General features: G+C 32.5%; 4 protein-coding genes across 4 annotated transcripts; 2 read left to right on the forward strand and 2 right to left on the reverse strand.

The window, feature by feature from the left end:
- Window positions 1–4,729: 4,729 nt before the first annotated feature.
- LOC139099562 (protein amalgam-like) lies at window positions 4,730–38,870 on the forward strand. The gene is made up of 8 exons (XM_070652057.1): window positions 4,730–4,757; window positions 25,311–25,593; window positions 25,805–25,860; window positions 25,979–26,080; window positions 27,003–27,200; window positions 27,268–27,600; window positions 28,975–29,064; window positions 36,748–38,870. Exons 1-8 carry the CDS (start codon window positions 4,730–4,732, stop codon window positions 36,981–36,983), a joined length of 1,326 nt encoding a protein of 441 aa, XP_070508158.1. The 3' UTR covers window positions 36,984–38,870.
- LOC139099561 (uncharacterized) lies at window positions 33,062–34,406 on the reverse strand. The gene has a single exon (XM_070652056.1). It carries the CDS (start codon window positions 34,288–34,290, stop codon window positions 33,121–33,123), a length of 1,170 nt encoding a protein of 389 aa, XP_070508157.1. The 5' UTR covers window positions 34,291–34,406; the 3' UTR covers window positions 33,062–33,120.
- Window positions 38,871–57,524: 18,654 nt separating the features above from the next.
- Window positions 57,525–59,754, reverse strand: LOC139099563 (zinc finger protein draculin-like). The gene is made up of 4 exons (XM_070652058.1): window positions 59,587–59,754; window positions 58,150–59,384; window positions 57,820–57,840; window positions 57,525–57,630 (listed from the first exon to the last, which is right to left on the reverse strand). Exons 1-4 carry the CDS (start codon window positions 59,698–59,700, stop codon window positions 57,525–57,527), a joined length of 1,476 nt encoding a protein of 491 aa, XP_070508159.1. The 5' UTR covers window positions 59,701–59,754.
- An 81-nt stretch (window positions 59,755–59,835) lies between these two features.
- Window positions 59,836–60,944, forward strand: Arv1 (ACAT-related protein required for viability 1). The gene has a single exon (XM_070652055.1). It carries the CDS (start codon window positions 60,167–60,169, stop codon window positions 60,932–60,934), a length of 768 nt encoding a protein of 255 aa, XP_070508156.1. The 5' UTR covers window positions 59,836–60,166; the 3' UTR covers window positions 60,935–60,944.
- The last annotated feature ends 11,145 nt before the right edge of the window (window positions 60,945–72,089 follow it).

Genomic DNA, 72,089 nt, shown 5'->3' on the forward strand with positions numbered 1-72,089 from the left:
GAGGGGAATTTTAGACACCAAAGATTGTAGAGAATTTCCACATGATGTCCTAAACTATTAAATTTAAATTTAATTAAATTAAATCATGCTTTATTTAGATGTGTTTGTAATGACGCAAAAAAAGTAAAAATTATTCTGCTTAATTTTAAACAAAAACAAGAGTTTGAGGTAAAAATTCATTATGTTTGAAGAATTTAAAAAGGGATTTTTACATGCTTGCATAATTCAGTGATGAGAAGAAGCTGTGTTAAGCCGGTGTTAAATGTTTGTAAATAAATTCACATTTCAGATTTAAATTATTTACTATCAGTACTGATACCAGGTGATAGTTGAGAGGTTCTAAGAAATTGATGAAGCTTAACCTAACAGACAATAACCATCCTCGTTTAAATGAGCGTGTTAATCGATCCAACTGTGGACTTAGGTCATCGAGACAATTAAGCCGGTCTAGTGCCAGATTTTGAATCAATACGATTTGGGCTATTCAAGCTGGTTCCTTGTCTGTTCGAGATACTCGGTTATTGCAATATGAATATGTGAATTTCCAACTTTAGAAACAATTTCATCTTCTTTATTTCTTAGGGGTTACATATAGTTCTTCAGTATTCACCTATTTTACCTATATATTGACCATTGTAACCCTTCGTAAAAGATCATCAACTGTACTCTGTAACAAAATTTGCAAACCCTTCCTTCAACCCTTAGCATCACAAAATTTCCAAGCATCCACTGAATATCTATCAAAAATCCAGAAAAAAGTCATCGTACATGTTTAAACAAATTGAAAACTTTTTATATTGTCAAGAATATTTTAACAATTACCACAGATTCTCCAAGGAATAAAAAGCACCCAAACAATAAAAAAAGATTTCTTGTTGCTCAAAAAGGCAGAAATCAATCATCAGAAAAAAACCATCTTTTATGGGTAGAAAAAGAAATATCGACAAGAAGACCCATAAAAACTCGGTGCACAACTTACCATAAAAACCTTTCAAAAATAAATCAAAAAAATTGAGAGAAAAAAAAAGTTTTGTAAGATTTATTTTTGTTTGGAGTAGATAGAGGAAATTTTGGGTTGTAATAGATTGTTGTTAATTTAGAGGCACGGAACCAAAGGAAGGAATAATGTATATTTTCTATGGTTTTTTTTTAGGAACTTATAGAATTAAGCTGTCGATAGAGACAAGAGTTGACTGGACTCCAATGTAAAGGCGCCTTCTCATTCCTTAAAAAACCTCTACTAAAATGTATTTCACATTGTTTGAGGTGTTACAACATCGCAACCTCCCTTACCCTCCAACGTAGGTGCGTTACGTAGTGATACATGAACAGCTCATAAGCTAATCATCCACTATTCAGGAAGTTCTTCCACAGACTGGGATTTTTTTGGAGATATTTGGAATATTTAAGAGTTTACAAGCTTTTACTTAGGGTAGATTTAAGAATTAATCACATACTAATGGGCAACGTTGTGCTTAATTCCCTCGATAGCATGACATTTTTAACATCTTATAGAGCTAATCATCCACAATTGACAGACTTAGAAAAAAACACATAAATTTAAATTTTTTAATATTTCTTTATTCATTTTGTATTACTATTAATTTTGTATTTTGAAAAGTGCCCAATCACTATCTTCAATATCATCATTTGTTATACTGCGAGATATTATTTTTGATTCAATTGAATAAAATCGCATCCGTTCTAACATGTCTGAATTCATGGATCTTGGGGTATATCCTACATTGTGAGATCCTACTGTTAAATGATTGTCTAAGTTGATCTTGATTTCATCCAACATAGTTCGTCCATGTTGAGCTTGATGGCAGCTCCAGTCGATATTCATATTTTTCTCCAAATCGATACTCTTTAACTTCTTGAGACCATCAAATACGTCTTTAGGTATATATGAGATTTGATTCATGTATAATGAGATCTTCTCAAGATTTGGAACAAAATCAAAGACATCGGAACTGAGCGATGTGATTAAATTTCCATTTAGCATCAATTGTTTAAGTCCAGTCATTCCAATCAAAGCATCTTTTGGTACAGTTGTCAATCCACATGATATGATGTGAATTGATTTTAAATTTGGAAAATATTGGAACAAATTACTTGGGAAATCTCCAATATGTATACCAGCCATTATGAATACTCTGACATCAACATATGATTGGCCTTCTAGATGACTTCCATTGATGCTGTAGATACGTCCCGATGGTAAGCATGGACGAGCTTGTGTGATTCGACAAACGTAAATAGTTTTGTCGCTCTTCATTGATGAGTGGTTGTAGTATTCACAGTTGAGTATCATTTTGAGTAAACTTGATGATTTTTGATAAATTTTACACTTTGAAATTTTTAATAATTTTTTGAGATTTTGTTTGAATTTGTTAAACAATTTTTAATATTTTGTAAGAAATTTTAGATTTTTTAAAACTGTTGTTAAATTGTAATGTTGTGTTTACGAAAAGTGAACAATGATTGATAACTTAAGGACAAAATTTGGATATTTTATATCCATGGTTCAGGTAAAATTACGCATAACTATTACACAATAACAACTCAGTTCTTGAGATTCGATTTGCAAAACTTAATTTTGTTTACAAAAATCTTAACTAAATATTTGTACAATTTGTACATATTTTTGGAACAGTCTCTAAGTTTTTACAAGTTTGAGTACATTTTATTGCCTTTTATTGGCAAACGGTAGCCAGCAAAAGAGCTGGTATTAGGCAACATCAAAGGGAAATCATAGATTACAACTGATCAGTATCTAAATTGATTTACTTCCTTACTTTGTGGACCTTAAAAAGGACGAATCAATTATATGTAATACCTGCGTATTCCAAACAGACAAGGAGCATATTCATGAGCCCGAATAGTCGGATTGGTCCGAAATGTGGTACCAGACCGGCGAAACTGTGACATTGTGTCAAATGTAAAGCTAATCTGGTTCTAAATCAGAGTCACGTCGGCCTTAAGTTAGAATTTTGTCCAATTGACCATGTTCAATAATATTGATTGAATATAGTCATGAACAAGCTCATTTAAGTGTGTATATCTATATCCATTGTCTGTTAGATTATATCCGATTGCCTGAATCATTTCTTAGAACCTCTAAATTATCACATCATATCAGTACTGAATGTAAATTATTAACATCTGAAGTGTGAGCTTCTTTCATATATAAAAACACTTATCACTGGCTTAACACAGCTTCCTCTCATCACTTAATTATGCAAGCATGTAAAAATCCCCTTTTAAATTCTTCAACATAATGAATTTCTACCTCAAACTCCTGCTTACGTCTAAAATTAAGCAGAATAATTTTCAAGTTTTTTGCGTTATTCCATTTCAAACCCATCTAAATAAAGCATGATTTAATTGAATTAAATGTGATAATCTCACAAAAAAATAAAGAAAATAAAGAAAGAATGAATAAAAAAAGAATCTTTTTGTGTGTAAAAACACACGTTTCACTCACTCCAGTAAACAAAAAAAAACCGCACATCCATGTATATAAGTATGTATAACAGATAATGTACAGAATAAAAACATAAAAAAGTAATATATGTATGAACATACAGCATACATATTTGTGTATCATGATGAACATGAAAGCAAAAATGAAGTGATGTGAACTGGGTTAGATGAGTGAAGAAATGAAAAGCAAGAGCAAACGTTAAGCATCATAAGAAGCGAGAAAAGATTAATTTACTCGACTCTATAACATTTTTAGGATATTAAGATGACGTGAGATTTTCAAAAAAAAATCGTCAACCTTTCATTCTTCATCATGTTCATGTATTCACATCAGCAATGAGCGCCAATTTATCATTTTAATCTCTATTTGGGAAAAAAGTTGATCCCTCCCCTATTGGAATGGACTTAATGCTTCAAGTGCTTTTTTTTCTTTATATTCTCTGATACTTAGCGTGCGAGTAAGTGGATGTGTGTGTATGTGGGTGCTGAAAATTAACTTAATATAATGCTCCATTATCCTGACCTTTCTTCCTTCTCTTCACTCGTCTTCATCGTCATCATTTAAGCTACGTTTTCTTTTGATAGACATGATTTTGGAGAATGTAAGTAGTGTGGGCTATGGTTTGACTGGTTGGCCATCTTGCTTGCTTACTTCACTTGCTGTACAGATGCATGACCTCCTTGGCGTCTAAAACAGACTCTAGTTGGCAATATAGATGCAGTCAAAAAATTCGAAAAGTCATTCAAATACCAATAATTTGAAGAGGAAGAGTGAAACAAATAAAAAATGCTGTTGTCAGCATAAACAATTACTGTCAAAAGCACACAAAAAAATCTTTTCATGCACATGCCAACGCTAATACATTTTACCAAATGAAAAGAATTCAGTGACTGGTATTTTTATTTTAAAAAATCAGCATAAAATGTGCAATCAATTGTCAAAATCGGGAATTTTTGTTCGGTCATCGACCTTGAGGGGGTATGAAATTATTGGGCTGGATTATTTATTCTACTGGGCTATGCGGATGGGTAGACAATTTGTAATAATCTCCCTTAATTGCCTTTGGTACCTAATCTTGGTAATTCTGTTGTTTAGCTACAGGAAATAATAAGAATTTCACAGGAAAACCAAAAATTCTAAATTTCCAACAAAAACTCAAACTCAAAAGTTCTACATATCCCCAAAATTTACAGCAAGTCCCCTTAAAAAAAGCACTTCATTCACCCATTCTCCTTAGTACTAATGACCCGATTACCAGCAATGCTATACTGTACGTGTATAGTCAAGCACGTGTGCGTGTGTATGTGCAAATATCGATAATAATAAAGGAAGCTATAGAAATAATAGCAATTTTTCATGTCCATCATTACTGTTGGCACTTAACATTAGAGCCTGAAAATGTATGTAAAAGGTAATTTAATGGTGTGAGTGAACGAACATAACATTAATAACACAGCAGATCACTTGGTGCTTATGATGTTGACATTTTTTTTTTGCTCCTTCCTACCATGAGTTTTATTTGCTTTAGATTATGAAGCAGTAAGAAGAAAGTCTATAGAAGGAAGGTAAAATTGGTCAAAATCGTTGTATTTATCCGTGCTAAAATATATTCTCGCCTATTTATAAAGAATAATAATATATTAGATATAATTTCGTAGCAGATCCACAGTTGGTAATAAACTGATAAAACTTTCAATGAAATGATTTAATAACGACTATATTTCTATGCCTTTTATCTCAATCGATTCTATTTTATTTCACATTTATATGAAATAATATGGCAGCATTTTATCAATAATAATTTCATCTATATTGAAAATTATTTTCCTATAACTGACAAACACCGCACCATAATATAACTGTGCTGCGTTAATAGATGAGTGTGTGTATATATATGTGTGGTGGAATAGACACAAAGATAATTCGTAATGTAGATAAATATTTTTGCTTTCCTTTCTCTATCTCGTTCAACATAAATAAACAAAATGCAAGACGAGCGAATGTAAGCGTAATGGGGGAGGGGGAATAGATAATAAGTACAAAAAATTTCATGCGAAAATTGAGCTTTCAAATTTTATGGTATATTAATGTTTGAGCTACAATTATGGAGAGTTTTTGTTGGAAAAAATTTAACGAGCTTTTTACAGACAGCCTTTAAGAATTGTAATTTGAAGCTTTTATTGAAGTATTTTTCAGTGATTGTGACTAGGAGGTTGCAAGGGGTGTATTCAAAGGGGATGGGGGAGGTTGGATGCCCAAGCTACTAGGGGTGTATTTACAGGAGAGGCACGAGGTGGTTGACGTTTGATGATCAAGCTATCATGGTGGGATCAAACCTCACCCACTTTCCTCTTTGCTGAACACGCTCAATGCCATTATGGCCTTAGCATCCAGCTTCAACCCCATCCTCTGCTTTTTTGAAGAAATTATTCAATTTTCTGGGGTGTTTTGTATTAAAAATACTAAAAGTCCCCCTAAATTTTTGTAAATAACTCACTGCTTCTTACATCAACATCTCAAGCACCGTTTATATGCTTATGTCATTTTACATGAATTCCACAGAATCTTTTTATTGAATGTTTTATTTTAAAGGTCTGTAAAGTGGTTGAACTATATTAATCCCCTCCAGTATGGAGACAATATTAAATTAATTACCATAAATACTTCATTATCAAAAGAATTGACACCAGGCACTTGAATCTTCAAGCAGATTTTGATATTTGAAATAACTTCCAAGCTCCCAAAACTACTCAACATCATGATTATATCCCTGGATCTCCAATACACTGAATAAAATATAATTTATCCATTGATTAAACTACAAAATCCACTCAAACATGCTGTTCAAGAGAAATTTCTCATCAATTCACAGATGTGCAACCTCTTAAGGTTCTTTGCATATTCAACCACTGTTATCTCTCTCTCAATATTTCATTCATCCAGAGTTAAATTCCAACAAGCTCTCGACTTTTGTAGTCATTGAAATTAATTGCCATTAAAATTGAATTCGATTGATGCTTGAGATTAAATATTTTTTTGCAATCCAATTGAAATTGTATGATGATGGACAGAGACATCAGCAACTCAATTAATTGATATGTGAGCTCATCGCTTGGACATTTGAATGAACTCACTCGTAATCGTTAAATCAATAAAATAAAATCAAGCGATGAATAGACAGACAGCTAAATCATTTTGAACCAGCATGAAAAATTTCTCATCGAATTTTGTGTGTGCTTTTTTCCTTAAAATTGAAATTTTATATGCATGCTTTATTATTATTATGTGAATAGAGAGTGGAGTGAAATGGAAAGAATAGCAAGGAATGTAAGGTTTCAATAGAGCTTATAAGCTTTTCTTTACTCACCCTCTCTATCATCATGTTCAACTCACAAAAAATACACAACCAATAAAGCTTTCTCTTCTCTCTTTTATATCGAGCGTCTTTAGCACATTATGCTGGAGCTGTTTTGCTAATGCTTCACCATGTTGTAGTTTTATTCCATTTTGATCTTTTTTCTTTCTTTCATTGTATCTGCTTCTCACACTCCCTCCGCATTGCTATCCATGAAAATTGATTGCTTCTCTTCTTGCTCAGTGTTGAAATAGTTGAAATGGAAATGCTTTAAAGTTGGTGGAGGGAAGGGCGCATTTTTTTGGGATTTTTGGTTGGCTTTTTGGGATGATTTTGTAGATTTTTATTGCTATATTGCCAAGTAGTAGTATTTTCCAGACGTGTTTGTACCACGGCATGCCTTTAGGGTAAACCATGTATTGGCCATGGCCGAATCCACACATGGCATATGTCCTTCAACGTTATCAATACTCAGTTTGAACAACACATCTTTATTGCGATGAATTGACCTTTTACCGAGTCAAAAACGTGACATTTCATGACAAATATTTGATTAAAGCTAGACTCATGGTCAATCAATCGCAAACTGTTCCAATTTTAATTTTATTGCTTTTCAACCAACATAAAAATCAAATAAATTCAATTCACCGCCCAAGTTCCTCAAATATCAATTATTCACACAGTAAATGTTCCTTTTTTCCAGCCAACAAAAATGATCAAATTAATTTGCTCATTTTACATAAAAACAAAATCCACAAAAAAAGAGAGCAAGAAGAAAGGAAAACCGTTTATACAGATGTGCAGCAATACTCCCTTAACTTTATCGATCTATCTATACTCGCACTTCTTTCAATGTAGATTTTCTCTATATTTATGACGGTATATATAAGCGTATTTATTTATATAGCAACCTGCACAAATGTGAGATAAATCTTTTGGGAGTGATTTAAATTTTTATTGAGCAATGCGATTTACGTTCAATTGCGTGTGATTTAGGTCGACGAGACGGGAAATTGATGTGAATACATGTGAAGTGAAAGACACAAAAGTTAGTAAAAGTTTGTTTTTTTTATGCACACGAGGGAAAAAGTTTTTTTTTTTTCATTCTCAGCTTTTGTTTTACTTTTTACATCCCCATGAAATGAAAATGAGACAGCATCAACCACGTTAGATGCTGGAAAAAAGTATAAAATGTAAAAAAATATATCTGGTGAGGTAAAGAAACTTTTTATACGAACTAGAAAATTGTAAAACTTAATCTAGTTGATTGATTAGTTGACCTGATGTACATTAACATCAGTAGTTCAACTGGAAGTAACTTTCTTTTGCTGTTCATTCAATATTTATTACCATTTTATCTTTGGTAATTTTTCAGATTTCATTCTAGTGAATAAAATGTAATGAATGATGGATGGACGGTCTTATTGTTTGGATGATCCTGAATCTTTAATACCGATCGATAGTTCTTTGATCAAAGATGTGCTTTAGTAGCTTATCTGAGAGGCACTAACTTACTTACTTCGCTGGCCATTCAGACTAAAACTGACTCTATCATTGGATTCCGCTTGTCAATTTCCAATACCAAATGCAATACTGTCTCTGTCAACAGCTTTCTTCCATGGATTTTTCGGTCGTCCTCATTCTGCCGTCTACAAAGTCAGACTTGAAGTCCTCAAGTCAAGTGTCTCAAGCCAACGGCACCTAAGCTATCTAAATTCAAAATCCGACTCAGTCTGAGGACACTGTTTTCCATCATTTTCACACAGTATACCTTTCGGGATAGAATTATGGATTAAATTTCCATAAGCAAATTTGAAAATTTGCATAAATGGAATTAAACATTTACATCCAATTCTTTGCAGCTTTTTTGTACAAGCTGATTTCGGAAATGGTCGGTTGTACACATCACCTTCCTTGCCTGTTTGTTGGACTCTCATCGTTCAGACGAGGTGCTTTGGAAAGGCTTTTACTCTAAACTTTGATGTCCTTATACCGATCTTGATCTCAAAATACAAATAACTCGGTCACTAGCGATCTATTTAGCAATATCAGAGGATACCATGAGAAGGTGTACACTTGACATTTGGTCAGTTTCAGAATCAGACTTTGACATCCTCAATTCCCCTTCCAATTCGATGGGGGGTCCAGTTGTATGCTTACACTCGGTTGGATATCTTGTTGTAAATTTTTCTCCGTCAAACAAAATTCTTCGAAAAAAACTTTTTAATTCCTGAAGTTTGTAATGAAAATTTGCAGATGAATAATTCAGATTATATTGAAATGAGTAATGAGATTTTGGATTTTTATGAGACTTTACTTAATTGTTTAATGACAATGACATTTATTGTGATGTTTTTCTGATTCTTGAGGGAAATAAAACTTTATGTTGTGAGCTTTTTTGAAAAATATCACAGAAAAGATGCTAAATAGTTTGATTTGACTTCTTTATGTTACGTAAACAGCAATGTTGATGACACTTAAGCACAAAATTTCTAAACAACATCATCTCATCCACATCACATACAATTTAAATCCAGTCAACTTCCCTCCCCATCTCTGTTCAATTCTATTTATCCACTATGTAAAGTTTTGCAATTTATGTCACTCAAAAACAAGTCTTGATCCTTATTAGCGTAGAGAAAAAAACTTTTCTTCATCCACCCTTTTTTCTAGAACTTTAAAAGATTACAAGCTGGAAACAAAATAACAATTTGTTATGAAATTTTTTAATTTAAATTAGTTTAAAATCTAGGAAAAGTATTAACTTCAAAATAAAGTTTCATCTCATAAAAATTAATTTAAGTCTCCAGATAGATTCCCCGCCGTTTAATGTTGTATAGAATGAGTTTTTGTGTTTGAGAATATTCATAACTTTTAAAAGAATCGTGCTGCTGTATAATGAGACTTTTGCTATGCATTTGCTACTTTGTTGCAATTGTAGAAGTATTTATTGATGCAAATAACAGAGCATGATAAAGTGATAAAATTTATTTTTTTGTGTTGGAACTTAAATAAAGAGTTTTGTGATTAGTTGAAGAATTATAATGAAAATTCTCAAAGAGATTGTCTCGGATTTTAATGAAAACTAATGAAATTAATTAATTTAAATTTTAAGATTGTTTAAAAGTTTGGGATTTTAATTTGCTTGTGAATTTTATTTTCAATTTAGAGCTTTAAGTTGAATTGCATTCTAAATATCCGAGCAGCACAAGTTGGATAATTGATTTAAAATTTGAATTGGATCCGGAATTTGAACAGAATCTGGAATCATGACAGAATCACATCAGCATTTGATATAAATCCGGCATAATGTAAGATTCACGCCGACTTGAGGCCGGATTTTCGATCTATTAACGTTCTAGGGCTGTTCCAGATGGGGTTGAGTCGAATTGAGTCAAATTTTGCACACAAAATCCTAATCGACTTCGAGTTCTGTTTCGAGTTCATCTAAAAGAATCAGCAAATTGATGTAAAGCAAAGAAATCACCAATTTAACAACAATCCCCTCTTCATGGCCACTTTTCCATCACTGTTCAATTTTTTCAATAATATTCAACATGTAATACTCAAATTTATTGAGTACAATTCAATCAAATTCAATATTCACTTTATAAAACAAACCATGTATGAAAATCTAAAGACACAAAAAAAAATCATATTTTTCTCAAGAACTTTCAAATAACGATCAAAAAGGATTTTATAAAATGAACTCAATAGAGCATGAAAATATTTCAATAAAAAATTGAGTTCTTTACAAAAATTTTGATGGAATAAAATTCATGTTATTGGCATTACAATTCAAATAATTCTCCTTAAGTGCTTCCACTCACTTACGTATGTAGTATATATGTGAAATAATAAGAAAGAGGACTTAGAGTGAGAAATTTCGTGAAAGAATGTGCAGTGAGAAATCTAATTGAATCTTCCTCTTGTGCTTTTTTTATTTGATTATTGTCTCCGAGTAGCAAAAATAGATGGGAAAATGTGTTGAAATGGTTAAAAATAATCAGGAATTGAATCAGACTTTTGTGTGATGATGAATACATGAATTTTTTGAAATAAATCATTATTAGCACCTATTTTGGAACTTGATGGGACTTATTAAAAGCGTGGCTCATTAAATAGTGAGTATAACTAACAAATTATTCCTTTTTATATACTTACAACTCTATAGTTCTGTAAAATAAAAATGAAAGCATCATAAAGCGACTCTGAAAGGCCGAAATAGACATTTTATACTATAAATGAGCACATTGGGATGTATTAAGCCTGATTTGACTTTTGTTATCTTAAATACTGCCTTAAACACTCATTCTAATGAATAAACCTTAACAGACAATGAGCATACTCACTTACTTACTTACTTACATCGCTGGTCGTACAAATCAGTTGTGATCCATGATCTCCGTATGAGCATACTCACTTAAATGACCGAGTCTGTTCGGGAAAGTGACTGTCACCAGCTGAGACAATCCTTTGTACACTTTAATAAGTAAATTGAAAAAAACGTGGCCAAAGACTTTAAAAATCCAAAAATAACCTCATGCATCACCCACCAATACCCTTCAGGTTAAAGTTTTCTCATAGTCATACACGTATCCATGAGATATTCTCCATCCAAATCCAACACAAAGATTCCATCCTTCTGTTCTGTGTTGCTATGTTGATGATGACGAGCTCAAAAAAAGAAGAAAAATTCATCCACATCGTAGTCATGTCAATAGAAAAGAGATAAAGAAGAGAAAATACTTTAAAAGTTCAAGTAAATACACAAGCTCCAATTTTTCATCAAGCTTCCTTTCCGTTCCTGCTTTATTTTTTTTTTTGCTGTCTGTGTCTTTTACCATGCGATGCTGATAAATTCATTGAATGGGGGATTATTGTATTACAAACGCTATTGCCAATCCATTTATTTTGCCATTTTATTCAATTATAGCATGTTATTTCACATTACTTGCTTCCTTTCCTGCTTCATTCTCTTTGTATTCAACATTTTTTTTTTTATATTTTCTTCATTCCTGTTGTTTTTCATTTTAATTCCTTCCTGATATTCACGATAAATATTCTCATTCAATATTTTTTTATAAAGTAAATTATTTCAATACCTTAAGCTATAGCCAAACAAGCACGAGAGAGATGAACTCTGTGCGCATTAAGAGTTCACAAAAAAAAGTTCTTTTTATAAACTCAATGAAGCGTAATTTGATGAGCTCAAAGTTGAAACAGTTGAAAATTTATGGAGCAAGATGTGAGATAAAAATAAATTTTTTGAAGCTATAGCTTGAAAGTCTGAAAAGCGCATTTACTGTGGTATGATTGTTTATTATTGCGATATTTTCTCATTTTTGATATTTCTCTTTGATGTTTCGTTTCTTTGAGAAGATCCGACAAGTTAACTGTATTATGTTACATTACATGGATAGATGGAGGAGTCCTTAAACGAGGGAATCTGTACCACGTGCTTTGGATTTCCGCATTTCAATTCGAATCTTGATATTTTTAGAATATTGAGCATTCCGTTAATTAATTAGCTAAATATCACAAATTTCTTGGAAGTTTTTGAAATCAATGTCAATTTAATAGAAAAATTCCACCTCGAGTACCGCAAATCCTGTCTCAATTGAAGCTTAATTGGATGAAATTCTTATAATTACTCACATTTTCATGAATTTTTTTCCAAGTGATGTTCTTGGAAATATTTAATTGCTCAATTTTTTGCGACTCAAAATGTGACTAGTTTTCTTCTAAGAAATAAGGTGCGCGAAGTTCGTTTAGTGTCACATGAACTTTTTCAATTTTTTCTCATACGAAGGCTTAAAGTGAATCAACTATTTTATGTATTTGAATTTAGTTTCAATAAGGTTTAAAATTACCTAAAAGTAACCAGCTAACTGTTCTGCTTATATGAATTAATTAATTTTTCTAAGTGATTACAACAACAAATTGCGAAATTCGTTTAGTGTCACTGTAGAAAATTTAAGATTTCAAGCTTCATACCTTATTAATTGAGCTTATTCTTTTATAATATTGTAAAATTAACGAGAATAAGTAAATATGGAAACTTTTTTCAATTTTCCACTGGGTTTTTCCTAATATTTTCCTACTTTAAATTCTTCATACTTAGAATATTTTCAAAATGAGATTTTACTGTTATTTTGCACCAAATCATTAATAATTTGATTGATTTACATTCATTATTATCATTATTTTTAAAAGAATACCAAAAACCTGGGATAAAAATTGAATTTAAGGCAAAAATTTGAGAAAAATGTTTATTTGGTGAAAAATTTTCACCACTTTTTATTATTAGTCAGTATTTTTTGATGAAACTACAGATAATATAATAAATTCGAACAGCATAACTTATTAACCACATAATGCTTAATACAATGCAAAAAACTGCATGGTTCTATGATTAGTGCAAAGATGCAAATTTTGGCAGAAAAGTTGAGTCGTGGTGAAAATTTTTTATAGTGGAAAAAAGACTTACTTATTTACTGAAACCATGCTCCGAATTAGAGTCTAGATTATTAATAAAGGCTTTTTATGTGACTTTATTGCTTGAAAGCAGTAGAAGTACTAGTAAAATAGTACTAAAACACGTTTTTTTTATATTTGATTTTTACTATAAAAAATTTTCACCACGACTCAACTTTTCTGCCAAAATTTGCATCTTTGCACTAATCATAGAACCATGCAGTTTTTTGCTTTGTATTAAGCATTATGTGGTTAATAAGTTATGCTGTTCGAATTTATTATATTATCTGTAGTTTCATCAAAAAATACTGACTAATAATAAAAAGTGGTGAAAATTTTTCACCAAATAAACATTTTTCTCAAATTTTTGCCTTAAATTCAATTTTTATCCCAGGTTTTGGTATTCTTTTAAAAATAATGATAATAATGAATGTAAATCAATCAAATTATTAATGATTTGGTGCAAAATAACAGTAAAATCTCATTTTGAAAATATTCTAAGTATGAAGAATTTAAAGTAGGAAAATATTAGGAAAAACCCAGTGGAAAATTGAAAAAAGTTTCCGTATTTACTTATTCTCGTTAATTTTACAATATTATAAAGAATAAGCTCAATTAATAAGGTATGAAGCTTGAAATCTTAAATTTTCTACAGTGACACTAAACGAATTTCGCAATTTGTTGTTGTAATCACTTAGAAAAATTAATTAATTCATATAAGCAGAACAGTTAGCTGGTTACTTTTAGTTAATTTTAAACCTTATTGAAACTAAATTCAAATACATAAAATAGTTGATTCACTTTAAGCCTTCGTATGAGAAAAAATTGAAAAAGTTCATGTGACACTAAACGAACTTCGCGCACCTTACGAATGGAATGCTATTAAAAGATTAGGATTTAAGGATGAAGTTACATTGCTAAGCAATTCTATGAATTTTCTTCTGAGGAAATAACGATACAGGTCAAGGTAAATGTGATTATGACTGGATTCTAAGACGTAATTACAAGAAGAGATGTCTACTGGAGCTAAAATCGTCTTTTAAAGGTCCTCTCTTGGAAGGATAAAGCTTTATTAAGTCTTATCTAGACTTTCATGTAATTGTACACGTCTATGACTTTTAACAAAAGGCTCTAGAGGTACAATATTCGCCACAGAGCTTTAAATGCTCATCTAATGCTCTTTTATTAACATGAAGTAAAAATTGCATTTATGTGGCATCCATTTGGTCATATTGGGCATCGTTATGGCTAAATGTGGCATCTACATGAGAGAGCTTCCATTTGGCTGATGTTCATTGGCTGAGAAGGGTTCAGCCGATTCTGTGTTTTTCTTTATTTGCATGATTCGAACAATTGAAAGTAAGGCCCGATTAGCACAAGACGGTAAATCGATCCAAAGCCTCGCAACAGGTCGGTATGACTACGAATTAGTAACAGATTCGATTTATATCCGACAACTTGCCCGAACCATGCCGTTCTGATGTCAAATTTTAAATCGAGACTTTTCTAATACAATAGCTAACTAGTCACTTTATCTAAGGAACCGTTCACATTCAAAACGAATTTCAAGACCCCCCTCCCCCCTCGTTACAAAATGTGTAAAAATAAATTTTTGGTATGGCTGTTACAAAATCATAGACCCCCTAAAAAGCGAACGTAATAAGTGAACGGCTCCTAACTAATGAACTCTCTTGTATGTCTGCTAAAGTTGTCTCTATCGCTGGCTTCCATCTGCCAATTACCGATACTAAATGCAATGCTTCTCTCCATGAGTTCAGTCAATACATAACACCTTAACAACACCGTTCATAAAAGAATTGCTAAGAAACTTTTTGACAAAATAAATTAGATTGCAATATAATTATATCAAATGGATTTATGCTTCCTCTCGAAAGAAACAAGAAGAAAAAGCAAAATTGCTGAGCATTTCTGCAAATTTTATATCTTGTTAAAATTGAGGAAAAGGAAGAGTTTTTTTGTATAAGTTGTAAGAAAAAGAAAGAGAATTTGGGAGAAATAATAAAAAGCAGAAGAACAAAGTAAAGAAAAAACTTTTCTATTTAGCTTGCAGTATAATATAATAGAAGATAGCAGCCAGCTGTAGGGAGGGCAAAAAATAAAATGAAACAGAAAGAAATGTTTGTGTAAAAAAAAAGCAAAATTATTTATTGAATACAAATTCATCCAATTTTACCTTGAGGATATTCCGTAGCTATAGAGTTCAGTAGAGCATCAAGACAAAGTTTCTCTTATTCTTGGAAAAAAAAAATAAAAATTGTGTTGATTTTAAGTTTATTTTCTTATTTTTTTCGATTTCTTTTTGGAATCTAGAAAACACTAAAAAATACAGAAAAAAAGAGCAATGAAAACCATTATTAATAATTTATCTCCCATAAAAATTCATGAGAAATTTTCGGTGAATAATTTATTGTATTTTTATTGTTTGCAATTTCAAAATCTCTCCCGAAAGCATATGGAACTACATGAGTAAAATCTGTATTTATAGGCGAAATTCGAGCAAATTTTTTTTATATTTCACTTCCCCAGTGGATGTTGATGAAGAAAAAGAATTGCTCATGGAATGACAATTATTGTTGTTTTCGTAAAAAAAAGTTACTGAATTATTTATAGCAGACAATGACTTTTGAATGTTTTTTGAAATTAAAACGTAAGAAGCGAATGTCCTCAAACGGTTGTTGGGGATTTGTAAAATAAATTATTTCTTAGTATTTGTTATTTGATGAGGCACTTTGTAGTTTGAGCTAAATAGCTTTAAGAAAAGTTTTTATTAAAGATGGGGAAATTGCAGAGCTAATCGGAAAAAAGGGATTTTGAATTGCTTAATAAGGATTCGTTTACAAAGGATGTGTTCTGTGAGTGAAGTAATCGGGAAGCCACTTTACTCAATTTTGGTTTTGCAAATTTAAATTCCGTTAAATCGAATATTACTATTTCCAAATATATGATTTTTTTCAGACGACGAAGATTTGTCGTGATGACGGTTTTGTCCAATGGACGGTTTGCTATCCCCAACTCTGCACCCTGCATGAGAATATATCTATAATGCAATGTGCCTAGCCACAATTTGTGTGTTGATTTTTCATATATCTAAATTTAATTGATTGTGACATAAAATTTCATAAATGACTTTAAAGTTTTTAAAATTTAATTAAAAAATTTTACATCAACCTGAAGACCTCAAAAATTAAATCCCAAAAGTACATTTGAATTCAACATTCAATAATCTTTTCCCCACCAGCATAAATCCTTTTTCATGCAGTTTAAAATAAATTTTATTCAAAAAAAGAACGAAATGAAATGCTAAATTTTCTCCGAAAATCAATTTCATGCCTAGCATCAAATTTATTTAACAAAAAACTCATTTTTCCCAGTAATCCAATCAATTTTGTCAAAAATAGAAGGCACTGACTGTGATTCCCGAATTCACTTTAACTTATTTTTTCGTCAAATTTCCACCATTTATTTGTTCTCATTCTTGTTATTTTTTTCTGATATTTTCTCATCACTCCACCATCCATAATCAAATGTCGAGGAAAGAGGAAAGAAAAAGAGCGAAAAAGCAATAAAATGTATAGAAGGAAAAACACATTCATATAACAAATTGCGAAATGAGAAGCAAAGAATAAAAACATATCACATAACATTCCTTATAAGCGATACAATAATATATAAGTCTGAAAATGAAAATAAATGAATATGAATGGCGCAATTGTTAAATAAAGATTGAGAATCAAAGCAGCAACAGAAGAAAAATTATTTTTTTTTTTTTTTGCTACAATGTGAGACGAGAAATTGGAAATTGAAAAAAAGCACCACAAATGAGAGGCGAACAAAAAAAATTGTATGCATTGAGAATGAGATGAGAAAGGCTTTGAAAAAGCTGCCTTTGAACGAAATAAATTGTATTTCTTTAAGCATTCAACTTCATTAAATTTTGCGTTCTCTTCATAACGTTTTTCTCGTTATTATGTGTATGTATACTTAATGTACAGAAATTTATGCGCAAAAAAGGGAGAATGAAACCGCTATAAAATACAACAAAAATTTTGCTCAGCTTGAAACTTAGCTAAATGGTGAGGGGGTGGTCTTAAACTTCTCAGCCATTTTGGGAATAATAAATTTTCAATTATTTTGTAGCTCTTTGTGTAGTTTCTTTTTTGTTTTCTTTTAGTTCTTTCTATTGCCAAAAGATTTTCATTTGGAGATTTAAATGATGCAAATTTAGAGTAATTCTCTTGCAAATTTTATGCTTTGTTTTAAGCAGAAATTCCTATTCCCTGAAAAAAATAGATTGAAGTATTCTTGATTGGTTGCTGCTTAGTCGGAGAATTCTTGACCTCTCGATGGAATTCCTGACGAATTCAGTTAGATGCTCGGGAATTTCATACATTCCAAATACATTCTATAATAGGAGAGAGTCAATCTGTGTGCCGCGTCACAGTAAAACTTCAAATCTAGTGATGTCATAATGAGTTTTTTAGGGAAAGATTTACAACAGTGATATGCAACCTTTTATTTCTCATAGCACACCTTAGAGCAGAAGTGGGCAATCTCTGTATATTTTTGAAAATTTCATAAACTGTATAACTTATGCAGTTTAGATTGGGACATACTTAAAAAGTGTGCTGCGAAAAATAAAAGATTTTTTCATCACTGCCTCAGAGGAAAGCTTCAATCAGAAGCACGCACTAGGGGTGTCAATTATTTGTGTTTTCAGGATTTGTACAAATCCCAAATACCCAAGTACAAGTACTTGGGTGCAAAACCCAAGTATTTGGGGTACCCTAAATCCTTACAAAATACCCCAAATCCCAAATACTTGGGATTTGTAAACGACACCCCTAGCACACACGGCATAAAGTTCATGGAATATTCAAAAAGAAAAAATCGGAAACACACTAATATGCCCACAGAATGCCGCTACGTATCTAAATACTCAGTCAATACAATGAACTAGAGCGCCGTTCACTTATTACCCAACGCTTAACAAAATCATGACCCCTTACCTCCCCTCTACTCCTTAAGAGCGTTACGTAATAAGTGAACGACGCGTACAGAAGATCTTGATGCTCAATTAGCATAATGTTGAGCAGATTAATAATTTAAATCTCCTGTTGTGCGGTGACACCACAAAAAAGTTATCCAACAATTTTCCACAAATTTATAAGATGCTGATAAATTTAGTAGATTAGACTTACTTGGCATATACTTGGCATTTGCAACCTACTACATGCACATGTATCTACGCCCTTGTTATTTGCCTACCGCAACAAAGAGACATGACATTTAGAAAGAATTTTTTAAAATATTTAGGATTCCTCTTCATTCTTATTAGATATATCCTTGCCTGCAACAAAACCACTCTCCCCATACCCACATGGAAGTCAAATTTATACGGTTGAGATTTCATTTATACAAAAAAAAAGGCAGGAAAAAATGAAATTTGTCATAAAAATATATCGCGTTATAAAATGAGAAAATTTACTTTTTCTACATTTTTATCTGTTCGTTTCCTTTTAAAGCTTTATAGCCAAAGCTTCTCTTTTTGCCTTCTTATTACCTATTTAGACGCTTTTAGAGATGAGACTATCGTCAATAAATTACTTAGCAGAAGCTGAAATGACAGCTGTAATCAACTTAATTATTTCAAATTTGTTCTCATTGTGTACAGCGATTCAGAAACGAGAGCGGAAATGTTGCTATCAGTCTTGAATTAATGTCTGACAGTCATGAAATGATAAGAGTAGTCGAAACTTTCATTTTGGATAATCATTTTCAATTTGTAAGAGCAAATATGTTGTAGTGGAATGTTTGGGATGGAATGTTGATTGCGTGGATTAGATCTTGGTGGAAATTGAGTTAAGGAAAGCATTGCTGTATCTATAAATCTAGAAATACATTAGAGTAAAATATTAAAATTCATAGAAATTGAATTTTCGTATAGCACAGAACCATAATCCAGTGATGGACAACCTTGTTGGTTAGCCCGACTGAAACCGAACACGTTATGAGAATAATGGCATTTCCAAAATTTTTTGGGTCCACACACCCTAACAGACAATGAGTATATGCACTTTAATGAGCTTCATATACTCATAAACGAGTATACTCAATCTATATAGGCAAGCATGCTCAATTTTGTGAGTATACTCATAAGTATGCTCCTTGTATGTTCGGGACAAGTGTGCCGCAGCGCTCAGATCACCCACAACTGCCTCATCCACTCATATATTCCTTCCCATACATATTCTCACTATAATAAATTCATATAAAAATAAAATCTAATTTGTTACCCTTTGCACCATGCTATTCAAAAGCATTATTGAGTTAGTAAAGAATCCATGCAATTTCCACATCACAATACCAAGAATCTGTGTAATTTTAGAGCAACATTTTATTGTGCACTAGCTATGCTTCACAAAATCTCTTAACGTTGATAGACAAAAGAAAAATTTAATGCTATAAAATCTACAAATAAGACAAATGAAATTAGAGATTTATTGTGGTGGCTTCATGTTATTAAAAAAGTCAACAATTTACGTAGGTTTTTAAGCTTTTAAAGCATTCAGATACAAAAGGAAGGATTCAATAACAAATAAAATGAAATCTTTAACATTTTAAACATTCTCAATGCTTATAAATTATTTAGAGCTTGTGTTGGTAGCGATATTTTCGGACATCCATTTTGGGAAAATAATTGACATTTAGATAAATAAGAAGGATTATTTTTATTCTTGTGCTTGTCACTCTCAATTTGTCCTGACATATTGCTCGTAAAGAAGAAAAAAAAAAGTTTTTTTTTGTTCATTCAACCAATGACGACAGATTTTGCCATGGCTGTCGTAACCAAGCGATGATTATGTTTTTGGTCAATCAGAGTCAAAAAATGGACATACCCGAATAACACAAGTCGGTCAGTCAATCTAGAATCTGGTAGCTGAGGGGTGTGAGGCTGATTTGGCGACGGATTCGGTTTAAATTCAAAACGAAAACTGCGTGACTTCCATTTGAAGTAGGTTAAATCCAGAACCGAGACGAAGTCAAACTGGTTTGATTTTGGATTAAATTTAATTCCGGAATCAAAACCATGTTGGAGTCACGCTTGTCTGGTGTCAAATTCAATTTAAATACGGCACCAAGTCAAAGCCACACTGGTCTGTTCCCAAAATTGCTTTAAATCTGGCATCAAGTCGAAGTCATGCAGGTTTGGTACCAAATTCGGTTTAAATCTGACCCCAATTAAGAATAACGCAATTCGGATGACAAATTCAGTTTAAATTCTGTAACAAAATCGGAGTTACAACATCCCAGAGTTACACCGGCATGTTGCAAAATTTTTCGTATGATTAACCGACTTGTGCCACTCGGACCCAATGATCAAAGCTGACAAAGTTCTTTTTTATGAATACAATTTGTAAAATCTGTTCATGACCTACATTCATCAACTTTACAGCAATCTATTATCTCATGTAATTGCCAATTCACAAGGTGAAATTAAAAAAAGGAACAAAAAGAAAAAATAATTATTGTCTGAACATTTCACAGCATCGCTTCTTTTGAACAGCCTGAAAAGTTAAGCATTGAAAATTTATTATTTTTAGCATTGAATGAGCACGAAACGACGTCATTGGTTCTATTATGTCCTCGTGTTGAATGATGAATATAACGTTGACATCCATGAATATTTTCTACGGAGTTGATACACCTACACTATTAAGGTTCATTAACATTCTTAATTGACGTAAAAAAAATCATTTAAAATTCTAAATATAAAGTTTTTTGTACCTTTATTGACTATTTTTAGAAATTGCGCTAAAACCATCCTACACACCTTAAATTCCTTTATACAAATTTTTTCAGAATTATTCAACTTTTTATTCATCATTAAAGAGCTTCGTCCTTCTCGCTCGATTCTCATTTCACTGTGTACACAGAGAAAAAAAAAATGATAATTTGTTCTAATTATTTAGACAGAAAAATTCTTTTCCATTTGTCGTAGCGCTGTTCATTAGTGATTTTTTTTTTGTGTTCCCTGTTACTTCAGGGCTTGTAACTCATGGTGCATAATGTATACAGACAATCATGAAATTTATATGCAAATTGTTGTAATTTTTCACGTTTTTCTTTCATTCATCATTGTGGGAAAAAGAATTTTTCTCGTCCGAGATTCATTCTCATCTGTTCCACTGCAGGACAGAACCATAAGCATTTGCTTTGACATAAGTACACAGTGTGAGGTTTCACTTGACTTTTTTTTTGTGTCTCTTTTTTTTTCGTTTACATTTCTCCTTCGTTTAATTAATTAACTATCCCAAATGTGGTTTTTCTTTCAGTTTTTTTTTTTTTTTATCTGCGGACGTCACAAAGAAAAATGAAAGGAAAAGGAACGGAATGGCAAATAATCTGCTAAATGAGTTATTTGTACTGAATTTTGTGGATGTGTGTCTGTGCTTTTTTTATACACAACTTTTCTTTCCCATCTCATTGTGTTTGAATTATTCAAAGCTTGGGGTCCAATGAAGCTTTTTATTTCATTTCCTTTTACCTTATTGTTGGGGATTGTAATATGTCTATGTAAAATGTACACAATAATTTAACTGAATAAAACTTGTCCAACATGTGCTTAAAGGATTGTGGCGGTTTTGTTGATTTCATTTACGTTTTTGTGTAATTTCAACTTAACAGCGTGGATTTAAAGTCCTCAATTTGATTGGCTGAAGTCATTTATTTACTCAAAAATACTCAAAAATGTTCAAATTCTAGTCATTAAGTCATTTAATACAGATCAAAAAAAGGATTTCCATTTCTACAAAATATTCATTCATTTGACCTAGAATACAGATCGCATGAATAGTTAATTGAAAAGCGGACAAGATTTAATTTTATGCTTCAAATGTAGTTCAACAGAGTGAATTAATTATTTCATTAATCAACAAAACTAGCCATTAAGTGAGTTCCAGAATTGATAAACAAGTTTTATAATTGTTTTAAAATAAATAAAGAAGAAGTTTTAGTCATTCTGCTGGTTGCTATCTTGTATTTAACCTTCCCAGGTGATATAAATTAATTGAAGGCCGCAACTCAGCATTTAGGGGTCCGCCACGGAGCTTTTAAAGCTCTCTAAAAGCTCTTATTAAGACCAAATGGGAGTCGCCTCAATTTGACAGCCAAATGAATGCTACTTGGAAAATTCTCACACCAAAAATCCGAACAGTGACAGTAGTTTCTAACAGAAATTGAGCATTCTCACTCAAATGAGCATACTAATGAGTAGACTCAATCAACGACTCAATATATCACAATTTGGTGACGATACTCATAAGCATGCTTCCTTGTTTGCTCAGAAGTCATTTGCATCCTTCGTTATGCGCTTTTACTCTCATACCAAGCAGTGTTCATCCAACCAATTTATATTCTTCTTTCTTTTTCCATTGGGGTATACTTTGAATATTTTAAATTGTATCCCTTTTTTACTGTATTCATTCACTTCTCGGTTCTACGTAGATCAATGACTGCAGGTGATGTTAAGAAAGCTGCTTGAAAATAGAAGAAAAAGTAACAAAAAAAAGTGGAATGGGTGGGATAAGGATGATAGTAAATGAGACCATAAACCTTTTCAAGTTATTTTTCTTTTCCTGGTTTACTTCATTATATATTGAATTGCGACACAGAATGGAGGAGCAAATAAAACCCAAACATCCGAGCAAAATCAAATTAGTCAGCAACAATGAATGGAGGGGATAAAAAAAGGTGAAATTGAAGTGAAAATTGAGTTTTCGTTGAGTAACTGATATTGCTGATGTGCCTCAATTTCCAAAAAAATTAAAAACTTTCCTGTTTTGTGGACAGAAATACGATGAAGAATTTAACCACAAAATTGTTTTCATTTCACGAGCATTAAGTGCTCTTTTAGGTACGAAACTTCCTTCTCCACAAAAAAAAGCATTTCAACAACGTTCATGGACTTAAGGAAATGTTGGTTTAAAGGAATTTTCATGCTTTTGTTTTTATTATGAAACCGGATGTAATTGTTGATGTAAATGCAACCAACTAATTCTTCCGGATTTTTAACAACAACTCAAATACAAATTTTTGCAGTAAAAGGGGATGAGTGTGGTGGTTTGTGGGAACATTTTGTGGTCGTGTATGAAAAATTTAATGCGTTTTGTGTTTAATTTGTCTGTTTAGTCAAAATAGGTCAAATCTGGGGTTTTAAAGCTGACCTGGAAGGCGACGTCAAAATTGTTCAAAATTCACCTTCTGGTCAACTAGACTGTTGTCCTAGCCCAGAATTGACAAAATTCGGACGCATGTTAAAGTCATATCGACCTAGAACTGGATTTTCAGCCATTTATACTCCGTGTGCTTTTTGGGTAATGTATTCAGCCATTTTTGACGTCACTCTCATTTGACCTTCCTCGAAATTCTATTGCATTATCTTCATGACCTCTTCAGACAAACTTCTTCTCATTCAACTTCACCTCCCCAGAATCCCAGCATTATACAGTCCAAATTAAACTTTAACAAGCTTTAAACGAAGCAAAACTGCGCTTTATTCCCACAACTCACATCAATCTCTCCCGCATATATTTTAAAACCACCCCTCTCATCTCCAAATCTAAAACTGAAATACAATAACATAATTTTTAACAATGAATATAAAAATGGGGAAAAAGCAAGAGGAATTCTCAAAATGCTGAGTTGATTTCGAGTCCGGAAAGGTTTTTTTTGTGAGGCTCAGGAGCCCGGAACAATGCACAGAACTGTAAAATATTTAATGATGAAATGTTTAACGGTTCATTTTATAGCTCAACCATAGTCCATTTTATCCATCCCATTCATTTTCACCAGAGAATTATCCATAAAATTAATTGCTAAAATTCCAATCGTCTGTGAGAGATAGAATGGAGGCAAAAAATATATATTTTTTCAGCTCTTCCGCAACCGTTGAGCACTACATTTTGAGATGGGTTATAATTTTAAATTCTATATTTTGCATATATTTTGATATTTTTTTATATAAAAGTAAATGAAGAAGAAAGTTCGCTTTTTCTCCTCTGTTGCTGTAGAGATCAGATCCATTTATTGACGCACGAGTGGATATTGAAGAGTTGAATGTCTCAATGAATGAACCTTGTTTGTTATTTAACAATTCATTTTAACGCTAATGATTTAAATAATCACAAATTAATGACTTTAATACCTTAACTGAATTAAGTTTGTCCCCTGATTTAGATAAGATTGTTTTAGGTATGTTGTTTTTACATTTTTGGGTAATGTACATAGAATGGAATAATTTGAATGATGAGAGATTGTTTTTAGCAACAAGTTTGGGTTGCTTTTTGAAAAATCACTTGAGAATTTGAGATCTGGTGTAATTTGGGGTGTGTTTGTCAATTATGTAGCATCCTTGTGTTGCTAATGAGACAACTTATACTATATTCTGAGAATATACCATCCCGGAAGGCACATGGTCTAAAATTCATCCACAAGCCTGCATGATTCTGGCTTCAATCCCACTTCATGCTAGATTTGATGAAAACAGCCACTGTCAAGTCAATCTGAGACTAGAATTTCGTACATTACTACACCATATGTCTACCGGGTATGAACGACGTCCTTGTTGGTCATTTATTACATGCTTGGTAAAGCATTAACTAATTATACAGCTAAATATCTCCATAATAATGCATACAATCCCATCCAAGCGCATAAAATCCAACCAATTCAAATGCTTTCAGTCAATATTAATAAACCAAGCAAATTTGACACTGATTGCTTCATATCAACTAGACCATGACATAATAGAAATATCACCAATGGAATTTGATGCGATAAACAACTTTATTCACGCCATACTGCAAAAACTATTGTAAACAATTTTTTTTTATTATTTCCTATCTGAACATAACATTCCATCTTCATCCGTAACTAACATAATCTGATTTCATTCTATTTTTCAATTTACAGTCAATTCAGAGATGCAAAACATCAGCGGAGATCGTGAGCCATCGTTCACATCGCCAATAAAAAATATAAGTGTATCGTTGGGACGTGAGGCTGTGTTGAGTTGTTTTGTTGCAAATCTTGGCGATTTCAAAGTCGGATGGATGCGAGCGGCAGATCAAACAGTATTAGCACTTCAAGGACGTGTCGTAACCCATAATTCACGTTATAGTGTAATAAATGAGGAAATGAAAGTGTGGCGTTTGAAAATCAACAATATTCGTGAGGCAGACCGTGGATGCTACATGTAAGTAAATATAATTTATTATTCAGACTGCGAGAATTTCAGCTATTCCTGAATATGCCTAATCAAATTGGAAATGTCGGTTCTTCTACACACCAATTACAATTTATCAATACTGACATTTAATCATTGCTATGTTTTTTTACGTTTTCTTCTCTTTTCCACATATGTCTGATCCTGATGCTCATGATGCTGCTCATCTGCTATATTTCAGGTGCCAAATAAATACAACACCATTGAAAAAACAAATCGGATGCATCGATGTACACTGTATGTCAGAGCCAATTAAAATGTCAAATGCTTACTCGATATTCTGAACTTTATGTGCTCATACGTATACCTTCCTTCTGCTTTCTTTCTTCTTTTTTCTCAATGTATCAATTTCTAGTACCGCCCGACATATTGGATACAGAGTCATCGAAAGACATAACTGTTACTGAGGGTCAGAATGCATCACTATATTGTGCTGCAAGTGGAAATCCACAGCCGAGTAAGTAAATCCGTTGATCTCATATGTGCTCTCGTTTTTAAAATGTGATATTGCTTTACAATGGCAACGTATGTTTCATTGTCGAAAGAAATTTTTGTAACCATTTTCCATCGTCAAATAGAAAAAACATAAATGTTGTCGTTTGGAATGTATAGGGGGATTGTCGATTAGTGTAAAAATGGGAATGGGAATTATAGGTGACTTTAGGAATATGTTTTCAGTTCCTTAATTTAATGGTGCATTATACTTACTTACTTATTTCGCTGGAAATAAAGATCAATTGTGGTCCATGGTATCCCTCAAAGCAAGAGATCATGCGGTAGGCCAAAGAACTCATGGAAAGAAGCTGTCGATAGGGATATTGTTACAATTGGAATTGGTAATTGGCAAGCAGTAGTGAGCGATAGATCCAGCTTCAGGAGCCGACTTAGGGAGGCCATGGATCACACTTTATTTGCATGGCCAGTGAAGTAAGTAAGTAAATCCTTCCTCAGATGCCGCCTGAAACTGGTCCTATCACTGGTCCTAATTTATGATACCGAATGCAACACTGTCTCTATCAACAGCTGTTGCATTATAATTCCTCAAAAATCAGAAAAACAGCTTCCAGTTTAGCAATTCTTGAACCCAGGATATTTACGTCAACATAATAGTGTCATCACACTAAAACAAAATGATCACTGCACAATTTACACATTTAATTTTACTATAGCTCATTAATTTTAACCTTAAAACTCATACATAATTCATACCAATTATCAATCCCCCTACACTACGTATCCATACATATGGATAAAGATTATGTGAATCGTTGAACTTTTGAATGTATCATTTGATGTATTTTTTACCATCTCTCCATCTCTCCTTTTTTCTCTCTCATACATATATTCATTCCATTCATTTCATGTATGTACGTATGTAGGAATCATATGGCGCAGAGATGACGGTAATCCGATAATAACAAAAGTCAACAACAATAAAACACGTCGCAGTGATACAGTTGAGGGTGAACTAATAAGCTTCCATAATGTCGATCGACGACAAATGGGCGCATATTTGTGCATTGCGAAAAATGACGTGCCACCTGCAGTATCAAAAATGATTCATTTGATTGTGAATTGTAAGTGAATATTTGTGTAGTCATTTATCATATTATTTTATTGCTCTATATATTTTTTTATGACTAGTTGCACCAAATGTCTCAATATTAAATGAAAGAATTGTACACGTACTAGAGAATTCACATATTGATATTGATTGCTCAATCGAGGCATCACCTAGAACCGTAAGCTATTGGATCAAAGAGCCATTAGGCAAAAGCTTTCAACAATCATACGAAAATCCGCTTCAAAATGTTCTACAAGAGAGTGAAAAATATAATATTAGCGAGACATTTAACTCATATTATAAAACATCATTAAAAATGAGAATATCAAATTTTAGCGAGAGTGATGTTGGCATATATACGTGTATAGCATCGAACATGATGGGACGTGCTAATTCTACAATACGTCTATATGGTAAGTGCCTCGTTATCGTCATTTTTTTCCTTTTTTTAGGCTTTGCTTTAGAAGGCAATTTACTGTGGATTATCTAATGATTATATTAATTTTATTGATGAAAATTACATGTAGAGTAATTGGGTGGATGATTTTACAACGGAGAACTTTTTTCTGTAATTTAATGTTGGGGGATTTTGTGATGAAAATTTATTTAATTTTGTTACATTTACTGTGCTGGTGTTTTTTAAAAGTTGGGAATTATTGCTAAAATCAAGTTTAATTTTCTTGGTTGGAGCACATGTGGGCCCATTGCGGGGTGGAGGAAACGTCTAAAGCCAGTTTTATCCTTAAAGAACTTTTGCTAGTTCGAAATGTATTCTAGTTAATATAATTCAAAATTCTAAGTTACTAAATTATAAAGTTACTTCCTTACTTCCTTGGCTGGGGAGCACATAGCGAGAATGCACCATGGGGAGGTTGTGCTTGGGTTGGAGAGGATTAGGGGCGATGAACAAGTTAAATGCGTGTCACTTGAATTATTAACCTACATAGACATTTTTAGGATACATTAAGATATGTAGGGATACACCTAGAATGTAAAATTAGATGTATACTCAGGTTACTTACTTACTTGCTGGAATCATGCTTCCAACTTGGAGCCTAGGTTGCTTCAAAATGCTTTTCATCTGACTCTGTTGCTGGCTGTATCACAAAGCTTGTACAAATTCTCAGTTTTGACATCTAACTGTCATTTCTTCATTACCGTCCTACGCCATTTTGCTCTTAGAGCACCTAGACGCCCTTTTCCTTGTGGATTCCGTCCAGTTTATCAAGCTTGTATTTCACCCAAAGCTACAACACTATTCGGTTTTCGAAGTGGGTGGCCTATCCAGCCATATTTACTCAGATTGTACTCTCAGAAGCACTCAGCTAAGAGCTAGCTTAAGGTCCCTCAAGATTACATAATGCTTGAAATCAATTCTACAATTTATAATCCATTTTTGTAAATATGAATTTTTGTCATTAAATATTTCACTTCAGCATTAAAGTCCTTCGACAGTTTAAATCCATTAAAGTTATAAATCATCCCTTAAAAATATTCCAATCATCTCAGTGACATACATTTTTAGGGGTTCAATGTCCTTTTTTTATTATCCACTCCACCTTCCTTTAAAACTCCATTAATATACCCAAGTGACATATTAATAAACACTAACCAGACCGAAATAAAAAATAATCCAGCCATCATTATGATTTTCTGTTCTACTTCCTCTATCCACAGTCATTATTTTATAAATTTAATTATTATCAATTATCTTATAAAAAGCATTCTTATGTTTCTTTTTTTATCATCTTACTTAATTTTTCACGTCCAATTCATCATTTAAATAGAAATTAAAATTCCCACAACGACAACAACAACAACACCAAAACCGACAACAACGACAACGATTCGGACTACAACTCGTCGTACAACACAAGGTAAAATAATATTTGATGTGAATTCTGTTTAACAATGCGATGGATTAGTGGGAAGAATAAAAGGAAAATGAATGTTGGAAGTTTTTTAGGGCTTCGCACTTTGGCTTTTGTGGGATTTCAAAGTTCGTGAATTTATTGAGGAAATTCTGTGAATAATTCGTTTGATGGATTTAGGAGAGCTTTAGTAGTGGATAAATTGTGTCGATTATTATTATATTTATATTTATTATGGTCCGTATTTAAATTTAAAGACCTTTACTTTTCATCCAATTTTTACATATTTCAAGGAAAAAGCCGTCTGAAAAGTACTTAAACTGTTTCAAACGGCATAAAAAACCTTTTTTTTTTTCAATTCATTTTTTATGTACAGTGCTTTTTAATTTTCTTACGTTCCAGTTGTAACATAGCTAGTGTGGATTAAATTTTATCGAAGATATCTATTTCTTTTACGAAGTCGATCACTCTTTGCAATTTTTTCTTATCGTCTGCCTTAAGTGCGTCAAAATTTATTTTATGCTTGTCCAGTATTTGTTTATTCAGACTACAGTTGAATATGTGTTGCACTGTGATCGTCTCTCCACAGTTGCAAGTCGGCATGCTCGTCCGTTCCATTAAGTGTCCGTGTGTCAGTCTTGTATGTCCAAGTCTAAGTCTAGTAATTACAGTTTGGTCCTTCCTATCCAGAGAGTTGATTGTTTTCCATTTGTCAATAGTCTTTTTAATGATTCCTAGCTTGTTTTGGCTGCCTATTTCCAAATTCCATTCTGACTGCCACTTATCCTTAATCTTTTCTTTTATAGTTCTGTCAACGTCCGTGTGTATTAGTTTGTACTGTCTGCAACATGGTTTTTTTGTTGCTTGTTTCGCTTCGACATCAGCCTTCTCGTTTCCGATAATGCCGATGTGGCTAGGGATCCACATAAAAGTTATTATCATGTTGGTTTTTGTTAGCTGATCTTGTATGTCTAGTACTAATGAGTGTTTTGTCTGTTTGTCTTTTATTCCCAATACTGCGCTCAGTGAGTCAGTGCAGATGACTATTTTTGTCTTTTTATATCTCTCAGCAGTTTTTATAGCTCTATATATCGCATAGAGTTCGGTACTATACACAGAGCTGTAGGTGTGACATCCATATTTCTGAGCGCTGCCATTACCTATTACAGCACATCCATATCCATCTTCTGTCTTTGATCCGTCCGTGTAGTAAATTTCGTAATTTTCCTGTTTGTATTTGTCAATTTGTTTGTTAAATTCTACTTTTAGTAGTTCTTTTGGTGTGTCATTTTTGTTAAATCTTGTTAGAGATAAGTCGAATTTATGATTTGTTTTTGTCCATGGTGGGAATCGAGTTAGTAGGGTTTGATTGATGTTAGTTTTGTTATTAATGTTCAAGGTTTGTAGGTCTTGTCTCATTGTGTAAGATATTGGGGGTTTTGTTCTCTGTGAGTATTTATGGTCTTGGGTTGTGTTAATAAGGCTGCTGTATATGGGATGATTTATGTTTGTTAGAATTTTACAAGCGTACTTTGTTCTCTGCAACTGTCTTTGATGCTTAATTGGTATCACTCCTGCCTCTACTTCTACACTTTTGTTCGGGGAGGTTATAAATGCTCCAATAGCAAATTTAAGGCTCCTGTAGTGTACGGTATTCAGCTTTCTGTCTTGTTCTTTAGTCAGGTTGTTCAATGCTATTGCTCCATAACTGTTGATCGAATTAATTAAGGCATCGTGAAGTTTTAGTAGGGTGTTTCTGTCAGATCCGTAAGTGGTGTTAGAAAGCATTCTTATAACGTTCATGTTCTGTTTAGTCTTTGTCGTCACGTTGTCTATGTGTTCTGTCCAGTTCAATTTCGTGTCAAAGGTAAGTCCTAGAAAGGTGAATTTCTTCACACATTCCAAATCTTGTCTGTCAAGTTTAAGTTTGGGTAGAACAATGTTCTTTTTTTGTTTTGTCGAGAAAAGCATACACTTCGTCTTGTCTTTAGAAATTTCTAAACCTTTCTTCTTCATATCAGTCCTTATTTTGTCTAGTGTTGTCTGAAGGCTTGCTTCAATTGCTTTAGTGGTCTTTCCTTTTGAAAAAATCACCAAGTCATCAGCATAAGCACAGTACTTGATCGGTCCGTCAATGCAGTTCAGTATCTCATTGAACACTATGTTAAACAGTGTGCACGAGATAACTGATCCCTGCGGGATCCCTTTTTCCATTTTTCCCTTGTCAGAATTTACCCCTCCTAATTGAATGTCGAAAGTCCTGTCTGTTAAGAAACTTTGTATAAAATTAACTAATTTCCCCTTAAAACCCAATTTTAATAAGCAAGCAATAACTACGTCGGTCCTGATTGTGTCGTATGCTTTGGTGATGTCAATAAAGATCGCTATAGTCTGATTTTGTTCAATAAAGCCTTTCTGTATTTCGTCCGTGAGATATACTAAGTTGTCAGTTGTTCCTCGTCTTTTACGGAATCCTGACTGGTATTGATTCAATAGCAGTCTATTTTCTAATGTCCATTGAAGTCTTCTATTTATTATACGTTCTAAAACTTTGCTTAAGCAACTTGTCAGTGCAATAGGTCTGTAGTTCGTTGATTGTCGGGGGTCTTTTCCTGGTTTTCGAATTGGGATTACTAATGAATGCTTCCAAGATTTAGGTACCTGTCCTTTGTCATAGATTTCGTTGTAAAGTCTGAGTAATATTTTTTTTGCTTTAATGTCCAGTTGTCTAATCATTTCGTAATGGATATTGTCAGGTCCGGGTGATGAGCCTCTACATTTATCAAGTGCCTGTTCGAGTTCAAGTAGTGATATCTCATGATTGTAGCAGTTGTTGTTACTGTCTTGGGGAATGTTTTGTGGGATGTTATTGTTAGTATTGTCTTTGTATGTTTCTGCTAGTGTGTTCTTTAGAATGTTTGCTATTTTGGTTTGGTCGTGTACTTGGTTTCTGTTTTCGTCGTATAATGTCTTGATTACTGTGCTTTTTGATTTGCCGTTCAGAGTACGTACCTTTTCAAAGATTTCTTTTGATGTCGCTTTATAGTTGATGGATGAGGTGAATTGATTCCACGATTGTTTTTTGGATTTTTCCAACAGCTCGTGTATTTCCGTAGAAATCCTGTTTATTTTGTCTTTTAAATTTAGATCGAGAGTTCTTTTAAATTCTCTGATGAATTTTTTCCTTTCGATTATTTTGTTCTTAATTTCGTCATTCCAATAGGGAAGCTTTTTTTGCCTTGAAAAGCTTTAGACACTTTCATTGAGTTTTTGGCTGCGTCCAGGATTCTTTTTGTAAAGTCCTCTGCTAACGAGTCTATGCTTGTGTTATTTAGGTTCTGTAAATTGATGAATTCTCTATATTTTGTCCAGTTCGTGCTGTTTATGTTATATTTTTCTCGTCTTGTTTGGTTTTGTGAGTATTGTGGAAAGGAGAGCAGTATTGGGAAATGGTCACTGCCATTTAAGTCGTCTAAAACGGTCCATTCAAATTCGTCAACTAAAGTTTGGGAACAGAGTGTTAAGTCGATTGCAGTAAGTCTACTGTTAGAGGATGCTATGTGTGTGGGTCTGTTTTCGTTCTTGATTGTTAGCAAATGCTTGTCTATAATCTCTTCTACTGTCCTGCCTCTTCCGTCTGTTTTATGTGATCCCCAGATTATGTTATGAGCGTTAAAATCCCCAGTCAGAATGAAATTTGGTCCCAGCTGCAGTATTAAGTGTTCAAGTTTGTCCTGTATTTCAGTAATTCTAAGTCCATGGTCTAAGTAAACGTTACAGAGTAGAAAGTTTGTCGGGTAAGAGGTTTGTATAGCAATTGCTTGGAGTGTCGTATTTAAGTCTACTACTTCCGAATGTATATTTTTATCCGCGAGTATCATAACTCCTCCACTAGCTATGTTACCACTGTTACATTGTTTATTTTTGTTGTATACTTTATAGTTTTTGAAAGTTATATCGCCTTTGAGTTTGGTTTCCTGCAAGCAAATAAACGATGGATTAATATCATTACTTAATACCTCTAATTCGTTGCGATTGGCAAAAAAGCCACGAATATTCCAATTAAGAATTGTCGGTGTGCTGGTCATGTTGATCCGGAGGTATTGTTTCTTCTTGTGACCTTCTATCTTCATCGATAGGAGAATCCGTTTCAATTTGCTCTGTTTCTTCGCCGCTTTGATTCAAGTCTTTGTAATCAATTATTGTTCGTTGCTTTTGTTCGCTTATTCTGTGGAATCCACAGCGTGGACAGTGACATTCTGATGCGTTTGTTGTGCCATCTGATGTGACTTGAGCGTACGTATTTCTTATTAAATTGGATCGCTTGACTGCCTCAGAAAAGGAAACTTTCTGTGTGACTTTTATTGTTTGGATTGTTACTTGTCTTTTGTATTCGCTGCATGTCCTGTTGTAGCTGTTGTGTTCATTTGAGCCACAATTTACACACGATGATTGTTTTGTACATTTTTCTTCTTTTGTCAGGAGGTGCTTGTCTTCATTACAATTGTAGCACTTTGGCGTGTTTTGACTCGGACAGGTTTTCGTAATGTGCCCAAATTTGTGACATGTAAAACATCTCATTGGTGTCGGTATATATGGCCGTACTTTCAGTTTGAGATAACCAATTGTTAGATACTCTGGTGGCTCATTTTTGCCAAAAGTCACAAAGGCGAGACCAGATTTGATTGTCTCGTTTCCTACTTTCTTCATATGGAAGTCGATTTTCGTAACATTTTGTGGTTTCAAATACTCAAGCATCGTGGCTTCGTCTTCATATTTCAGTTCATGTGCACTGATGACTCCTCTGCAAGTATTCAGAGTTCTGTGTTCTGTAACTTCAATATTTGCGTTTGTTATTCGTGTCAATGTTATTAGACTTTTTGCTTGTCTAATTGTCTCAGTTTTGACTAATATGTCCCCACTTTTAAGTGTTCTGCATGTTAGTTTTTCATTGTTCGTGACCGTTTTTAGTGCTGTTGCAAGAAGAATAGCTGACATGTCTTTCATTGTAAGCCCAACATCAGTTCTATGTAAGATAAGATACTTCTCTCCTTCAACATCATTTGAGAGTTTCTTGCTTGTGTCATATGATAGATTGTTGGTATCTTGAATTTTGTTTGAGTTTTTCGTACTTGTTTGTTTGTTTGCTTCATTTCCCTTGATTTGTTTGACAATTTCTTGTTTCATAGAAGGCGAAATCGCACCTCTCCTTTTTCTTGCTGATACCGGCATTGTAACGCCACCGGCTTTGCCGGGTTTACTCACTACTATTGTTTTTGTAATTTTCAAGTTTGATTTTTGATTGTTTTTGCACTTTATCACGATATACTGTCTTTATATTTTAATAATTTAACAATTCAACTTTGTTTTCCACTGATTTTTTAGTTTCTACAGTCCTTTTTAACCGGTAAATTTAATTATTAAACTACAGATATTTTTTTTGTTTACTTCGCGCGCGGGGCTTGACACTTGAATCCTGAATTGTGTCGATTTCTTGATTTTAGTGTCAATAAATGTATTAGAGGACTGTTCACTTATTACGTTACAAGAGAGGGGGAGGGAGTAGGGGGTCACATATTGCCTTAAAATTAGAGTTTAAAGCCCATTTTTTCATACAAATTCCAAATTTATTTTGAGCTTTAGTTCATACAATAGAAATTCCGAGAATCTTATTCAGAGTTGACAGATCACGACAGTAAAAATGTGGTAGCTTCCACTGATGACCGGTCTCCAGTGGAGGCTGTCTCAATGCAGATGCCTCCAAATGGAAGCCTACCAACTCTGATACCATTGTTATTTTTTAACGTAACAGGTTAACAGCCTCTAAATTCATAATATCCCTAATAGGCCAATAACATGCTAACAAGTGCTTCTCACCTTAAATCTATTAGATGACCATGCTCGTGGGCGTTGCTTTTAACATACCCTGCTATTGAAAGCAAGCTCTCTACCTACCAGGAAGTAGCTGTATAGATATTAAGGCAAATATTTGCCAGTCATAATTAAAATCAGCAATTTATAATTTTCTCAGATCTTCCTTGAATTCAAAGCTTATTAACCTACACAAAAATTTATAAAACATTGGTGAAAAAATGTTTAAAACTTTTTCATATTTTATATGATTAATTGAGCTTTATTCCTGGAAACCTACAAAGGAATCTGCTGTAATCTGATCACGTGGAATGGAAAAAATTCCTCTAGCAGACAAAATATTTCCGATTTTAATTCGGGTCTGTTGATTTTAATGCATGAAATTTTATGCCATAAGATATTTTTTCCTTTGTGGGCTTAAAAGATTGTTTCAGTTAAAATTCGTAGAAATCATTAATAATTTATGTCCCGTGAGCATGTTGAGAATGAGATTAAATATTTTTTCGCTTATAATGCGATTAGCACGTTGGAAAGTAGAACAATATTATGGAGATTATTTCATAACAACCTCCGGAAATTTTTTCAATAATTCAAATGCAATTTCAATAAAAGAATAAATTTATAGATTGTGCTACAAAATATATCCTCGGGTAAAGATTTTCAACCCACGTTTACTCTGCTCTGACAAGTTTTACAAAAAAAAAAAGATATTTAACTTTATACAGCAGAGAAAATCCTCGAGAGACATTGTCCACAAAAACCAACTGTCAAGTGCGAAAGCCTTGCAGCAGCAGATATTTTGGATGATGAGTTTATGACACATGCAAGAGAAAAAAAAAAGTTGAATTTTTTGCAAGTAAGGAAATTATTGGGAATATGCTTAAAAAGCGCATATTTATGGAGGTATAAATCTATTAAAAATTACGGATTTGAAAGCAGAATTCTCTTAAGTTTAAAAGTATATAAGAAGTAAAGCTGGCTTGCCAGCGATAGTTCGAAGAGGATATCAGTGGATTCTTATCATAGATGGGAAAGAAATTGTATTAATTGTCCGTACAGGTTCTAATCCGTACTCTATTCCAAAATAATTTTGCATAGCAAAATAAAAGTATAAAATTGATTCAGCTTCTCTTATATGAAGAGTTTGCCAAAATTAGATGCATACATGCAATAAACTGCAGGCATGAGCATCTAATTTATCATGTCTTCTGTCAATCACCAACAGTAAGTGCTACACTGTCTCTTCTACTTGTTCCAGAAGTCATTTTCTTGACCAATATTACTCAAATAGCGTAAATCAGTTAGTTGATCTAAAGATTCAAGACAGCAAAACACCCCAGGTAACATGCGACTGATTTGGTACCGGATAGAGGCACGTCATAGTCACTCCACCCAGATGCCGGATTTTTGATAGATTAGTCGGCATGTGCCCTTGTGTGAATGGCACATGCCGACTATTAGATGCTATCTAATATATTAGATGCGGCTAATCGATCTAAAACTGGACATTGGACTGGCCTGACTATGACATGATTTTACATTTGGATTATTACAATTGATTCCCTCCAAAGTGAAATCCACAAAATATTCCAAACTTCCAAAAAAAAGTGTTTATGAAAAGGGAAAAATGTTTCCTTTTATTCTCACGACAATTGACTTCATTTTTGCATGTAACAATGTTAATGTTTGTTACACTGTCATTGTCATTCTTATTCCATCCCGTCTAAAATATATTTTTCCTCTCTCAGCATTTAACTTTTACACTTTATTGTGTATACAAGTATAAATAAAATTTTTTTGTTGATTTTTTGTCCACAGCCACAACAACCACGACAGTTGAACCAACAACAATGGAGATAACATCAACGGAACCGCAATTAGAATTTGTCACATTTAATCCTGAACTTAACGAGATTCCGGGTGGCGATCCATACATCAATAGACCACATTTAAATGTGGCTTACTCAACGAGTCGTGCAGCCGAAAGTTCATTCCATCATGTATGGATGATTGGACTTATGTCATTTACAAAATTGTTATTGTTATTTCGGTGATAATGGATTTTATGTTATTGAAAATCTATAAATTATTATGATTATTATCATTTCTTGTCTGAGATTTAAGAGCACACTTGTCAAGTGTCATTATTATAATTATAAATTATAAATTGCATATAGTATTGTATATTAAGTGCTTCACAACTGAAAAAAAAAAAAAATAAATCTCCCCATCATGTGCAAGAGAATGAATCAAATAATCAATAAATAAAATTAATTAAATTATAAATTTGATGAAAAAAATAGAATTGAAAATATATAAAAGAAATATAATTTAATGAAAATTAATAAAAAATGAATAGAATTGAGAACAAAAGAATAATGTGTTGAAATTGAGACTTATATTGACTATATCTTGAAGAGGTGTGGGTACTTTGGCTTTTTTTCTATGATTTACTGAAGCTTTGAATCTTTTTGAATGCTTAAGTGTCTTACAAACAGCACTAGTTAGTTAATCGATTCGAAATCCGATGACAGATTAATGTGACTTTGTCATGATGACGGATTTAAGCCGAATCTGGAACCAAATCAGAGTCACCCAGGTCTGTGGCCAGATTTTTGATAGATTAATCAAGTATTGTCCATGCTTTTTTGTGCCACGGCTCACCTTTGTGGTAAGCCACAGCTTAAACAGCACACGATATGCGGTTTATGGCAATTTCAAACAGATTTGATGTCAAACAGTTAAGATAATACTGAATTATTCGATTTGTGCTATTCGGACCTATTTCAGGCAAATTTCAAGTCTTCTTCAAACAAGCTCTTTATCCTCAAAGTTGAAGAATTGTCCCTCTTAAAACAGATACTTTCATACCTTCATACCATCTAAATCAAAAGCTTTTATTGTTTCTTTCGGAAGCTTTTTACCTCATTATGTGGAAACTTTTACAACAGTTCTAGTAAAAATGTTCATACTTCTTGAAAACAGAAGCTATTTTACCTTCTAGAACAGAAGCTTCACACTCATTAAATCATAAATAACTTGTTCATTGAGAGATGAGGCTCATCTGAGCCTTTATTTAAGACGAGGAAATTAAAAATTCAAGCAGCTTTTGCCCGCTTATTCCCGCATTTATATGCATTTTCCTACATTCATCCGCATTTTCCCTCATTCACATACCCTGTATTTACATACATTTATGGGCAAGTTTCACCCTCTTGTCCTTACCCTAATATAGGGTAGCCAGAGAATTTTCGGGACATTTAGGGCCTTTGTCGACTTTTTCGGGACACAGCAACAATGTAAAAAAGTACAGCAGCGTCCCGGCAAAAATTCTGCAGATGTTCGCCCTACCCTAATAGACAATGAACATATTCACCTAAATGGACATAATCAATCAATATAATTGAACATGCTTAGCATTGTGAGCATACTCATGAGCATCGTTCTTGTCTGTTTTGGCTAAAAGGAGTGTCTATCTTTTCATTCCAAACTATTGAGCACAAACTGTTAAGCAGTCATTTCATACAAAGCTATTAACCAACATTATCATCCTCATCCATCTAAAAGCTAAATACCTACTCACATTCAAGCATTAAACGTCCATGTAATTTATGCCTTATTTTGTTACAAAATGAGTCCTTATCTAAAATACTCGAAGTGAAAGTACCCACACCTTGACAACCCCTCTCCACATTTAATGTCACATATCCAAAAACTCTTTTACTATCTCTATACGAATAAGCATATGTACATATATTACGTGAAACCAAAAGCATTCTTCACCAACAATAAAAAAAAGAAGGATAAAGTTTTTGCTTTTATTCCAAAAAAAAATGTGCAACAAGAATGTATAGAATGTATCTAAATTATTTTCAAGATAGGCCAAAGTCTCCATTTCATTCTCGAATGCCAAATAATACATTAGATGTGAATTATGTATATAGACGTAGATATATAAAAAACAATTGATTCCATTCAAGCAAGAACGTGTGGTTTTTAAATTATTTAATTAAGAATTGTTAATGTATGGATGAATGTGAGTGTGTACATGCTCTTTTGGGGAAAGAAACTTCTTTTTTCAGGAACATTCAGTTTAAATCTTTTAGTCTTCTTTACAGTTATCTGATTCCTATTTTCATGCATTATTCTATTTTTATATATGAAAGAATGCACCAGAAACCACATCATATACAGACATAGACATATTCATGAACACATTCTCATTCAGTGGACTTATACTTATCAAAGAAACGGAAGGAAAGGAGTGAAAGATTGTTGATGATGATATTCGAGCGCATTTCAAGGAAGGAAATAAAGATCCTTAGCTTGGAGTGAATTAGATCATTTGTTTCAGAAGTTTATTACAGGAAAGGAAACAACAATTGTAACTGAATTTATAAACTATGTAAATTGTCTAAAAGGTCAGTTTGAACTTCATTAACTTTTAAAAGTATTTGACTTTGACTTCTAAGAGTAAGGATATAATGTCATGTGATATCATAGGCGTATTCTTGGGGTATTGCCGCGTCCATCTGCATAGATGCTGTAGATATCTCGCCGTTAGGTTTTGCCGCAAACAATACGATTTATATCAGCGTTTCGTTGAAGCTTGCATCTTAGTAAGAAGTATGCAGCAAGCATTGGCTTCCACAGAACAATATGTGTGGTCGATATAAATAAGAACGATATTCACTGAGCTTGAAGTAAGATGCATACTCTAACAGACAAAGAGCATTCTATCATGGTTCAGAAATAGCACTACGATACCTTAAAGTAGTCTCTTTGTCTGTTAGGGATAGTCACAAGTTCTCACGCTCTATGATTGCAGTTACAGTTAATACACACGTTGTCATTTATTTTATGCATATATGAGCCATCTAATGGTTCATTCCACTCCACAGCCTTTCTGACAGATTCCCGGTCACTACAGTATTTTGAGGTTGAAATTTCGAATAAAATCCACCAATTACTCAAGGTGTTTAGACACGAAATTCCAAAATTCCGGTAAGGTGCCGGTCATTTAGTCTGTAATGTTCTACGGAAGGGGATTCTTTTTTCTATGATCATTTACTAAAGAGTATATCCTTAATTTTGTATTGTGACTGAAAAATTCCCCTTCATTTTGCAGGCTATCAAGTATAGTTGGCTTTAATAAAGTTAATAAAAAGAGGTTTAGCGACCTAAAAAGCTCCTTAATGAATCCTTCTTCATTTGTGTCGCTCGGAGATATTTTCATGCATTCTCAATGTAAAATCATGTGCTTGCTTCATTCCAATAAATCAGACTCCAATTATTAGACAAAATAAAATTAAAAACTCACCATTTGTTCCGCAAAGTCAGCACAAAATTAGACTTCAAGAGAAAAATAACTTCATTTCATTGTGAAATACTTTAATGGCTGGAAAAAAAAATTTCCTCTTCCTCATTTTTCCTTTTCTTGTTTTCTTTAGCATTTTTGAAATGCTTATCAGTCGTTTTAGAATTTTCCCAGTCTCACAACTGTTGGAAATTGGAGAGATTTTTTAGTCTGGATTCATATAAAGTGGTTTTGTTATTTTTGTGTGTGATGTTTTTTCAGGAATAATAGGATACGCTTCATTCACAAGCCGGAACTTTAATGTGGAAAATTAAAATGTTGATTTTTATTCTTTCAAGTTTTTCAGCTAATGATTTCCATTTTAATTTTAATTAGATAATTTCAGCATCAACACTTCCACAATTTCACGGCCAGTTCCATCAAAATTTTCTTTAATCTTGTTTGTCATCAAAGAACATTTTTGTTTGTTATTTTTTGATTGTTTTAATCCGTCGCAAAGAAAAAAAGGGAACAAGTTGTTCGGTAAGCCTACTTATCATTTTCCACAATATATAATCAGATTAAGTCTCATTTTCTGTTTCTCATGCTTTTATTTTCAAAAATATTTTCTTTTAATTTTCACATGGCACTCTTTGCTTTCATAGAAAGTAATTTAAAAGCTGGATTTGGGGAGGGGAGGGAAATTGGGGAAGCCTCAAACATTTAATTGAAATAACATTTCTGGGAAAATTTTAAATCCTTACACTTTTCAAGTTTTTGGATCGTCTAGAAACTTTAATTGAGAAATTTTGAAAGGGTAAGATTTAAGAGAGATTTTAGAGTGCCTTCTTCCTTAGTCAATTGAAAATAGTTAAGGTAGAATGGGAAAATATCAATTTTATGATTATTGGTGATTGCTTACTTTCGGTATTGAATATTGATTTGGTGAAAATCTGCTTACTTCGCTGGGCATTCAGATCAATTATGATCTATAGCGTCCCTCACAAAGCGCCTAAAGCTGACTCTAACGGTCGCTTCCGTCTGTCAATTTCCAATATCAAATGAAGTACTGTCTCTATCAACATCTTCTTTGGAAAAGTTTTTTGTTCGTTCATGCGGCAATAAGCCCTTGTGCACCCTAGTTAAGGAGGTAAATAAGTAAGAAAAGAACACATAAATTTAAATTTTTTAATATTACTTTATTCATTATTTTATATTATTATTAATTTTGTAATTTGAATATGTTCCAATCACTATCTTCAATATCATCATTTGTTATACTGCGAGATATTATTTTTGATTCAATTGAATAAAATCGCATCCGTTCTAACATGTCTGAATTCATAGATCTTGGGGTATATCCCACATTATGAGATTCTACAGTTAAATGATTGCTTAAGTTGATCTTGATTTCATCCAAAATAGTTTTTCCAGGTTGAACTTGATGGCAGCTCCAGTCGATATTCATATTTTTCTCCAAATCGATACTCTTTAACTTCTTGAGACCATCAAACACGTCTTTAGGTATATATGAGATTTGATTCATGTAAAATGAGATCTTCTCAAGATTTGGAACAAAATCAAAGACATCGGAACTTAACGATGTGATTAAATTTCCATTTAGAATCAATTGTTTAAGTCCTGTCATTCCAATTAAAGCATCTTTTGGTACAGTTGTCAATCCACATGATATGATGTGAATTGACTTTAAATTTGGAAAATATTGGAACAAATTACTTGGGAAATCTCCAATATGTATACCAGCCATTATGAATACTTTGACATCAACATATGATTTGCCTTCTAGATGACTTCCATTGATGCTGTAGATACGTCCCGATGGTAAGCATGAGCGAGCTTGTGTGATTCGACAAACATAAATAGATTTGTCGCTCTGCATTGATGAGTGGTTGTAGTATTCACAGTTGAGTATCATTTTTAAGCTTGATGATTTTTGATAAATTTTACACTTTTTAAATTGAAATGATTTAAATTTTTAATAATTTTTTTAAATTTTGTCTGAATTTTTTAAACAATTTTTAATATTTTGTTAGAAATTTTAGATTTTTAAAACTTTTGTCAAATTGTAATGTTGTGTTTACTAAAAGTGAAGAATGATTGATATTTTAAGGACAAAATTTGTATATTTTATATCCACTGTTCAGGTAAAATTACGCATAACTATTACACAATAACATCTCAGTTCTTGAGATTCGATTTGCATAACTTAATTTTGTTGACTTTTTTACTGGAACCATGCTCCGACTTGGAGCCTAAGTTGCTACAAAAGACCTCCCATCTGACTCTGTTGCTTGCTGTATCAACTTCAATGAACTCTATAAACAAAATTAAGTTTTGCAAATCGAATCTCAAGAACTGAGATGTTATTGCGTAATAGTTATGCGTAATTTTACCTGAACCATGGATATAAAATATTCAAATTTTGTTCTTAAGTTATTAATCATTGTTCACTTTTAGTAAACACAACATTACAATTTAACAAAAGTTTTAAAAAATCTAAAATCTAACAAAATATTAAAAATTATTTAACAAATTCAGACAAAATATTAAAAATTATTTAACAAATTCAGACAAAATTTAAAAAAATTATTAAAAATTTAAATCATTTCAATTTAAAAAGTGTAAAATTTATCAAAAATCATCAAGCTTAAAAATGATACTCAACTGTGAATACTACAACCACTCATCAATGAAGAGCGACAAAACTATTTACGTTTGTCGAATCACACAAGCTCGTCCATGCTTACCATCGGGACGTATCTATAGCATCAATGGAAGTCATCTAGAAGGCAAATCATATGTTGATGTCAAAGTATTCATAATGGCTGGTATACATATTGGAGATTTCCCAAGTAATTTGTTCCAATATTTTCCAAATTTAAAGTCAATTCACATCATATCATGTGGATTGACAACTGTACCAAAAGATGCTTTGATTGGAATGACAGGACTTAAACAATTGATGCTAAATGGAAATTTAATCACATCGTTAAGTTCCGATGTCTTTGATTTTGTTCCAAATCTTGAGAAGATCTCATTTTACATGAATCAAATCTCATATATACCTAAAGACGTGTTTGATGGTCTCAAGAAGTTAAAGAGTATCGATTTGGAGAAAAATATGAATATCGACTGGAGCTGCCATCAAGTTCAACCTGGAAAAACTATTTTGGATGAAATCAAGATCAACTTAAGCAATCATTTAACTGTAGAATCTCATAATGTGGGATATACCCCAAGATTTATGAATTCAGACATGTTAGAACGGATGCGATTTTATTCAATTGAATCAAAAATAATATCTCGCAGTATAACAAATGATGATATTGAAGATAGTGATTGGGCACTTTTCAGAATACAAAATTAATAGTAATACGACCTGGTCGAAAAAAAATTCTACGTCAGTAACGGATAGTTTTTACTAATTTACTCGAATATTTTCCATTATGCTATACGATTTTATATTTTTATCCTATAGAACTCGCCGAGACACACATTTTGGTACCTAATTTATATACTTTCGATGCTTAGTTCCTTTGCTAGAGCCCTTTTTATAACCGTTACTGACGAAGAATTTTAAGGATTTGGTAATTTGAGCATACAAAGCCATTAATAACTTTTTTTGTGTAACGGTTATTTTAAAAATTTAAGCACTCAATTGTGCATGGGCTTCTTACTGACATTGCTGACCACTAAATTTAGAAATTAAACTTGTTTAAGATAGTAAAATTAACATTTTTGTTAAAAAATTATGTAACGGTTGGCCATAAATTTGAATTTTTTCAACGAAATTTAGTCAGCAAAATTATTGTAAACAAACAAAGAATCATTAAAAACTAATTAATGAAATAGAATTGAACTAATATTCAGGCAGAAAATGATTAAATAAAGTGTATTCTGGTCGATAATCGATCTTAATCAAAGGTAATGGAATAGATTTAGTGATTTTTTTTTTCAAACCAAATTTTTGTTGCATTCACACAAATTGTTCTATGATATTTGAATTATGAAAAACCGTTATTGAAATTTCCTCAAATTTTCGACCAGGCCGAATACATAATGAATAAAGGAATATTAAAAAATTTAAATTTTTGTGTTTTTTCATAGCCTGTCAATTGTAGATGATTAGTTCTATAAAATATTGAATGTCTTCATGCTATCGATGGAACTAAGCGCATCGCCAGCTATCAATATGTAATTAAACCTTAAAGCCACCATATATAAACTCCTAAATATTCAAAATATCTCCAAAAGAATCAACGTTGCGATGTTGTTGAAATACATTTAGACAGAAATTTTCAGACTCCAGTGAAGCCGCTGCTACATTGGAATTCCAAACCAACACTTATCCTTGATACCCTAATCCATTCTACAGTAAAAAACTCGAGGAAAGTCCAAATAAAATTCAAGTCTATTGACTAATCCACCTATTTTTCTCCTATTTTATGTAATGCTCATTTTATTATTAAGCATCGAAATCATAAAAAATTGTAAAGTATTTCCAAAACCATTCAATAAAATGTTCCTGTGTAAAATAAACATTATTTTTTTATCATCTACCAAAAGACTTAAAATATCTTAACCCAAAACATAAATAATAAGACATAGAACCAAAAATTTGCCAAAGAAGATGTAAAACTTTTCAAATTTTTGAGGCTAGAATGACAACAAAAAGTGTGAATAGAATGGGGTGGCCAGTGGATTTTCTAAAAATATCCGGATATTTCTAAGTTTGGCACTATTGGGCCTATTTTGAGTCCTAATATTCAAAGATTATGCCAAATTAACCATGTACAAGACGCTCATCCGACAAGCAGTGCTTTATGGTGCTGAATCATGGAATATGAATGCAGCAGATGAACATGCAAATAGAGTATTTGAAAGGAGGATCCTAAGAGTTATCTTTAGACCAGCTTTGGACCTAAGAAAGAAGGTGACCAATATAAATGTAGAAGTAATGTAGAACTGTACCAGCTATATGGAGAGGCTGATATTACAAGAAGAGTCAAAGTAAACAGGCACCGATGGGCTGGACACGTTATTAGAAGACCTGTAGAAGCTCCACTAAATAAAGTTTTTAAATCAGACTTTGTGGATGGTAAGAGAGCTCGTGGTAGATCGAAGAACTCCTAAAAGGAAGCTGTCGATAGACCTTCAAAAGGTAAATGTTCAAAATTAACCAAAATTCCAATATTTGTGTGGAGTTTTCGACTTGTTAAAAAATCGGGACATTTTGTGGCTTTATCGGGACACAGCAGCAAAGTAGAAAAGGACAGAAGATGGCCGCCCTAGAATAGAACCCAAAAAATTTATTTAAATGAGTCTGATGAAGATGAGAAAATATTTTTTTTTGTGTCCATGATAATAAAATAAATCTTCGTGGTGTGAAAAAACAGAGAACTTAGTCAGAACTGTCAAAAAGATGAGAAAGACTTGATTAATATAGTGATATAGGTTTTGTGATATACACGCAATGACTTCAAAAAAACTCAGAGTAGATTTTAAGCAACAAAAAAAAGCAATAAAAGGAACTGTGAAAAAACATGAGCTTTTTTTTAAAACAACATTAAACCTGACAATGTTATGCGACAGCGACAACATTAATACACGGCGAGAGCAGGGAGACAGACAAAAATAATAACAAAAACAACAAGCTTAGCAATATTTTTGTGTTATGAACAAGAAATGGCTGGAAAATGTGTGTATAAATCTCATCTACCTCATTCCATCCAACATCATCTTTTTTTTTTCGTCGTTTGTTCCTTTATTTTTTAGTGCAAGGTACTTCTAAGCGAAACGTACGTACGGTAAATCCTCATGATAAATAAACAAGCAATAATATTTGTTTTCTCATCTGACTGTTGTCATATATTTCTTTTTCCTTTATTCCTTTTACTGTATAATATGATATAAATATGAAGCATAGCAAAAAATGATGAGACATTCTTACTGTATGATTCGGGAGAAAATTGAGCATTTATATGTTGATGAGGTGTTGTGAGTTGATGTTTTATTCAGCTTTTTTTTGTTGCTTATATGGTGTTTTCTTTTCATGTTTTGTAAATGGGAAATTTTCATCCAATTATTTATTTTTTGTTGTTTGAGATGCTTGCTTTCGCTGAAAGTTGACAATTTTTTGAGTTGGTGAAAAAGCTGTTTTGCAATAATTTAATGGGCGTAAAGTTGAAGAATTACAAACTTTGTTTTAAGGCCTTCAATAGAGTCAGATGGAAGGCGTTTTGTAGAAACCTAGGTTCTACATCGGAGCATGATTCCAGCAAGGAAGTAAGTAAGTAAAAAAAGTTAAAGAATACCTGAAAAATTGCACAAATTTAAATATAATCTTCTGAGAAAAATAGCAGAATGATGGCTGTATATGTCAAAAGTTGTAGCTTTAATTCAAGGTTTTGCCTAGTTTTCAAACTTTTCTTTCATTTCGTCGTTTAAGTTACGAATTTCGGCTTGTGTGTTGGGAACAGTTTTGATGACTTTGGTACGTAATGTGTCTTAATTGCTAAGAATATCCACAAGGACGTCCTTGTGTCTAGATAGTTTTCTAGACAGATTTGTGTACACATGAAATGCAACTAGGTTCATTGAAAGGTACATCAGAATCCCATCAGGTCAGAATTGACAGGACTTAATGATAGAAAAGCTTCGACTGGAGTTCGGATTTCAAAAAAGCCCTGTAAAATCTGCATTATGATCATGATCTCATGGCCTAATGACATTTTAGCATCATTACAATAAGCGAAGCTTGCAAGTGATTTAGATTCTACTATAAAAATGAATAACAGAACTTAAAAAAGGGTGGGGTACAATACAATCTTAGTCGCAGTTCCTCCAGCTCATAAGATTGGGTCCTTCAAACAATTAATTTACTCACCTAAATGAACGTGCTTCTGATTATACCATGTAATTGTGCATGCTTAACTTGGTGAGCACACTCATGAGCATGCTCTTTGTATGTTCCGGTACTTACGTACTTACTTCGCTGTCCGCACAGATCAACTACAATATATGGGCTCTCTTAGTTTGTGTATGAAGATTGCTCAAACGCTAATTGTTCTTTGCCAATTATCAATACAAATTGCAAACATTAAAGATACTAGCAAAAATCCAATAACATTGTTAGTTGCCATTAACAACTATATTTAGATCTCCAACAATCCATGAAATATTCCGAAAAGTAACAAAAAGTATAATTATCTTGTTACAAAGATTTAAGTTTCATTTAGTCCATTGCCAACAAATTTTACTAGTATCTATTTCATTTTTCTCCGAACAATACAATAATAAAGATAAAGAAGAATAAGTTCTAGGAATACATTTTCATCTGCCATAATAAAAAGCACACGAAAAGCAAATGAAAGAAGATGAGGAAAAAGGTGAAATTATGAATAAGACGAAGACATATGACTTAATGTTCACTTTAATGGCTTTAATGGTGACCAGGTGTTCGTGTACTTTCCTCCTCCATCCAATATTTTTATTATCATTTCATTCACCTATATTGTTTACTTTCCACTTATATTTCCGTTTTTTCGTGTTACTGTATATCCGGATCTTGAGGTTCTAAAACGTGTATTTGTGTTACACATTGTACGATAACGCACGATGAAGCCATCAGGAGAGAAACAAAACAAAAAAATAAAGCAAAATGTTTATGGAATGGAAGGTAAAGTGTGTGTGTGGGAATATAGGTGGAACAGGAGTCAGTATGAGGGAGAGAAAAGGAAACAATAAAATAAATTCTTCTTAATATAATCTTCTTAGCAATTTATTATATGTGATACTACTTTTTCCTCTATTTTCTACCAAAAACGTTTTGCCTTTTTTTTTTCTTCTCACATGCTTACGTATCATTTTAAATATAGGAGAGAAAATATACTAGGATTGTGTTGGAAATTACTATAACAGACATTCATTTGGTAGTATATGCGTATGGATCAGTGGTGGGTAGCATGTGTGCCGTGGCACACTAGAAATTCCTGAAAATGCTATAAGCCGTTTGGCAAGGACGTAGCCATAAAAGCTTACTAGAGGAGGCTAGAGGAGGCTAGAGGAGGCTAGAGGATAGAAGGGGCTAGAGGGAGCAAGAGAGGACTAGAGTTGGCTAGAAAGGGATAGAAGGGGCTAAAGGGAGCTAGAGAGGACTAGAGGGGGCTAGAAAGGGATAGAAGGGGCTAGAGGGAGCTAGAGGTGGCTAGAGTTAATCCTCGGATGGAGGTCCGCATTTACATGGCTGCACGCCTCCCGTGTGCGGTTTTGATCTAGAATTAGCACCTAGTTGTGCCACACCACAATTAAAGGTTGCGCATCACTGTCATAGATTGAGATAATTTGTACCTGAAAAGATTCATTTTCTGATGATGTGATGTAAGTTTTTTGAAGTACCTCTTATAGTAGGTGCATAAACATGAATTTATCACACATTTTATTCTTATGAATGCTTTATTATTTCATTGATTCAAGTGTGGGTGCTTAATAATGTATGAATATAATAAAATAAATGAATTCCATGAAGCTATAGTGATAATTGAATTAGTTCACTATTGATTTTGTATATAATAATGCGATAATATCTTACATCAATAGTGATATTTGTAGGTGTATAATGATGAATAAATATTAAATCATATTAAATGTGGTAAAATGAGATATTTTATGGAATATAAGCACAGTCAATGATTGACTTTTGCTCATTTTCTAGTTTGAAGCATTCGAATTTATGGCAGATTTATGGTTAATTAATGCTATGACTTTAGAAATGTGAGCTGAAAGTTAAATATTATAATTAATGGAATGATGGAATCATGTTTATTTAAACATATAATCTGATTGAGTGATATAGCAATGGGAAAAGGTAATTGAGCTGAATTTTGAATTTGACATTTGAACCAAAATTTTTATATTATCTTTTATCAACTTTTTATTAATTTTTCAGATAACAATTCTTAATTCAATCAAAAATTTAGTAAAAATTCTATTATTAACCAGAATTTTGCAGCATTTGGTACTGAAAAATTTGCCAAGCGGGTGCCAGCGATAATCTCAGTTCCAGACATCATGTGAGGGAGACCATAGATCATATTTGATCTGTCCTGCCAGCGAAGTAAGTAAGCAAGTATTTACTAGAATATATTATACAGAAAGAATGACAATTTATCATTAGTTGTAGTAAGAAGCCCCACATAAAATTAGCTGTGAATTTGTATGAAAAGAAGACATTTTATCACAAAAGTTTGTGCTGTCACAATTTACACTCCTAATAATATGGGCATTATTATGGTTACGATGAGTTTATAAAGCTTTAAATCATCAAACAGAGCTTAATATATTTTTGAGAAATGAAGAACTTAAGGGAAAATGAATTGGGGAAGTCGAAGTCTGACACCGAAGCTGACCAAATGTCAAGTGTGTGGCGACCGAAGCTGTTCCGGGATCTGTACTCAAAAGATTAGATTAAAATCTTACTCAAACCGTCGCTTGTTGGGTGGCAGGCCCACAAACAAAGAAAGCTACAAAAGAATATTTTGGAAGGCTCCAAGTCGGAGCATGGTTCCAGTAAGTAAGGAAGTAAATAGTGTGCCGCGGCTCACAATTCAGACAACACTGTTTTATCAAGACACAGCAGAAAATGAGAAAAGCACTACAGCGTCGTCCCGATCAAAAATCACCAGATGTCCGCCCTATGGAGCCAGTAACTTCCAACATTCTATCTTGTGAAATACAAAAAATGAACTCTAAATTCTCGAATGATAAAAATTTTACTTCTATTCATCCAATCTACCAAACGTAAGTGTAAGTGAACATCCGTTTTCAACGAAAAATTTCCTTTCAAAAAAAATCATTCAAAAAATACTTCAAAGGATACACATGCGGAAAAAAAATTCAAGAGCTATTTAAGATGAAAGAAAAAAATCACCAAATCATCCGTAAATGCTTCAAACAAAAAATTGCCTGTTGCCGTAAAATCACATGTTGTAAGACAATAAATTATTGAATCAAAATCAAAAAGATTCAAGAGTCTTTAATATAAAGTTACTCAAGATTCTCATTGCCTAGCAATTGAAACATCCAAAACTTTAAATTGTCACAACTTACCTAGTCACAATTTACCTAGATGCTCAGCATGCACATCAAAAGGAAAAATAAATACCGCAAATAATATTTATTCAGAAATTCAACTTTAATTATAATTTTCCACATCACTAGACTTTCTCCTTAATATCATCATTACAATTTCCAACTGAATAGCAACCAACCGTCATTGAAACTATATTCTTCAGTCATTCAGCATTTTCAATATAATTTAATGCACATTGAAATTACTTGATGGAATAAATTACGTTAAATTTATTTAATGACTTATTAATGTCGAAAATTTTTTGTAGCACTTTTTCAAATTAAATCACACAAAGTGCTTTTAAAGCTTTTTTTTTGATATTTTCATGATTCATTTATTGCTGATGTTGTGGTTGGAATAAACTTTTTTTCAATTTCAAGCATAGAATAATTACATTTAAGGTTTGAAGAGATTGTGTGAATTTTTGCGGTAGGAGTTGAGGGGGTTTTGAAATATTTTATTCATTTTTCAATAATTTTTAGTTTGTTAGCAGTGATTTATGATGAATATTTTAAGCGTTAAGTCAATAAAAGGTAGTTTGTACTAGTTAAAGTGAAGTGTTAATCAATTTGCGTTAAAATGTGAATAACACTTTAAAAAAGTCGTGGGCAACCTTTTATTTTTCGCGGCAAGTTTTGGTGGTTAGTCTCTACCGAGACTGTACACGGTAAACGATTCACGTCATTCCAAGAAATTCTAGGTGGCTCATATGCATTTTGCCCACTACTTTAAAAACCGGTCAATTGTGGGTTGCAAATTTCCTTCATGGACTATTCACTTATTTTGTAACTAAAAAAATTCCCCACCAAGCATTGTGGGAAAATCTTGATTTACCGATTAGTCGGGCTTCTGTTGACAGAAGGACAGAAGGACAGAAGGACAAAAGGACAGAATGACAGAAGGACAGAAGTACACAAGGACACAGAAGGACAGAAGGACAGAAGGACAAATAACTTAAATTATATTACGTAATGTCCCCGAACATACAAAAATACGTAATGACTAGCCATCAACTGGATATTAACTTACCATCAACTAATTCCGCTCAGGGTCAAGAAATCGGATCATTATTGTTTTATCCAATTCCTCCGTAGGTTTTATCCTTCATCTCATTCTTTGAAGCTTAATTGATATCTCAACTCACACCCAATTACCCCTATCACTATGAGCAATGCAGGTTGCCATTTTTACCGGGACGCTTCTGTACTTTTCACCCTTGCTGCTGTGTCCCGACAAAGCCTCAAAATGTCTCGATTCTTCAAGAAATCGAAAACTCGGTACAAATTTTAAAATTTTGGGTAAATTTTGAACATTTTCTCTTTGAAGGTCATGGTTCAAGCCGTCAATTATTTTCTGCACTTTTTTGCAAGTTTTTAACCTAATTTAAATAGTTGAATATCAAGACATAAAATAGTCTAAAAAAAGATTTTTTCCAAAAGTGTTCCGATAATTTGCAAAAATCTTCTGGCCACCCTAAGAAAGACGACACTAGTACCTAAAATCGTTATCTTTGCCTGTTTTATAAGAAAATTGCTCCATATAACTCATTCAATTATAGTTGAAAAATCACATCGTAACGTTAAGTGCTACTAAACTCAAATTTCCCCCTTATTTGATTTAAAATTTTAAAAAAATCTCTTTTATGCTCAGTTTTTCATTTTGTCGATTACTCTCCATATAACTCTAGACAGCTTAAAATATTCTCCATCTCTAAGATATTTTTTTATGACCGAATATATTTTAGATGCTTGTTGGCGAAAGTCAAACAAATAAAAAAGCTGTAGAGTAAGGACGAATGCTAAACATAAGCGAATCACGACAAGACATAATGACAATATTTATCTGTTGAGCTTCATCTCTTCATATTTTTTTTTTCCTTATGTACACAAATATTATTTTGGTGTCTCTTTTTTCAACACGTCCAGACACATCAAAAAGAGATAGAAAAGGAAAAAAAATGTGAAGAAAATTTTCAAGACGTGCCATTTTCATCTCCTTGTGTTCATAATAATAAAATTTCACTGTGCTATACTTACGAGAAATGTTTATTTTGATATTTCTTAATGATGTATCATTTAACCCATTTCTTGATGTCTATATTCTCTCATGTTATGGTGATGAAATGTACCTAAGACTACCAAAACAATAATAAAATGTGATAAACATTTTTTTTTCCAGGATCTCAGATTGGAATATATACACAGTATACGGTGTTGTGTATGCAGAAGAACTTTGTTTATGTTATGTGTTTGAAAATGGTAGAGAAATATAGGTTAATTGAAGACATGAGAGCATTTTTGAATTTGTTAATTCTGGAAATAGTCATTTTCTTGAGAATTAAAATAAATGACATTGGCTTTTGTTTTTCGGGATATAGTTTGAGGTTCTGATCAAGGATTTAGAATCTATTCAAGGATTCAGATTCTATTCGCAATGTTGTCTTTACTGTGTGAAGTGACTTAAGCCAAAAACTTAATATCTCAAGCCTATATATGTAATTAGTACCATAGCTGACACAACTCATTTAAAGAGCTAGAGTTACAGCAAAATACTTTCCATCTTACCCTGTTGCAACCTCTGTCTTATAGTTTGAACAAATTTTCTGTCCTCACCTTATGCTGGCATTCTATGCCCTTTCGAGTTCTAATCAAAGCCGGTGGAACAAATTTACGGGTTTTGTCATAGAATTGACATTATAACTGGAAATATAGTTAATATTTTGCCATAATAATCAAAGAGCATGCCCTCGATGGCTTGCTCACCTTAAATATACTAGACGAGTATATCTTTGAGCATTGCTTTAAGCTTACTCAGCTTTTGGTACCACACGCTTTGCTCGCTAGGGTCTAGCACTTTTTCTAATGATTCTAATATGATATTGATCCTAAACAGCACAGCATGCTCATTAGTGTACCTCTATATCACTACATTAAAGGACAACCCCTAAGTTGTTCTAACGACACCAAGACGGCTGATTTCGACCAATTTTTAAGAGGAATATTGTAATTTGCCTGATTGTACTGCTCGAAGATCTCAACTTTTGAATTCAAACAAGAAAACTTTTGAAAAATCAACTATAAATCCCATAAAAACATCTTTATTAAATGAGTAATTGAACAACCTCCTTCTTCAAGAATAAGATCCTAATCAAAGTGGACCCCTTTGTTTTCAACAGAATCGTCAAGAAATTCTATTTTAAAAAGGAACCCTTTTGAAAAAATTCTCTAACTACTCTCCAATCAATGATCCAGACAATTCGACCATAAAAACATCCCCCAACTCTCATGAACACACAAAAAATCGCTCAGTATAAAATGTTTATGTAGTAAATGAAAGAATGGGTGAACGAAGTATAGGAAAAAAAAATAACATAATACAAATAATAATACTAAATTCACCGTTTAATGTACTGTGAAGAGAGATTTTTTATCTGAGACTCTCACTTCTATTTCCATTCGCTTGAAAACCTAGAACTTTAATATCTCATTCCATAAACGGCACTCATTTAGTATGTATTTATTATATTGTGCTACGGAAGCAAGCGTAAGCCTCCGATAGGAAAAGTCTTGTTATTTTAGAAATAAAAACTTTTTTGCTCAATTTCCCACTTCGTTTCATCTTGAAGAATATTATTATTATTAAAATGAACAGAAATTTCCGAAAATTTTAATAATTAAAATGATTTTCTGAATATTTATTTCACTATAATTGCTTTCGAAAAATTTATTTTTCAATGTCTAAAAATCATTTTGTATTTCCTATTTGAGAATCTCATGCTGTCGAATGATTTTTTTTCTTGTTTATTTTTTTTGTGTAGATTTCTTTTAAAATTGATTTTAATTGTTTAATTTATTTTTTATAATAATTTGAAATTATTAATGCTCAGGGGGACTTGATGAAGTTTAGAAAATTGCCTTACCCGAGCGGCACAAATGAGGAAGGCTTCGCTAAGTGATCCCGATGCCGAGACCGAGACTGAGACTTCCCGGGTAGTTAATGCTTATTATTTCTTAAGGGGATTGGTTGAAGTTCAGATTCTTTTAAGATTCCCATATAAGTCTTTTATTATTTTGACAGCCTACGTTCAGCGTCCATACAAAAAAAAACCTTTAACTATTCAGATCATTGAGATCAGGAACTGCGATACAAAACCATCTCGCCAACGAGCCACCTAAGCGTCCGTATGGCACCTAAAAACAGACTTCCATTTGGTGTTATTAAAAGAGGTTTAGCAGATCCTTAAAAGATCCAAGACGGAACCTTTTTTATTAGTGCTTAACAGGCAAAGACCATACTATCGAGAGCTTGCTTACCTTAAATTTATTAGATGAGGATGTTCATGAGCGTTGCTTTTAGCTCACTCTAGTCTTTAGAACATACTCTTTGTCTGCCAGAGTGTGTCGCTCGGGCTACTCATGAATAAATTTCACTGAATAACAGAATTTGATTGAAATTTATCAATCCTTGAACCTTCAAAACCAGCTAAATTTCATCAAAACTCTTAAAAAATTCTTGAAAATTTCATGACTTTAAAACAAAAACTTAATTATTTTGTCATGTTCACGCCAAAATCTTCTTCCTCTTCTAGACATAGTCTGTCTGTAGTATCTATCAGACTTTATGCTATTAATTTTCATGTCAATTCAAAACTCGTGATTAAAAAGTATAAAATTTTAAACTCAATTTTAGTTTTAAAGTTTTAAACTTGAATTCAATTTTAAAAATTCATAAACTTCCAGATCAAATGTTGCGAAAGGTTTTGAAGTTGGAGATGACTAATTTTGAAAGATGAAGTGATGGATTTGGAAAAGTTGAAGTTTAAATTTTTATTGAATTGTCACTAATTTAACTCGTTTTCATTAAAATCAATTTGATTTTGACAATTTCTTATTTTATTAAAATATTAAATAGACCAAATATTATCTGGTGAAGTAATACTAATATCGGTATTTGCAATGTGGATATATATATATTAGCTGTTCAGGGTTGTTGATATTGCAAAGCAAATTAAAGAGAACTGGCTTAGATGGGCTAGATATGTTATTAGAAAATTTGTGGAAACTCCTTTAATTAAGCTTTTCAAAACTGATTTTTTCAATAGCAAAAGAGCACGTGGGCGACCAAAGAATTCTTGGAAAGAGGCAGTCGATAGAGACAGTACTGTACTTGGCATTAGGGATTGGAGAGTGGAAGTCAGCGATAGAACCAGCTTTAGGCGACATTTATGGAAGGTCATGAATTGGAATTGATCAATTTGATCAGCAAAGTAAGTATTAATTGCAATATCGATACTCAATACTTTACTGTATGTGTTTTAATATCAGTATTACAACCCCAAGCCAGGCATAAAGCTACACTAGTTGCATTTATAATTTCATAATTTGGATGAAACATTCAATTGCCAAAATTGAGAAATTTAATGATTTTAATTCGAAGTTTTTCGACATAAAAAATGCAATTATGAGTTTGAAAAATCTCAAAAATTCGAATTAAATCATAAAAATCCCAACAAATTCTGCACTCAAACTCCAGAAGAATTTTCATCAAATTCTCAGAATCAATTCAAAATAAATCAATAAATTTCATTAAACTCATCAGTCTAGTCAGCTTTAAACTATATTATATTCAATGTGCTAGACTATTCACTTCAGGTACTCAGCCCCTCAACATTTTTTTTATATTTTCATCATTCTCTATTAAATCAATTTCAAGTTTTGCAAAGCTATTTTCAACTTGATGAATACTTTATTGATTCAATTTATATTTGTTTCTACTTTTTGACTTTTATTTCTCTCTTCCTCTGTGCTTTTTTATGCTGACTCAAATGAAATTTCATTTAATACGAAGTTGTTTTAACTCATATTTGAGCTTTGAAATTTGTTCTCATATGTAGCATGTGTGAACATAAAAAAAAACAGGAAAATAAGTGACAAAATTAGTTTTATTTCTACGTTTTGCTTTGATGAGCTTTAATTTATAATCAGCATGAAGACATGGATTTTAATTTAATTAAAAATGACGAAAAGTTATGCTTCAGCCTTGAGTGAAAACGGTGATGAGCGTAATGTGACATAATATTTGGTAATTATCGTGCGAAAAATTTTCAGAATTACTTTAAAGATATTTGCTACTTAATGTGACTGAGATTGATTGTGGTTGTGGCTGTGATTAAGAATTTAAGTAACAAAGTGTGTAGCTTTTTGCCTGATATTATGCTTAATATGTTTCTATAGTGTATTGCATATTGTAGTATATGTGTAGATTTCTATTATTATTAGATCCTGTCTTTAAGCAGAATGGGAAGCAGATTGACTTTAAGCAGTTTTGATCCATTTATCTCTAAGCAATCTGAATTGAGAGATTTGAAGACTTGGTTGATCGACCTAAAATCTAGCACAAATCCGGCGTGACTCTAGAAACGAGCAGGATTTAAATCGCGTCCGACATCAAGCTAAAGTCGCCCAGGTCAGGTTCCGGATTTTTAATCGATTAACAGATTTGTGCTTTTCAGTTAAATCTACTAAACTCGACTTTAATTTCTGCTTTTTTCTCACGAAAATCTAACATGAATCTATTTTGAGTTCTATAAAACCACATTTTGCTTTATAGTTCACACCTGCATCCACTAAAATATTAAAGCTGAATTGTAAATATCCATTCCAATCCTTCAAATTCAAATGGAATTATTTTAATTGACTCATGCGACACATGGTGCCATTTGACATTTTCCATACATTATGTCGCTCGGGATAATTGATCCAAATATCAGCAATCATCTAATAATTCAATTAATTTAGCTGTTCTGCTCACGAAAATTTTCAAAAATCCTTAACTGATGTCGAATTTTCAATTATTTCTAGTTAGGATGCACAGCATATCTAGATGGTGTCTCAAATAATCAAAGACACACGAATAAGGAAAATATTGCAGATGCTGGAATTTTCTTGTAGAATCAAACATTTTTCACTCTGCTGGAAAAATTATTTAGGGTTGGCTAATTTTTGATGAAACAGATTTTGGAGGAATGATTTTTGCAGGAAGGATAATAGAAGGATTTATCAAGAATTTATGGATTTATGATAGAATTTAAATTTGATTATAATTATTACTCATAGTTTTTGAAATAAATTTTTAACTTTTTCAAAAATTTTAAATTTTATTGACAGGATTATTTTCACATTTTTTCTGATGTTTGCTAACAGCTGATAAATCGCCACTTCGAAAGCTGCAAAAGTCAAATTTGCACTGAAACGGTCTGTAATAAATTTATGTCAGAAAATTAAAGTTGAAGTATCGTCAGCAAGAGCACAAGTCGGTTAATCGATTTAAATTCGATACCAGAACGGCGTAGTTGTGTCATGTGGCCTGATTTTTATAGAATCTGTCTAGGTTTGGGTTGAATTATTGATCGATTAACCGATTTGTACTATTCGAGAATACTTACTTGTCGCCAGTGTGAGTATTTCTGGAAGATCAAATAGAAGAAAATATAATTTTATTAATTTCAGGAACTAACCCAGAAGAGCATTTAACATAGAAATAGTCGAAAATTTGACCTTATGTTTCCGAGTTAGATCCGATGAAATCAAGACCCAAGCCAAAATTAAGTCAGCTAGTGACCAGATTTTCAGCCATTTCCTCAAAAGTCGACTTAGATTTTGTATGGAAAATTCGATTAAAATCGACTTGACTTCATTCAAAATTCTAATCGAATTCGAGCTCTAGCAAATTCTACATCATGTGCTTCTCAGGAAGAACTCATCAAAATACTTACATATGAGACTGTAATTGATTCTTCTGTCCAAAAGACCTAGAACAATAGCTGCAACTATATTTATGAATCTTATTGTGAAGAATTTGGATATGTTTCTTTAAATTTGAGTAACTGTTGAATGTAGCAGAGCATAAATCACAAGAATTGTTATGTTTATGCCTCTGTGCATAATGTTGTGCAATTTTTCCTTTTCCTTCAAAAACTAATCCACAAAGTTTACATCTGTAGTGATCTAATTCATCATATAAAGGCTCTCTATATTCATTGGGATCTCCACGTTCCCTTACAGATCCAGGACTTCCTGAACATGTTGACTTTAAATGACTTCTTAGAAATGACATTGTCGGGAATTTCCGTTTACAGCACTGACAAATAAAATCAGTTTCTTGTCCATGCTTTGATATCATGTGCTGATCAAGTGTAATTTTTGATGTGTATTTCTTGTCTGGACAGAGATGACATCCGAAAGCTTTAATTTTTAGATGTATCGTACTCAAATGCCTCTTCATGTTCATCTTTGAGAATGTCTTAAAGTCACAATTATCACAGTAAAAATTAATTAAACGTTTTGTCTTGTCGCCGTGGGCTAACTTAATGTGACGTCTTAGCTCACAAGCTTTTTGGTAATTTTTCTTTCCACAGATATGGCACATATGGAACAATAAGTCTGGATTCTCGTGGACCATAATATGATTATCAAGTCCTCTAGCAGTTTGGGATTTATGCTTGCATAATTTGCATTTTAGTTCATCAGTTGTGTGAAACACTTCAAGATGCTCATACTTTTCCTTTCTGTACCTAAATTCCATATCACAAAGGTAGCATTTAAATGGCAATTGAGGTTCTCGGGATTTGTGTTTTGACTGTCGAGTCTTTGACTTTTTCGTTGGAGTAGCTTTTGATTGTGATTGAAGAGAATCATTTTGTAGTGACTCTGATACTGATGACAGCTTCCCTTTTGATTCACTCAAAAATAGTCTATCTTCTTGATTTCGACTAGATGATTCAAAATTACTATTGGATATCCTATCATCATTTTGAATATTGGAATCAGAATCAAGGTGAGCTTCTGATTTGATTTCAAAATTTGGTACCACTTTGTCCTTAATTGACTCGATTTGCTGCTTAAGAATTTTGTCTGAATTTATGCACAGTTCCTTTATATTGCATGCTAAGATTAATGATTCTAGACATTGTGAACAGACAGTTTGAGGAAGACAGTCTTGGGATGATACCTTAAAAGTAAAAGAAATTGATGTTAGAGAGTAACGTTAAGAACTCATCAATATAGTTGTAAGGGTACTCTAGAGAACTTATCATGCTCTTGAGCACCAGCTCTTTACCTCCTAGAGTCATTTAAAATTAGTTCTGATTCGAATTAATTTTTAAAAATTTAGGCACTAAAATACTCATTGGATTTATTGCTACAAAACTTACCTCAATTCCAGAACAAAAATTGACCATTCCAGCTACTGTCCGACAATTTATGGTTTCATAAATTGCTACAACCTCTGTCTTGCCTTCATGCAAGCACACCCGGCAAATATTCATTGTGCATTTATTATTTTTAAATTGAGTATCTCTGTTTATTTACTTTTGTGACTGTTTCCTTCCAAATTATCCAAAAGATTTGTTCATCCAAAAAGAAGATTACCCACATTTGGGGGATATAATAACGTCTGTTGGGCATTTTGGTATGACAACTGTTTACAATTTTTCTGTATACAAATCAAAGTAGGCATATATGATTAAAATAAATTGCTCTAAGGTTTAAATATTATTATTGAGTGAAATTCTTGAAAAATATTTGTGAATTACATAAAATTGTTAAATTGTTGAAGGCAGAATTGAATTAAGTCATGCGGAGTTGGATTTGTTAAGGATTTCGAGTAATTAGCTGATTTTTTGAGGAGATAAATTGAAATAATTTCAATAAAAATTGGAAATTTAATCAAAAACAAGAATTCATCAAATAAACTACAGAGCTGCAGCTGTTCCTGACCTAAAACTCTAGAAAATGGAACTTCTGAGATCAAAAATCAAAACATTAAGTGCAAAACCACAAGCCGAAGAGTTAACCTACTGCTGTGTGAATTGTGGATATCCAGTAAAAGAACTTTATCATGTTTACAGTCCAACTGTCCAGAAACTCACAGAATGCAAGAATTGCAGCCTTCTTGCTGATCCATTTATCGAGTATGACAACTTGTACATAATTATTAACTTAATTCTTTTATCAACTAAAGTCCAGCGACATGTCCTATACAATTCAAGCTGTAAAGGTTTATATAAAATATTGATGATTATTACGATTGTTGAGAGTTATTTCCTATGGAATGAGCTGTCAGAAAATAAGAAGAATTATTTTACAACCAACGAATCCATTAAGGATCCACTGTTTATGGAAAAAGGATTCTACTTGTCAACTCTTCAAATTGTGCTGTCAAATTTATCATTTTTCATCATTATCCGTGTAATATCAATGTGGACTCCTGGAATCCTCTACACAAATCGGAGTTTAACACTGGATTTATTTCATGGATACATGCTTGCATCAGTTGCAAAGTTCTTCTTCCTGCCCATCATAATTTGGAATGAAAACATTTCTGGAGTCAATAGAGTTATTCATTTATTTTTAGTCGTCTGTTACTTCCTTATATCATTAATTTATGTTCACAGTAATGTGTGTGGAACTAGTAAGAAAATTAGTGCAGCAGTGATACTTTTGGCTTTTATAATTAACAAATACATTTGGTTTAATTTGAATTTTACTGGAATTGCTTAAATTATGCCAAATAAATAAGATTAATCATCAAGAACGTGTTTTAATCTAAACATTTAATTCATTCAGATCTAAATTCATCACCAAAAGAAGCATGCGCAAGTAGGTGATCAAATTTGTTTAACTACACCTCCAGCATTCTATTCAAACTCATTCACGCTTTGATTAATTTTCTAAGAAGCTTTTAAATTAACAATTTCTCAGATTGAGATCAAAATAACTTCAAGAGGCATGTGTCTTTGTGAAAAAAGTTTCCAAAAATTTAGTGCATGTTCTGTTTAGTAATTAAGTTTGAAAAGCGTGTCTATTGAGTTTTTGTAATTAGATTTTTTTGAGAGTTTGATAGAAAAAGTAGGTTGACTGTATTTACTGTAGGGATGAATGGGAAAGATTGCTAATATTTCTGGATGCATATGGTATGGAGATGCCAAACGAATACGATACCAAAGGTACCTTTTGATGTTTAATAACCCTGCTCATCATTCTTTCTCCGTTAGTTGAGTAAATCGTTAGTGATCAGGTGATTTTCTAAGCTTTTGTCTATATCATTTACTATCAACTAAGGTTTCTCGACAATTTCTCGAGACCGCACCAAAATTACCCGAGAAGTTTCTGATTCGGCATCAGGAAACCTTACTCTCACTCTAGCAGGTAAAGATCATACTCTCAGGAACGGAGAGTAAGCATGTAATAAGTTCTCGTAAGCATGTATATTTATGTAGAGCATGTTCTCGTAAACATGTCCTATGCCTGTTGTATTCATCAGCAAATTTCGGATACAAAATGCAATTCTACCTCTCTCAACAGTCTTTAAGAGTTCATGAGTCGCGAACTTAATCTGTCAACATTTGCAAAGAAAGATTTCAAAACTTTATATATAGCATATCATAGCTATACTTTATACAGCATAAAATTGTTATTATTTCTTTTTTTGAATGGACGGCACATGGCGGCGATTCCGTTTTTTTACATTAAGTGAACGCAGTAAATGTGGGTCATTTCTTTTCAGCCTTCGCGATATCGTACCATGGCTAATTCAAAATCAGTCTTCATAGCTGTAAGCGTTCTATAGCTGACTGAATGGTATATTGTCAAACACATAGTGCTGCTCGGGTTCTTCTTATTCCAAGAAAATATTCAGCATCAAATTGCCTACTTGATATTGTAATTCTAAACATCTCAAGACATCATTACTACCTCTAACACCTCGTGTAATCATCTTAAGATATTTTCTTGCAAATTTTTCCCATAATTGTAAGAATTATTAAACATTTTCATACCTATAAGAAATGCAACATTGACACGTTCATGCAAATTGCTTAAGACTAATTACTTTATCATTCAATCGTGAGATTTTCAATTATCAGCATCACGTTTCATTTCTTATGCTGTATAATTACAAAAATCTCCTTACATCTCTCACAAAAGTATTCAGTTTATACTTTCATATATAAATTACTGTTGAATTATTATCAAGCCGGCAATTCGATTTAATTTCTCTTTCACTGCTTTCTCTTTCACTGCTTGTACGCGAAGCTATAATAATAGTAATAATGAAAATACAAGCATTAGCTACAAAGACAATATTTTAATAGTCATTTTTAATAATTTTATAAGCAGTGAGTATTAGTAGCTGTGGAAAGAAAGAGAGCGCAAAAAACAGCCATAAATTAAACTGAGAATGCACTGTGCATAGAAATTTATGTAGAATTCATAACAGCAGCAACACCAACAATACATAAGTGGATTAACAATTTTTATTAATCAAATGGTAAGGAAAAGTTTCTCTTTTTTTAGTGTGCCTTAAAAAATCTGACAATTCAACAGCATTAATGCTCACAGACAAAAGGAGAGGAAGATTAATAATTAGAAATAATTGAGGCATCCCGCATAGAAAATTGAAATATTTGAGTGTAAAATTGAGATGTAAAATTAGACGAGAATGTTATGAGTGAATGGATATGGAATCTATGTGTAGCATATGCGTTGCATGTAATATTCGTTTGTACAATTATCAAATTTATGGCTGTGGAATGTTCTTTCATGTTTCTCTTCCTTCCTTTTTCCATGTCTCTTTTGACTTTCGACATGAATGTTATTGCTGTATGCCAAACTGTTTTGTGGTTCTTCCTCAAATTTGCTGCATGCTGAATTGATTGATTGAATGATCTTGCTATAAAATGACTGAAAACCCACTGTTCAGGTCTGTTGGCCCACCAAATGGCAGTGAATGTTAATTGATAAAACACATGTGAAGCACACGAAAGAATCAAAAGAGAATATTTGGCATTAACAGCAACAGATTGCTGATGTTCGACTTGAATGTGAAGGAATTCCAGCAAAATTGAGAATAAAATCGTGAGAGTCTAAAAATAAATAAATTGAACATCTTTGTGCCTTCTTTTCTTTTATATTCATTCAAGTTTCTTTCTTGTTCTGTTCATTCACAACATATGAGTCATCGCTAATTTTTCTATTTTAAGCCTCAAAACTGCTGATAAAAATTTCTATTTCATATCCATTGTTTATTTTACATTTTGAAATTTATTCTAAACTCATTTTTTAGTTGCTGATAAGAAGCAAAACATTTCTTTAGTTATTGACTCGGTCTCGCAACTGTTTCTGTGTCATTCCATATCTCCTACTCACTTCTTCTTCATTCCTAGATATGAATGCCTACATATTCATATTATGTGCTATAAAAATGACTTTCAACATGCGACAAATAATGTCGTTTATGAAAATTTAAGGTATTTGCAGTTCAATTACAGTATTCACAATATTTGGGATCAGAATCATTAAATTTGAGTCTTATTCTAGTCCAAAATAAAGCTATAACAGTCAAAATAATCTAAATAAAGATCAATTCCGTATGATTAATACACCAACCTTCCCAAGACTCCAATTAGCTTCTTCTCACACAAAAATAAGCACTTCATTAAATGAATTGATAGACGAATATTTTGCAGCACCCACAGACACAACAACATGGAGATCATCGTCATCATCCAACACGCGACATCAACCAATTTATTATTATTATGATGATGACGACAAAATCGCTTTACAGAGTGTGTTGACTGTGCAGATCTCTTGCAAATAAATTTATTGCAATCACAGTTCACTCCTCCGATAAATATTATTGCCTTTATGTCTCGCATTTGCAGCCTTAAAAGCCAAAAACGGAAATTTTATTGCCCACTTATGATTTTTTTTGCCTTCACTTTCTGTCTCAATGAGTTGTGGCTGATAGCTCATCATTCCTACGGAACTTATTGCTGACTTTATGTGAGATTCACACAATTATGAAAAATTTTATTGAATGAATTTTTGAATCAGTCGAATGCCTTTTATCAAAGTGACATAAATGACTTAAACTGTAATAATTTAAAATTTATGACCGCATACTTAACGGAATGCCTGTGTGGGTGCACTGAACTCAATTTTTCATATAAATTTAGAGCAATCAGCACCTGACGTCGCAAGTTTTTTTTGAATGTTTTGATGATGCGGAAAATTTATTTATTTTTAATGCCTTAATGCTTGAGTCGTAAAGATATTATATGTCCATTAGTTTATGTATTAATTTCATGCAGCATCGCCTGAACTCTCACTTGTTAGTAAACGAGTGAAAACTTTTTAATTAAGCTATGCATTTAGCCTAGCTGCCATTGAATATTAAATTTAAATGTCTCGTATGCTCAGCCATGACTGAAAATTTGTTTGAACTTCACTGCGCCTTTTCAGCATCAATATAACAGCATGAGCAGCGATGAAAACTTCAACTGTCATTTTTGTGTCTTTTTTGTCATGCATAAAACTTTTTTTTATATTTGACGTATAAGCAAAAAGTAAAGCGTAGAAAAATTTAGAGCGAAACTTAATCGAAAAGTTTTTTTTTCATAGTTTTGTTGCGTTTTTTGCCATTTTTGTGAGATGCGAGAACTCATTCCAGTATGTACGGTTAATAACATATTTGGCGATACTAATTGCTTTTCCACACAGATAATTGAACGACGTACAAAAGTTCATCTCGACAATAACGGAATCAATGTTTCTTCACATGTTTTGGCACTTCCTATTCTTATTTTGATAATTGATCGAATGTGGCGTCTTGTTCCTCTACAAATTCATCTCTCAATGACTCATGTTCGCGAAAATATTTTTCAAGATCTCAAGTTCCATTGAGCATACATAATTCAGTACATAAATTGCCGATGCTAGACATAAACAGACGATTACAGCTCGGATGAAAATCAACAATCGAAAGCAAGGTCACAGCTGTATGCACAATACACACATGTCCATGATAATACATTGATATACAATTTATGAATTAAATTTATGCTTGAGAAGTAAAAATAATTTTTTTTCGAGACCTTAAAACAGTTTCCATTTCAGCAAGAAAGATGATATCTAGTTAAAAACGTTACGGTCATCATCATTGTGGCGTGTTTTATGTCTGTCGATTTTTATATTCTGTTGATTTTTTTCTCTTTTGCTATAAAATTGAAATTTACTAGATTCGTGATTCATGAAATAAAATTTTTTGTGTCTCGAGTCGATGAGAAGATTTTTGCTGCTTTGTGTTTTCATCTCTATTTTTACATCTTTTTATGCTTTTATTAATGACGATCACAATCATCATCTGGATAATTACTTTAATGTCTTTTTATGAAATAGGAAGTGATTCCCAAAAATTATGAAGTGCTACAGTGTGATTGACAAGAGAAACAAGTTGTTGTGTAATTTTTCAGCTTCTGTTTCGGCATTATTTACCTCAGCATGAATTTATTTTGCGTGATTTATCTGATTGTTTTTAAGAAATTGAAGCTGGTTAGAATTTTAATTCTTTAGATCAAATATTTTGATATTCTTTATGATTAAGGAGTGCTGAATGTCATACCAATGTTGCGGTCATTTAGTGAGAGGGCACTTAGTAGTGTGAGTAGCTAGATTAACCTGAGAAGCTTAGCTAAGCATCCCCAGAAAGCCACACCATAAAAATAGCAATATAGCACATAAGTAGTTCCACTACAAAAGTTAACTTAATATTCCCAGTAAATTCCTCATCCAAGCTTCATCTAAATCAAATTTACCAACAATTCATCCACCCATAAAGATAGATTTGTTTCCAATTTTACATATTACATCAGCATAGTTACAGCAGTAAGTTGAGCAAAGCTAAGCAATGAATGAATGAACAGAGATTCAAATAAAAGTATTTCTTTTCATCTTCTTCCTCACAATTGATTGTAAAAAAGAATTTTAAATGCTTTTTGTGTCTGTTCGCTCCATTGATTCTCATTTGAATTGAATTTTAGCAATTTAATAATAAAAAAATAGTTTTTTTTTACATAATTGGTTCCTGTAGTCGAATTTGTGTCAAATTAAATGTGAGAATTGACTTGAATTTGCTTCAATTGATTTGGAATTTGCCGTGTTTTTGATTTTCTTTATGATTTCTTATCTAAATTTATTTAAATTGAGGAATTCCGACCGACTTTTTGATTACCGATAAAAGTGAAAATTCTTAATTCCAACAAAATTCATTTGACCTCCAGTGGTGAATAAGGTCAATGAAATTAAAAGAAGAGAAACGTACGAGCACGAATAAAACAAAACAAAATAGAATTAATTTAATGTACTTTATTGTTAGTATTTAGATGGAATTTATGGTTTCTTTGTTGCCTTGTTTTAATAAAATTAAGACTTTAGAAGTTTCTAAAACTGGTTCTTGAAATAAATGAAAAAATGAGTTATTTTAGTTAGTAGTTTAAGTATTGAACAGTTTAATAGTTTTTCATGTATATTACTTTATATTCTGTCGGCAATGAGAAACTTTAATAATCATCATGCATCAGATGAATTCGCATGTGCTTCCAATTGTACGTTTAATTCTCAAAAACAGCCTTTTAGTAAACGTTATTCATCTTCTCACAATATATAGCACAAGTCGGTTAAGCATATTCGCAACACATTCCTTAGGGCACCGTTACGTCGCCGTAATAACGGTTAAATGCAAAGTTACTCTGACAGCATCGTGAAATGGAGGAAATTACGGTTCGCTGCATTGTGCTTCTCTGGTTAATGGAACCAAAATCCAACACCAAGTTTACATGGTGCTAGATTTGAATCTAATCCATCACCAAGTCAGAACTGCATCGGCTGGTGACCAATTTTTTGATTTCGATTAACTCTTCCTTTGAGAATCCAATTTGGGAAAAGTCACATATATCAAAAATATCAACAACCTTGTAAGATCCAATTGATTTAAAAGCTTTGAAAAATAGAACAACTTTAATGAGACCGACTTTTCCAAATCTTCTTAAATACTCATTAAAAAAAATGTCAAGTGGAAAAAATTGTTGGAATCTAACCTTAATCCAAGTTTGAAGGAAAATGGATGAAGAATTAATTGCTTAGTCAATGAAAATTGGATGTTAATGAGGTGATTTTTCTTTTAAATTTGATGAGATATCGTCCAGTTTAATTTTAATCGGTTTTAATGAATTATTGAGTAAGTGTGGTTCATTTTTTGTTAATTAAATGATTATATCCAGCTTTAATCAGGTCTTATTTACCTCAATGTAAAATTAGGCATCATTTACTATTAAATTTCTAAAATTTGTGATGAAATTGAATTTCTGGTGGCTTTAATGAGCAATATCAATTAAATATAGCACATTAGTTTTGGATGAAACAACATAGGGGCGTAGACAGAAGATTATAGGTTGGAAAAGGAGGTTGATGATGTAGTTCATATTTTGACCTCCCAGACACCCTCTCATAACTGAAAAACACCCCTGTACCCCTTACCAACTGACAATAAACCATTCAATCGTCAACTAGAGCTTCATCCTCAATGACATAAAATGTCAAATAAAATTTATTTCACACATATAAATATTCACCATCAAACCTCATTATTTCGATACATGATATTGTTATTCCAGCATTGTTGAAGACTAAATATGTTACACTTGATGATAAGAATAATAAATTAAATAACTTTCATCACGCTGACATAATGCTGCATATGTCACCATACCATCACGATTCAAACAGCTCTAATTTAATTCTGAATTATTTTTCAGCTTGAAATGATTGAATTTTCGTTTTTTGTCACATTTATTGATAGCATCAGTTGCTCTCATATAATCCTTCAACCCGTTACTGAATGCTGAATATTCTTGCTATATTATATGACGAAAATAATCCTGAATTGTCGATTAATTTTGGATTTTCATTCATCACATAAAAGTATATTGCGTGGAATTTCTCATAACGAGCAGGACGTGCTCTTATGTTAGTTCCTTCAATCTATCGTACATAGTTTAAATCTTGTAGAAAAGTGCTTCAGTCAATGACTTATGTATTAACGTGCAATGAGATGAAACCCATCCCATTCAGACACTAATTCCTTTTCAGTTTGAAACTTTTTCATATATTGGATAGAATGTAAAATGTTGCTTCACGTATGAAACATTTTCATGGATTAGATATTGAGAACGTCTCAGAAAAGTTTTGTGGTTGTAACAAGACGATAAGTTTTGAAACTGCTTTTTATTCAGCTTTTTTGAATTCTATAAATGATGTCAATGTAATTGTCACCCTTCGTATGACTTTAAGAAAAAGATTATCTTATATTCATTAAATGATTCCTTTTGTAAAATATCTAATAAAGAATTCTCATGCGGTTAGTCTTAAAATCCTTGACAACTTCTGTTGTGCTATAAAATTTCTTTCCACTGTTTTGACTTTAAATTACAAAAAGTCACACTTGTTGTCATAGGAATCTGATGTTTATGTATTGTTTCACATTATACAGTTGTATTTCATGTAGATGTCATCGCGTGCAATTACATTATCTTCTGAGAAATTAATATTTATTATGACAATAAAGAATTTAAATTTAAACAAAAGATTTTTGTAAGATTTTCTAAACTTGGCATCATTTATGAGAAGGAATGTTGAGTTTGCATCAAGCTCTGCTGCAAACGAATATTGACTTTTTCACTCTTTTAGTCCACCATTTTCCCATCGCTTATATGATTGTCTGCAGCTGCAAAATTGTGAACATTGTCCTTGTCATATCGACAGAACTCTTCCGGTCTGATGTCTTACCACTCAGCCAAAGAGGCCTTACTCTTGCACTCGCAAATTTGACTTCATATAGCTTGATACCACAGAGTCCACTATGTTCATATACCACAGTAGTAGTTCACAACTTGAAGATGTTTTAATTATTTACAATCACAACTCTCGAGATTCATACTTTATGCATGTTGGGTATTTTTAAAAGTTCCGAACATGTGTAAGTCATGTTGAACGTTATAGTTCATTTCCTAGTTTACAGCACTATTCTGTTAAATACAATTTAAACTAATAAGTGATAAAGTGCTGTAAAATACACAAGATGCTTGTAGTGCTACCTAAAAGTTCATTGTATCCATATTTCAGCAATGAATTCTCAAAAGGATTCATCTACAGAATACTAAAATTAATATCAGATCTAAGTTAAATTTAATTTATTCATTTTGTTTATACCAAGGAGGGATCTCTTGTTGTTCATTTTGACATACATAGTTAGGCAAATTGTGAGAAATGTTTTGCATTGAATCATGCAATTTGATAAGATTAACTTTATTTGATGAAACTAAAATTAATATATCGTCAAAATTCATTTCTTGAAAGTTGCTTAGACATCAAATAAATCTCCATCAAAACTGTTTGAGCATCGAATGAGATTAAAATTGGATGCATCTCTAGGATTCTAAGAATTACTCCCAGATTTTGTTATTCTAAAGTTAGTTCAGAGGAAAAGGGATCATAACTACAAAGTGAATTCATGAAACAGTTTTTCGGAAAATATCAGATTTTCATTTTAGATTCTGGTGAAGTTTGAAACTATTGACGAACATTTGAACAGCAAGGGCATAGACTATGCTTTCCCGAACGAGACTTTCTCGGGATTTCCCGGTCCCGAGGGGAAGAATTCTATTGGGGGCTCGAGCTTACTGACTTTGTGACAGGCGGAATCAAATCAGGTCCATTCCTTATTTATGTATAGAACTATCCTAAATCTTTAAAATTTCATACTAAATATTAATCGAACTACGGTCATCTATCCCTAACAGGCAAATAACATGCTTTCATGACACAGAAATTCTACTACGGCACCTAAAATCGGTCCTTTTGTTTGTTAAGATATGCTAATATGAGCTAATGTATGCAAACAAATAAAAAAAAGTGACAATCATACTCCTTCATTTTTACCATCACCGTCAAAATCCAAAGAAATAAATCACAAAATGATACAAACGTGCATTCAAAGAGAAAACAGTTTACTGTTCACGTGAGAAACGTGAATGAAAATTTATTGACTAGATTTAAAGAAACTCGTTACGACACAAAAAGACTCTCAATAAGAAATACAATGCTGGAGGAAGTTTTCAATCAGTATCGCTTTCTTAATGCAAAATCATCAATAAAAGAACTCGCGTATGAAAAAAAAAAATGCGTAATTGATGTGAGATGTTTGATAGCACCGAGCTGTGCAGTAAACTGAATATTATATGTATGTAATATTCAGTTTTACTTTTTCTTCATCTCTGCACAGTTGCATGGTCCAGGATATACCAATACAATGTACCTAGCCAAAATTTGAATCTCACGAATACGCAAATCGAATAGGTGTGACTAGAAACAGCAAAGAAGCACCGACTCCGACTAGACTATCCTTTGTCGTTAGTCGGTCGTTAGTATCAGCTGGCCGACATTCCAACCATTACCCCACTCTAGCTTTTTCGCTACCTTCTGGTAAGATTTAAACAAATGTGACATGAGAATATTTGGTTCCTAAATTTGATTGTTGGTACTTAATGAATTAATATCAACTTACTTTTACACACCGCTGGTAACCGAGGTATGTGCCGAAAAAAGTTCATTAATAGATAGAGTTAAAGCCTATTCAATGGACCTTGTCCAAAAAGTGGCAGCCTCATAGTCATATTGAGAATGCTAATGCTTACAATGGACTATTTCCGGAATCAACTTGTAGAAAGAATGTAACGTAAAGGTATAAGACTGGACTAACAAGGAAGACCCAACGCAGATGACATTAATGTGACAGAATATCTGGATATTTGGCATTTGGATTTTACAAGTGGAAGCCAGCAATAGGGTCAGTTTCAGGCGACATCTTAGGGAGACCATGGATCACAATTGATCTGTACGGCCAACAAAGTAAATAAGTATGGCAAAAGATAGTCATACCTTAGTCATGTAAAGTCCAGACATTTCACCATAGTATAAAATATTACAAAATCTACCTCAGCACACGAAGAAAAAAGGTACGAAATGAAATTCAAAGCAATAAATTTTCATGTGAAAAAATTCAAAATGTAAAATCTTTGTCATTTTATGTTACCGTACATAATTCACACATAGCTGAAGCTAAAAACAATTGAATGAAAATTTAAGTGAGAATCATACGAAATGTTAAACAGAAAACGATTTCCTTGTTGATTTATCATATAAAATTTTTTCACGTCATTTCGTGTTACGCAAAAGCCTTTGTGTCGAAAAAAAGCTCATCGAAAAATTAATGATTGAAGGAACGAAAAAGAAGGAAGAAGCAGAAAAAAAAATTGTGAAACCAGCCATAATGGAGATGAAAAACTTTTCTTTCTCGTACTTTTCTGTGTAATAAAATATGATTGAAAAGTTTTTCTTCCTTCATACTTTTTTCTGATATTTTCCCCAAACAATAAAGCATCCACACACAACAGCAAACAGAAATAAACTTTTGAGAAGAAGAAAATTGTAAGAGACAGAAAGAAAAGAAAGGATGAAAATTTTTTTGTGTTTGATATTTTAGCGCCGTAGTTCCTGAGTGTATTTATTGCATAAGTTCCATTTACCGTTATCATCTGCACATATATTCTGTATTAAAAAAATAAGTCCTAGACTTCTTTGTGGGAAGGATAGTAGAAAATATTATATTATGCATGCAACAGGGGGAAAATAGCCTTAAGTAGTCTGGAGACTGAGGAGTATGATAATGTGAAGTCGGATATGGTTGCGCTTCGCCATGACAAAGAATTATCGCTGGCATAACTAATGACTTATTATGCATGGTATAGTCAATGGTAAC

This window comes from Chironomus tepperi, unplaced genomic scaffold, assembly GCF_022539635.2.
Source record: "Chironomus tepperi strain 1889 unplaced genomic scaffold, CSIRO-AGI_Ctep_v1 contig_478, whole genome shotgun sequence".
NCBI lineage: Eukaryota > Metazoa > Arthropoda > Insecta > Diptera > Chironomidae > Chironomus > Chironomus tepperi.

What these genes read in the sequence shown, in the direction of transcription:
- LOC139099562 (XM_070652057.1), top strand. Translation starts at nt 4,730, where the DNA reads ATGACCCGATTACCAGCAATGCTATACT. An exon ending in AAGTGGAAATCCACAGCCGA is followed by an intron (nt 26,081 to 27,002) that starts GTAAGTAAATCC and finishes GTACGTATGTAG; the next exon opens with GAATCATATGGCGCAGAGAT. An exon ending in TTCTACAATACGTCTATATG is followed by an intron (nt 27,601 to 28,974) that starts GTAAGTGCCTCG and finishes TCATTTAAATAG; the next exon opens with AAATTAAAATTCCCACAACG.
- LOC139099561 (XM_070652056.1), bottom strand. Translation starts at nt 34,290, where the DNA reads ATGCCGGTATCAGCAAGAAAAAGGAGAGGTGCGATTTCGCCTTCTATG.
- LOC139099563 (XM_070652058.1), bottom strand. Translation starts at nt 59,700, where the DNA reads ATGAATATTTGCCGGGTGTGCTTGCATGAAGGCAAGACAGAGGTTGTA. An exon ending in ATTTTTGTTCTGGAATTGAG is followed by an intron (nt 59,385 to 59,586) that starts GTAAGTTTTGTA and finishes TTTACTTTTAAG; the next exon opens with GTATCATCCCAAGACTGTCT. An exon ending in AATACTCACACTGGCGACAA is followed by an intron (nt 57,631 to 57,819) that starts GTAAGTATTCTC and finishes AATTTATTACAG; the next exon opens with ACCGTTTCAGTGCAAATTTG.
- Arv1 (XM_070652055.1), top strand. Translation starts at nt 60,167, where the DNA reads ATGGAACTTCTGAGATCAAAAATCAAAACATTAAGTGCAAAACCACAA.